The 72,089-nt window shown below is 40.0% G+C and overlaps 1 protein-coding gene across 10 annotated transcripts; it reads left to right on the top strand.

Moving 5' to 3' along the window:
* Positions 1-30,485: 30,485 nt before the first annotated feature.
* Positions 30,486-65,804, top strand: LOC106014422 (uncharacterized). Of its 10 annotated transcripts, none has more exons than XM_072034726.1 (6): positions 30,486-30,816; positions 45,604-46,743; positions 50,740-50,876; positions 53,606-53,658; positions 58,029-58,138; positions 62,872-65,804. In XM_072034726.1, the coding sequence occupies exons 2-6, from the start codon at positions 45,694-45,696 to the stop codon at positions 63,442-63,444; spliced, it is 1,923 nt and encodes a 640-aa protein (XP_071890827.1). In that variant the 5' UTR covers positions 30,486-30,816; positions 45,604-45,693; the 3' UTR covers positions 63,445-65,804. The 10 variants fall into 10 exon arrangements, with proteins under 10 accessions (XP_071890827.1, XP_027307812.3, XP_071890826.1 ...); XM_027452011.3 differs by having other exon boundaries at positions 53,606-53,763; positions 58,071-58,138; XM_072034725.1 differs by having other exon boundaries at positions 53,606-53,763.
* Positions 65,805-72,089: the final 6,285 nt, after the last annotated feature.

Here is a 72,089-nt window from a genome sequence, read left to right as displayed (position 1 = left end):
TTGGCAACTGAAGAAATCCCTTTTTAAGTTGCTGAACAAAGTCAATTTAAAATAAAGATAGGAGAAGAAGAAAACACTCATTAACTGTATGTTTTAATTCATAACCATTTGCAAAAAGAAATACTTTATTAGAACAGAAGCTACACCAGAAAACATACTTTCTTGGTTAAAAAACTTCTCATACTTTCAATGAAAATAGTTTTCAAAGTGTAAACCTCTTCGTATTGCTTATGGAAACTCTTTGAGCTTAGTGAAGGACTTCTCAAAGTCTCCAAACCCTTTTTACTTTAGCAAAGACCTTTACCATTGATTTCATACTCTTTTTATGGAGGAAAACATTATTCAAGAATGAGAAATGTTTCTATGGACATCACTTATCAAATTCTAAGCCATTAGCTTGTTTTCTTTGTGGGGGGGGGAATGATGGCAAATAAATTACCTTTAATTTAGGTCAAATATACCAGTACTGAGAAACTGGGATGTAGTTTTTAATTGCTCTGATAGATCTACAGCACTGCACTTTCCACTGCTGAGGACTTCTGAGGTCCAAGCTCATTAAAATGCAGTTATTCAACTCAGCTCACTGACTGAGCTCCAGTTCATGCCTCTTCTTCACAGGAGGACAACTTCACTGAAGAGTCAGAGGATGCAGGAACAAAGAGAGGGAGGTTATTTGTTTGTTTATAATTCTCCTTTGTGAGATCCCCCAGGAGTAAAAAAAAAAAAAAAAAAAAAAAAAAAAAAAAAAAAAAAAGAAAAAAAAGAATAGTTTACTGTCTGGTAAGATCAGAACAACAAAACTATTTGCAGCATGGCACACAATAAAGTATTATTGACTTGGAAAACTAGGAATACTGTACTCCCAGACAGCACCATCCTGTGAGAGCCACAGATCAGCTCCAGACCCCGCTGCAGACTGGCTCCGGGAGCTAACATTCCCCTCACCTCTGGAGACTTTTCTTCCCTGGAGATCTCTAGTAGGCTGATGCAAAACAGATCTGGCCCTCTGCAGGATATCTGGTTATTTTTTTCTAATTTCTCCCTCTATGGCTTGGTAGACTTTTAAATACTAGTTTAAAATTCAAGGTTCGTTTTCCATCCCATTGACAATATTCACATCCCAGTCGATTTGTATTTATTTTACAAGCATGTTTTCTTTAATCATGCCAAGGAACAGGCCACTTATTCTCCCTTTCTGGATGTCTGTGGTGAGACCACACATGCTCTCGGCTCTGAGCACTGGCAGACTGGAGAGAGATCAGAAGAAAGAGCAAGAACAAAGTATCATTAGAAACCTAAAGCAGTTCCGATTTGAATTGTTCTTACATGGTTCCTCACCAAGCCTGTGAACTTCACGATCTTCAGGCCCTGTGGCCTGTCTATTTATCCTTATTTTCACTAGTTTGTTGTTCCAAAAGTCATGGCAAAGCTGCATCCAAAGAGCTCTCAATTAGCCCTTGGAGGCAGTCCAAAGTAACCGGTAGCCCACGCTATACTTCTTGCTTAGGAGTCACTAACATCAGAAAAAGACATCTTGAGCTGATAAGCTTAAGTGAATAAAGGGCCTCTATGGAGGATGTAACAAGAGAAGTTCTGAAATGCAGTATGCCATTTTTATAGAGGGATGACACTGATGGGAAATACAGCCTCTCTATTAAAGTGCTTATTGATTAGTTATTTCCAAAAGCACAAATAGCATCTATTTTGAGCACAGTGTGGGTACTCGTCCAAACTGTGCTTTCCCCATCTCAAGCAAATTGGCAAGCTGGTAAACTCTGGCACGACTACACAGACTGTGTTGGCCTCCATTTTAAAGGGTATCCCGATTTGAATTTTAATCTCACCTAGAGACGATTCTGAGAAGAAACTTGTGTTTTCTGAATTGAAACTACAAAGCATTCAATTTGATTTTGACCGCAGTGATATTGTTTAAAGGAGAAAGAGATTGTGGCATGTACTCCTGCCTGACACAAAAAGCTGTTTTATTTCCCTGTCCAAGATGATGTCATCTTTAAGGCATACATTTCACTAACATGGGCCTCACCTGAACATATGGAAGTAAACCAGGCTGGGTGTTGGATGTTCACTTTTCATCACCCATGTGGTTCCTGGGGCAGGTGTTTATACCTCTACTAATGCAAGAAACACCAGAGTATCAGTCTGGAAATGTCACTGACTACCCACTTCTCTGCAGACTGCCTAGTGAAATTTACATGAAATTTATTTTGCAGTCAGGAATTCAGATACAGCCTTTCTGTTCAGGGTTGTAACTCCAGCTCCTCCTTTTAAACTCAAATTGTAACTTTTAAAGATACATTTCATAAAACACTTCATTGTTTCATGGACCTTCCAAATGCTCCAAGAAGTGATGGCTCACCAAGCGTGCTCCCCACGGTGGCTGCTGGTGGCCTTGTGGGAATGGACATCTGGTTATGGATTCTTTGGGTTGCAGTTCATAACATGGGCACCTTCCTCTGCCAGCACCTGAAGTTAGGTGTCCATGCCCTTCCCTGATTAGCCTTGATTAGCCTTGATTAGCCTTGTCTGCTCCCTCACAGGGCCATGCACTACAGACCTCAGTGTTTGCAGGGGAATCCAGCTATTCAGCATCTGGAAGCTATGTTATGGCCCTTTTACATAAACCTGTCTCTTGTACTTAATGTCTCCAAACTTCTGTCACGTATACAATGGGCACGTTTTGATCAGTAGTTTTGTCCATGCATCAGGCACCAACCCCAGGAGTTCTAGTTAAGCCATGTGTCTTTACTGTATATGGGCATTTCTTGCTTTTCCTATCCCCCTTCCCACAGTACTTCTGGTGGCATTTCTAGTCATATTTTAACTTCTGCTAGCCTTTTGATGGACCTCAGGCCTCCTGCTTGTTAGCCTATTCTCCAGCTGCCCATCTGTCATGCTCTCAAGCTTTCCTTTACTCGGGTTGCATAATCATAGTAATACAAGTTCTTATTCTTCAGGGCTCTGTAACTTCTCTTTAGCCTATGGATAACAACTGTCATCAAGGATAAAAATAGATACTAAGTCTTTTCTTACTAGCCCTCCATGTTTTATTGCCTTCAAGGAGATTGTTTAATGCAATTTTCAGCTTGTGTATCTGTAACTGAAAGTATGTAAGTTTTTTGTTCCTGTTGATCAAAAGTCTGAAAGTTCAATCTTTATTTTAAAGAACCAATTGATTCAGATGTTTCAATGAGAGCTTCTTAGCCTCAACTTAAAAAGCTTTGAGTGGATGGTGAAATAAATCACAAGGTTATTTGCTGTTTTTTAACAGGCCATTTGCTCCAGGTGGAATATGGCCTCTGACACGGCGTACGTGACAGTCAGGGAAAAGTGCTTACACTGAGGAACTGACAGCTACTGCCTACTATTTTTCTGGCAAATATTTACCTTTATGTCTTGCATTATATTTGTAGCCAACATCTTTGTTAACAGCCCCTCCATAAACTAGAATGAAACTGTCTGAAATGCCATGGCAGATTCGGATAAATTCTATCAGCAACATCTTATTTTATTAAACTGAATATAAAAATGAATATTAAAATAGTTACTATATTGAATGAAACTAATGTTAGTGTCTGCAACATATTCCCTGTGCTACTTATTTCAGCACTAAATTTAATCTACCTTTTCCTGAACTGTTCCTTTTCAAGATATGTCCCAGGTTGTTGGACTGAGACTTATCAGAGTAACCTTATAACATAGGAATTTTGGGGAGGAATCTGTAGGTTTTGGTGTCTGAGCAGAGACACCAGGTGGTACATCTGGCACACAGAGAAAATTGTGGGAGGTGGTTTGGAAATGTAGTAAGAGCATATTAGCTGGATGTTTCTGCCAGAGTATTCAGTAACAAAATATTTAATGATGCTGACATTTAAATTGTGATAATTAGATTTCCTAGTTAGTGCCACATTGAGAAGAATGGGAACAATTTATATATTGCTCAGAGCTATTATTTCAGACTGTCTGCAAACTCTGATTGGCAACAATGACCTGGTTCATATTCTATTTATATATGAGTTTTATTTTGTTTTTAATAACAGCTTAGCTTCTGGATTGCAGTTCTGTAGCATTATTTGGCTCTGTGAGGATGGGAATCACAAAAGGCCTGCTTTCAGCCAAGTTCAGAGCTCCGCTACCGAGATAGCATCAGAACTTACTATCTCTGCAAATACTGGTCTGCAAATATGGCTGTGAAACCTACCATAGGTTTAGAAGGAAGGGTCATCTAAACATCATAGAAGATACGCCGGAGATTTGAGCAGGAAACATTTTATTTGCAAAAAGGTTGCAGGAAGAGCCAAGCAAACTCGTGCCTTTACTCTACCTCTCCAGGACTTTTGTCCTCTACTCATAAGAGGTTTACTACAGCAGGCAGAGCAGACAGCAGCACCCACGATGGCGGAGACTGACTGTCTCCAGCCAGTTTTGCTGACTGTTTAAGTAAGGGCAGGGAAGTTATCCATGTGAGTGTCTTCTGCCAGCTGAGTTCCCCCCTGTTGTTCTTGTAACAGAACAGCTATTTGTGGAGGGGATTAGGAAAGATTCTTTTGCCCCATTCATTCTCAGAAATATTGTCATCATTCTCTCCTTTTCTCCTTTTGGCAGAGAAATTGACTGTGACATTAGTGGCTCCTTTGGCCCACAATATAAATGGATGATTTCAGTTTGGCCATCCTCAGCAGGACTTTGGGGAAGGCAGTTCATCTTCTGAAATGCTGCCTATGGCTGGCATACCCATTGCTGCTCTTGGCAAGTGCAGGCTGTAGGAGGAGGGATCCCATTGCCCTGGAACATATGGGAGAAAGGGTGGGATGCAGGGATCGGTAAAGGAGGAGGGTAGAGGCAAAAGACCAAATAATAAAGACCTATAATAAAATTTATTAATAAATACCTATAATAAAATTTCCTTTAAAGCAAAGGGAAGTTGAAAGAGAGCACAGAGACAACTGTTCTGTAATCACTGCTGCCCTGCAGAAGCTCAGCTGATCTCAGGAGCATCTCTACCTTTCTGCTGTTAGTCAATATCTAAGAAATCCAATACCAATGTGTGAATCTCACCTTCCCTCATTGCCAAACAGCTGGCTTGCAGTCTAGCACTACCCCCCACTGCTCCAGTAGCAAAAGACATCAGAAAGCAAAGATGCATGTTGTACTTGCGGGGATAAACAATAATGTTGTCTTAATATTGAAGTTCATTTTTTAAAGAAATAATTAAGTCCTTCAAAACAACCCCAAATAAGAAGGAAAGGAAAGGAAAGGAAAGGAAAGGAAAGGAAAGGAAAGGAAAGGAAAGGAAAGGAAAGGAAAGGAAAGGAAAGGAAAGGAAAGGAAAGGAAAGGAAAGGAAAGGAAAGGAAAGGAAAGGAAAGGAAAGGAAAGGAGATGGGAGAGGAGGGGAGGGGAGGCTGCAGAACAAAGCACTAAAAATGTAAGGAATACATCCAGAATTGACAGGGACTCAGCACACTCCCTCTGTTTGTGCTCACTGTGAGACAATCTTTAATTAAATGACCACGTAATATTTTATCCACAAGACCTTTGCCTGATTCCACACATAAGGTGGATATAGCTCAGGCAATGTCACTTAATGATTTCTGCAGTTTTTGTAAAGCAAATTTCTCTAGCAGACATTTTTTTTTTTTTTGCTTTACAGTAATTAAACGTATTTATTGAGCTGTAGTAGGTTAACTGAAGAACTATGTGTGGAGGAGCAGAAGGGAGGAATGAATTGACTAGTAACCAATCATTCATAAAATTCTTGTAGTGACAGTTCCTACAGAGATTTCTGAATTTCTGAATAGCTTCATCTCTGCTTTATTTTTGCTGTGTATTTCAGACATTATTTATTCTATGTGGATTATCTGGCCTGTAAGGGGTGAGCAGTACACAAGCCAAGAGAAAGACTCATCCAGCTCACACACTCACACTTGGTCAGTCACCTGCGTGTGAGCACCCAAGCCCTGTTTCCACCACCCAAACAGATTCACTTCACATGTGGGTGCTTGACAAGATCCTGGACAGAGTTTTTTTTCCAGCATCTACAGCACTGGACTGTACAGAAAGGTTTGTCTCCTACATTTACGAAGCTTTTTCCTCAGTACTTGGTCAGGCAGCGCCTCCCCACATAAAAAGCACCCAGCCAGGTCTGCAAAGGAGGGAGGCACCAGAAGGCAGCTTGGGAATCTGTGATGTATGAGCTTCATCAGCTAGCCAGTCCTTAAAACCAATGCAGTCTTTCACCAAAAAAAAGGATACCTCTGACCATGCGCATACCCTCGAACATAAAGTATCTGCAAACAGTCAATTTGTTCACAGTATGGAAGCTTATCATCAGGCAACTAATTCAGCTTTCCTCCACTGGGAGAATAAATTCTATTTACTTACCTGTTATCAGCAACAATAGTTGCTTAAAAGAATGAAACAGAGCATGATTGATTAGTTCTTTCTACAGCTCTTAGAGGATCCAAGGTTATTTTTGTCATTCATCATGCCACATTCACACAAGCATGATTTCTTTCAAGGTACCAGCAGCTATCATGGCAACGGAGTGGATTATTCAGCGACGTGTTAGGCATTAGTAGCTGTTTTTCTCCCATCTTCACTGTAACATGCATATAAGATTTCTAAGGCTACCGTATGCCTTGCAGTTTTTCTCCCATTCTTTATTTAGACAGAAAAACCTGTTGGTTTCTGTGTAAATTTCAATGCCTAGAAATAAACTGCAGTCCTCTGGGCTGAAAGCGGAGTTCGGTTATCTTTCTTTGCTAGCCAGAAAGATGGAAAGTAGAGTATTTATTTATTTAGCTATGTATTTCTTTATTGTTTACCTGTATTGGTAAGCAGTGAATTTTATCTTCACTTTTGCTAAAGAGTCTCTTGCCACATTTTAGGTACTTTCTCCCTTTCTCCTCCCATGGGCATTATTTATATATATATATTTTTGGAGCCACAGTTGGTCAAAACAGAGCCAACAGAACTGCAACCATTCCCTTGCTTATTTGTTTGCTATTAAAATCTGTCTGTGGTTCTGCAACAGGCAATATAATTTCACATTTGCAACAGGTGGCAGAGCAAATGCAATCCAGACAGGCTCTCACCCGACACAGCAGCTGTGGCTCTACCTCCCGTGGGACACTCCATGAAAACATCAATACACTCCCAAGCTGTTTTTTGTTTTTTTTTTTCCTAATAACCGTCTGTGTACTTGAACAGGGACAGCATACATCTCTCTTGCCCTGACCCCAACCTTTCTTCTCCACTTGGCATTTTCACACTCTCCCATGAGATTTGAAGCCAAGTCTCCACCCTCAGGATTTGGGAGTGTGCATGTCAGTGCTGAAGATAACAGTAACCTTTGCTTTGGCAAGGTGGAAAGACTGATTTTTTTTTTTTTTTTTTTTGTCGTTGTTGTTTTGTTTTGTTTTGTTTTGTTTTGTTTTGTTTGTTTGTTTGTTTGTTTGTTTTCCTAGGCAAGGCTTAAAAGGGGTGGGACGGGGTGGGGGGCAGATGGTGCCCATGCCTGCACAGCTGGGAGCTGGGCTCCCCAGCACTGCCCTCAGCATTGCAAGTGACATCAAACCTGCATCCTTAGTTGGTCTTCCCTATTGAAATCATTAGCTCCTTGCAGCACCAACAGTCTCTGTGCCCAGGAAAACCTCTGTTTTGAAGGGACTCTAGGGTATTTCTCTGACATAATAAAATAATTGTTTGTAGCAGGAAATGTTGAAGGAGATCATGCCTAAAGGACTGTCAAGAGCACAGAACAAATCCTTTGATGGAAAATATAAAATACCCCTTTAATGACTTTTCATAGTCAGAATTGCAGGCATTTCTGTTTAAAGTTGTAAATATACATTTTCTAAAAGAAGCTTTTATTATGTTATTTTTATTTATTTATTTATTTATTTATTTATTTATTTTTAAAAATAACATTATTTTAAACCTATAAAAACAAAGAAAACTGTTAGGTTGTGTAAATAAAATAAAAATAATTTGACCTGCTAGTTCTTGACTTGAAAGAAAATGCAAGAAGAAATCTCAATGTGGAAATGCTGTCCCAGCCCCATACTTCCTGAGCAGTTCATACTGGAGAAATAGCATGCTGTTGTTTTGAGCAACAGAAGACCAGGGACAGTGTCATGCCAGCGAACCTTTTCTGAGGAAAAATTAGCCCTTAGGATTGAGTAACAATCTACATTTTGTGTTTTGTTGCTGTTTGTTTATTTGTTTGTTAGCAATGTCTCTAGTTCTGAGTCACACATGCTGAGAACCATGAATGAAATCGTCAGTGCTTTTTGGTTTTATATTTTTGGTTCTTTAATGTAAACAGAAGTGACCTCGGATCTCTTGTACGAATGGTGCTGCACATGTTTCTGAGTCTGTGGCTTTTGTATCATGGTGATTAAGGAAGTTACAAAAACAAGGCTACATCTACAAAGTAAAGAACTGTCCCAACTAATTTTCAAAGATTTTAGACCTTCATTTTCAAAAGGTGGGATTTTTGTTTCAATGGAGTGAGAGCATATACCAGAATAAATCAAGCAACAAACAGGAGTTAGATTATACCACTTTCATGGTGGTAAGTAACAGAGACCCCCTACATATATTTACATTTCACCCTTAGCTGCCAAAGTATTTGGGTATATTGGGAGATTTCACCTTTTGGCAGTTGTAAACGTTTTCTGCCAATTTATGCTGTACTGCTCTGTTTTTAATGAGGTCATTTACTGGAGGGTTTTGGACCAAAATCCAGAGCATTCCCAGATTAGTGTGGATTGCCAAGAACAATCGGAGATAAAAATAGACTGGGTGACCCTTTCATGCAGGAAAAACTGAAATCTGTAAACTCATTTTTAATCATGAGGTTCTTGATATGGGAGATGAGTGATATATTCCAAATCTAATTAATGCTTAGCTTTTTTGTCTGCTTTATTCACTTTTGAAAAAATTTCTAATATTCACCTGTACTGTTAAATATAATGCACGTGGTTCTCATGAGTAACTGTCCCCTTCTGACAGTTCAAGAAGCCCTGACTGTGAGCAAAATTGGCAAGAGAAGGTTACGCTCCATTTTCATACTCCTTCTAAACTTTTGGATCAAGGCCTGAGTCCATTACATATGGGCTCCATTACATAAGAGTAGCTTTGCTTTTTAAAAGGGAACAGACATATTCCTTGTACAGAAGCACTTAAATGTCCAATAGCACAGCTTTGGCTCTTGCACCAGTTTAGCTACAGTGAGCTAGACAGATAAATAGTGTCTATGAAGAGAACCATGGGAAGACTATGTTTATCTTTCGGGCTTAGTTAACATCTGCCAGCAGTCAGTGCATCCTAAAACATTTCCAAGTCTCCCAAGAGAAGATCTGTATCCTTGTTCTATTATTTTATTTCTGTGCTAGTAGCAATGGTCTGAAATATGAAGGTCACTGACTCTCCAAATATTCTCACTTCAGTGTGACTGTTCACATTAGGCTGGTTTGAGTGTATATCCACAACCTCATAGATGAAGGTCACGTTTGAGACAAAATTAGACCGTCTTGACTACTTCTTAAATGACTCTCTAGATTCTCAATTAATTTACATGGAGTAAAGGAAGCTTATGCTTGGGCTTTGAGGTTAATGATGTATTCCCTAGATTAAGTTCAGGCCAGTCACTATCAGTGTCATCAGCTATAGCAACAGACTTTGAGGCTTTGTCTTATTGAGTATCTAGTCATATATTCTCAGATTTTCTTGAAAGGGAGCTTGAATTCAGGTAGCAGATTTAAGCTGGCATCTAATTTGGTGCCAAGATAATATGTGTCTCTGCATATCATTGAGACAGGGAGCTGGATGCCACTGAACCAATTCTTCAGAGACATGCACAAGCTCAGATGTTAATCAGTTAATTTGATGCCTAATAAACTTTCTCAACTTGATTGAATTAGCATGTTTCCAAACTTAAATAACTGTTTTGTTTTCTGCCTTGCTTATTAGCCAGCTCCACTCCATTGTTGTCTGCTAATAATCATCAGTAAGGGAAATGATTTTGGAGGATGAAGAAAACTATGAAGAAAAATAAGAAAGCTGTATGCTGTTCTCTGTTAGCAAAGTTCATTGATGGGCCATCAAAGCTGTTCAAATAGACAGTGTCAATAGAAGGATTGTCTCTGTTGCCTGTGAATCTCTTACTGGTAGAGTATACTTCCTCACTGTTGCTTACAGAGCAACACATAAGACAAAATGTTGTATCATAACAAGGGATGGGAACCAAACCATGAAAAGGTTTGTTGCCTGAAGGATAACAGTATTTAAAAAACTGATAAATACTACCTGAACAGAGGAAAAAAAATGCAATGTTGGAGAAGGAAAAGCATGTTTTTTCTTCAGCTGTGGTATATATATCTCACATATACAATACAGTGGCTACCATAATCATATTCAGTACAGCATGTGATTGTTTTATGTGTTTGATTTACTGTTATCTTTAATTAGCAGCAATTCTTTCTTTTTGTACATTAAATGAGTTTGGTTTAAGAATTCTAATTCTGAAAGTCTCTCTAAAATTAACAGAAAGGAAAAAATACATTCATAATTAACTAATTTTTGAGATTACAATAAGCTATTATGCTGAACAGAACAAATGTGTGAAGGCAAGCGATTAAACTGCACGGCATTCCCCACACTGTACCACATTACTCTGCCTCTTCCGTTTCAGACAGACACATTTCTAGGCTCTTTCATGTGAGTGGCTTTGCTTTCCTACAGCCACAGTCATTTTGTTTCAGATGAAGATGCTTCCTGAGCTTCAGCCACCCAATCAAAGAAAGAACCAGAGCACAATCACTCAGCCTTCAGATCATCATTTGCAAAGGCTACAATGACTGGAAGATTTTCTGCCACTTAATATAGCAATGGGTGTAATCTTCCAGAAGAAATTTCACTCTCCCACAGCCTCGCCTGGAATCCTCCGTGAAAGAAAACGGGCTTATACATTGCTAAAATATCTCGAGCAGCTTATGACACTTCAAAGCATTGGTCTACTCAGTGCAGCGTGGACGAGCTAACACTTCGAAAGCTACTGTACACTGAGGATCACACTGGTTCAGAGACAGGCACAATTCCTCCAAAACAGATGTCAAAACTGACACGGCAACGGATCTCTCAGACACTTCTGCTGTGTTCTTTGACTGCCGAGTTTCTTCAACCTGCCACAGGGCAATGACAATCAGAATACTTGCAATTCAATACGTGTATTTGCAGCTCTTTCATGATATATTACAAAACTACTGCGGTGAAGCCAAAAGGACATGTGAATGTAATTTCTTTTTCCACAAAGCATTTGCTGTGCTCTTAGAAAGGTTAACCTGCTTTAGTAAACTGTACAAACATTATTTCACTTTTATTGACACTCTTTTCAGACCATGAAATGACTTGAGTTTTAATCTATTTTTTTTATATACCAAAAGGAGCAGACTAATTTAATAAGCTCCTCACACATAGGCAGCTTGAAAACATGTTTTCCAAAGCTCTTTCTTGAAGGAGCAAGGAGGGAATGGAAAATGGTACATCACAAAGAAGAGGATATTGTTAAGATAAATGCAGTTATATTTACTGGTCTGATTTTTATTTATTTTTTTATTTTTTTGAAGGTATGCCTGCACATTGTGACACAGCTCTGATGCAGGAAATACTCCATTCTACCTAGAATGTGAATGGTAGGGTCACATTTCTTGGTTAGCTTATCTTGGGGAAAAAATTGTGTTTGGTGGTGGTAAGTCCCATGTGGAGGTTTCCCAATAGATGAGTCCTCCCATGGGAAGGTTATGTCCACCCACTGCAACCTCATGGTGGCCAACATTCTTGTGCCAAACCAGTGCAGCGAATTGGGTACTCCTCCCATAGGTGACCATGAACCTGTTGGCATGGATCCAGACCAGGTTGCTCCTATTAAATAGTCCAAACTCTTACAAGAGCAAAAATATTGCAGAATTGTGGGGCATCATGATCCTGCTGATAGCAATTCATACCTACTGATGATTTCACCTTGTATTTTCCTGGTAAGGGAATAACTCAGAAATTAAAGGCCACAAATACTGCTTCCAAATTACATAAATTATTTGAACAAAATTGTAAGTAACACTATTTTGCCTTGCAGAATTGGATTTTACTGTGTATTCAGGCTCTTGGGTTCCACAGTTAATGAAATTGGTTCACAGGGCAAAATGTTAAAGACTATATCATGCAGACTATATAGGCTATGTACATTAGGAAAATAATGGCACACAGCATTATCTAGCTGATGCCTGGAACTTAAAAGGGGAAAAAAAAAAAAAAAAAAAAAAAAAAAAAAAAAAAAAAAAAAAAAGCCCTCAGTTCAGACCTTCCTACTGTGAGCCAATAGAGACTCCAGATGGCAAAAATGGCTGAAAAGTCTCTTGAACATCAGACTGACCAGACTGACTAGAATAATAACTTCAATCTGTATTAAAAAACCTTCTAGTACCACTAAGGAAACAAGGTTTTGTTCTTGACGGAATGGTCCTGTCAATACTGAAACCCGCAATCCCTTTACTTTTTCCTCCCACCATTTGGGCTAAACATCTGGGCATTACTAATCCTTGTCTTGAGAGCAGCAAATGAACTTTCTGATAGGAGGAAAGACTGCACTGGGGATGCTGCCTATCAAAAGTTTCTGCTATGAAATCTGCTATGAAATGATCAGCACTGGTGAGGTCTTCCCTGGAGTGCTGGGCCCACTTCTGAGTTCCCCAGCATGAGAGAGACCTAGACACACTGGAAAGAGTCCTGTGAAGGGTCCTGAAGATCATTAAAGAATGTGAGCTTCTGATTTATAGAGAGAGGCTAAGAGAGCTGGAACTGCTCAGCCTGGAGAAGAGAAGGCTTCAGGGAGATCGCATCAATGTCTATAAATACCTGAAGGGAGGGTGCAACAGAGACAGAGCCAGGCTCTTGCCAGTGATGCCCAGTGCCAGGACAAGAGGCAGTGGACTGACTGGAGAACAGAAGAGCATCAGGAAGCATGTTTGTGCTGTGCAGCTGATGGAGCATTGGCACAGGTTGCCCAGAGAAGCTGTGGAGTCTCCAAATTCAAAAGCCATCTGAACATGGTCCTGAGAAAGTGGGGACTTGGACCAGATAACCTTCAGACATCACACCCAAAATTAGGCCGGTTTTGGTTTTTGGTCCTGTGAAAGTTTTCACATGCTTCTTAAATTTTATATGAAAATTCAGTAAGTGACCCCTGGCTTACTGTACTTCTGAGTGCCGTACGAGTACAAGTAACTTACAACTGAGGTACCAGTTCTAAGAACCATTCCCCAGATCAGCATTCAGCATTTAGTATTCAGCTTGGGTCTACAGGAAAGAAAATTTGTGTCTTTCAGTCAGGATAACTTTAATTGAATTATAACTAATAATAATTTTTAAAAAAAAAAAAAAGGAAAAAGGAAAAAAATATCAAAAGATCATTTTCATGCATTCAGTAAGTTGGTTGATTCTTGGTGTTTCATTAACATAGCTTCAAGTATCATTATGGAGGATCAAGGAAAGTACACATTTCCTAGTTCTGTTTGTTACCTGAAATAAGTTAATGCCTAGTCCAGTCAGAGCATACCATTCACAAGGTCTGTCCTGTCAGATGGTAGGAAACACTTCACGTCACAGAACAGAAATGGAGCCCTATGCTTAGTGCATGCATCCAAATGAACACTGTATTTAATATGAGCAAAATAGTATTTTTTAACAACATTTTATGGACTTGTTATATTTTTAGGACCAGACTCTTTTAAAGAGAATAGCTTTAACTAAAATTACCCCATAAAGTTCATATGAGGCATTTCTGGAACTGGAGACAAAGCTAAGACTTTCCCACTCTGTTGTAAAAAACAAAACAAAACGAAACAAACAAACAACAACAAAAACACTTTTTTTAACAGAAAAAAAAAAAAAAAGAAAGTTTCTTCTCCAGCTGTTGAAGGGTATTTTGTATATAATGTATGTATAATGTATGTATGTATAAAGGGTATGTTGTATATAATTTCTTTCTACAGCTAATTAAGAATTCTGTTTAAAATCCACTGCCTATATTTTCTAATATCCTCTTGGCACCCTACTTTTTCCTCATTTGGGATCTCTCATAATCCCAAGCACAGACATTAGACAACGTAGTCAACTTTTTTTCTTTCATTACTTTAAACCAGCTGTGTATGGCTTGGTATTCCATTTTTTTCCCCACATAGTATCTTCTCAGCACTTTCTGAAAGCTAGATCCATACGTGAAATGTCAAAATCCCAACACACTGAAACATCTGGGTTACAGCACCAAACCATAATACTCCATAAAATCAGCTTCCTAAGCATTATATAAACTTATATTTCTTCACAAGTGGGACAGCAATGCAAATACCCTGAAAAATATATGCAAATATGAGAGTATAATGTACTCAAACATAAAAATATAATGACGGTTTTAACTCTTCTGTTGATGAGTGTTGATAACATCTGGTTATGAACGTATAACTCAGGAGATATGTATTAGGTTCTTGAAGTAAATCCTGTTGTCTTTCCAATTAGGGTAGGAATACCTGCTGTAAACCACAGTAGCTGAAAGAACTATGACATGGACAAGAGGTGAAGGGCTAGCAGTTCTGAGGTCACATGAAGCAACGAAGTTTAATTTATTTTGGACTCTGTGACACAAATCAGAGTGAACCTGTGTGATACTAAAACTGAAACCTCTTTCTATGCTGTTTTTCAGCAGCAAAAAAAAATAATAAAATTATACCAAATTTATGTCATGTAGATTAATTTTTCCACAGTAACAACAAGGACATTTTGCTAAACCTGAATTTTGAAGCTACTTAAAAAAAAAATAAAATTAATGAAGAAATGAACATTTATAATCTCATGAAAAATCCCTTTATGATGTACAGTATCACATTTCTAGAAAGTCAAAAATTATAACATTATACAAGCTCTGCATGTCATATTAGTTCTACTTTTACAGAATCTGCAGATTTATTTTTTTCCTAAGGGCTTTTTTTTCATTAGTTCCTGATGCCCAAAGACTAAGCAAAGACTTTCATAAGTAGCAAATAAAACAATTTAGGGATTTAATGGACTGTCACTTGGAAGGAAAATTATCTAAACTCAGGCAGCAGTTGGGTTTCACTGTAACCATTCTGCTTTCAGTGCTTCCCATTACCCTAACCTTTTGCACCATGGTTAAAATACATTAACAAGAACGTGAGTGTTGCTGAAGTGATAATTTAACCTGGCAAGATTCAGGTCCATGTAAAGTCAATTTTATTGAAAAGTCCTGTTAAGATGGACAGAAGTAATTTGGTGCCATCCTCCCCTGTTTTATTCAGCTGTATCTGAACAGCAGCAGTTCAATTTGCATAGGAGCTTACATTCCCACCAATAAAGAGAACAAAATTGGCCCAAACTGCAGTCAGGAATTTGACTTCCTTTCCTGTAAAAGGAATGGCCATTTGCTTTCTACTTAAAATACATAGTCACAATATGAGAAATATTCCTATTTTATTGTTGCAAACACTGCATGAGAGCTAGTGAAGGAAATTTCTGTGTTTACCTTTTCTCTTTAGAAATCAAATGAGATGTGTGAAATTTAGCAAGAGAATGTTAAAGCTTCATTGTAAATTCAGTATATTTTTAGAGATGTGCTATCTGCTTTAAATACTTTCTAATTTGGATCTGAGCAAACAAAATCTGCTAGCTGAGATAAATACCTATGTAGGATGGAGAAGATTTTGGCTGGGATATATGCAATCATCCATATTAAAAACCTTTAATAAAGCACTGAACATTTTCATGGTGCTTTCTCAACACATAATAAAATATAATCTTTAAGATCCTCATTTTCATAAATCAAAACAGAAATATTTCTCACTTGGGAAGTTGTGAATGTGGACACAGATTCTCACCACTACTTTAGTGACCATCTTCCCCCGCAAAACACAGTGTGATACGGAAGTCCCCAGCAAAGGCTGAGGCAGGATGTTCAGTGCAACATTTTCGTAGAGCCAGCGTGGGCATCTCTGGATCTGCAGCAAATTCTGCCTCCCAGAAAATAAAAAGTGATTCAGGTGCCTTGACACAAGAACCTGGAGCCATTGTATTGACCATAAGGTGTGCTGCTCAGCTGCCTCCCCGTAAGAGCACAAGACCCCTGAAGGTCCTATGTCATGTCTGCCTGCCTTGTGCAGATATTTTGGGTACCACTGGGCATCTGAAAAGGTACAGCCCGCCTCTGTTTGGGCACCTGAATCTCACCCCAAGCCCCTGCTGCATTCATAGCAGTGAGTATCTAAATACCTTAAAATATCTAGGATCTGGTGTCTAAAAAAATTTGGTGGCACCAAAATCATTATAGAATGTTATACAGCAAATGGTAAAAGTATTCTGATAGCTATTTTTAAATCTATTGTGAAAAAAGGTCTCTCCAAATTCGCATATTCTTCACCTCTAAAGTTCCCTTCTTAGCTAACCGTAACCATTTTAGTTCATGTTAAAGGTGGTATATTTGGCTTCAGAAAAGCTTTTTTAAGATTCATGCAGAATCTGAAACACACTCTAACAGTGCTCACTTTTCCTTAGGCTAGGCAAGCTGTAAACATTTTTGGGAGTCCTATCACACTACTGCAGGAGGAAGTCTTTAAGGCTTCCAGTCTTGTGTCACAGGTAGGGGAGAGAAAAAGAGACAACAATATGTGCTCCAATCCATTCACACACCTTAATCTGGTGTGCAAAGGGGTGAGCAATGAGACTCCATTTCCTCTCTCCTCCCGACACAGCCTGCCTTCCCCAGGCAGCAACCCACCTTCCAAATTGCAGCCCTTGTTGGGGTGGGGACTCTAAGTTCTGGTCTCTGATCTGAGGGTCTTTCCCACTCTTATATTCTGTGACTGACCCAGGGAAAACAGCCCTACACTTGCCTGCTCTAAACTGTGTACATTAGCTGAGAAAAGCGGAGTCAGCTTTGTCAAGCTATTCCTTCTGGTTCATTGAATCTTGCCCAGCTGCAAGACACCTCATATGCCTCCCTCAGGCACCTAGCCTCTAAAAGGTCAGAGTCCAGATTACACTGATCTGCTTATTTTTCCTTTGAGCTGGCTGGAAGGAACTCTTTGCTCAGTGAACAGCTTTGAATCATCTCCCTCAGTCCTTGGATTTCATTGTGGTCAGCATGTGTCTAGAATGAGGAATTGCAGCATCCTAGTTATAAGCACCCGAGGCTTTTATTAGTTATGGTCCTAAGAGACTAATTCCATGGCTTAATCATTAGATAGGTCTTCATGCTAGAGATCAAACTTCAAAGTCAGTCTTAGTTCAAGTTAACATTGTTTAATAAACATTCCCCCATACCAAAGCCTGCACTGTCAAAAGGTTAGCGTTCACCACCACACCACTTGCCTTTTGCACATCTGGAGTCAATTGGCTTCAGATAAAATCACAGCTGAGAAATGATTTTTTTTCTTCCTTAATTTAAGAAAAAACTCACCTACTGGAAGTTGCAAGTCATCAGTAAGACATAACAAATAACTGAATGAACCTTGTCTCAGTTGTGAATGAGACTCTTTTCATTCATCTCTGTGACAACAACACTGAGGCTATGAGACTTGTAAAAGCAGTTAAGGAAAAGGTATTCACTACATAAATAAAATAGCCTTCCCTTCATACTTCTGGGAGGAATACCAGAGCTTGACAATAGTAACTTCTAATGCAAACCCTTAATTTTATGCACATTTAGGTTCTACGTATTGGGTACGCATCCACTTAGAAATTGAGCATTTCTCTCATTTTCTCAAATGCCCAAGTTAAAGGAATGCAACCGCAGGACAATAAAAAGAGGAAAGCTTTAGCCACCTGATAGACAAAGCTCAGATTTTCAAGAGATGTTTGAAGTGACCAAAGAGTGTTGGAAAAACTCCATCTTTACAAAGTTCAGTCTTGGACTCTTGGCAACCAGTGTTCCTCACAATAGGAGGGAGATTTGCCAAGGAATTTTGGATCACGTCTCTACATTTATTCTAGGCTTTGAAATGTGTTTTTGCAACCCATGGAGGAAAAAATAGGGAGAAATTAAAACTGTGAGTCAGAACCGTCCCTAGAAGGTGTAAATTAAAGGGTTAGAAGACATCTCACTTTTAAATATTATTCACATTCAATAGAGAGAAGCAGCCCCTTGATGTTGCAGTGACTTTCTGATTTGGAGCTCAGTAATTAAAAGCAGCTATTTTTAAAATTGATGTTTGTTAATCCAAGATGCTGTTACTTTGCATTTCATTCCAGGCAGCACTTTTATAAGTTTGCTTAAAAAAAGCACCCCAAAAGGAGCAGTTTTAAACTGAAAATCCTGTGAATATTTATCTACTGGATTTAAGCTGTAATGAATTTAAGAAGCTTAGGAAAATGCCAGCAAAAGTCCACCAACTTTCTAGCACCGCAACTGATGCGATATAAATTGGAAATGAATTTCTTCCAGAAGAGAGGAGTTGCACTTGAAAACGTACACTCTTATTTGGGCTCCAAAGGGAAAGAGGAAAATGTAGTTCTGCCTTGTTGGATCCCTCCATGGCTGATCATTTCATTGGAGGGAACTGGACATTCTGCATTGACCAAAGGTGGAAAATCCCAAATTGTTACCTGATTAGATAAATATAAATTGGTCATCCAGGTCAGATTTGAAACTCAAATATGTTGAGTCACTCAGAGAAAGGAGTCACAGCTAGGTATTTCAGTGCAGCTGTGGTGATAAGCAGTCTGAATAACATTAGGGTAGATTTTAATTAGCTAGGCAGAAGCTATCCAGAAAGAGATCCTGGATTTGTAAGATTTTGAGTGCCTTATTATGGGATTTTAAAAGGACACTTGTTCTCTGTCTGCTGACAATATGCTTAACTTATTTGCTATTAATTTCCTTTTTTTTTCTCAATTTTACACCACTTATTTGTAGATTACACATTTTTATTCCTGTAGATCAGAGCTCATATTTTCAATTGTTCCTCTAAAGTACTAGAGAGAAGACTTAAAATGAGAAAGTAGGCAGCATTTGCTATTGCTTCTAGAAATACACAAGTCACTAGGTACACGGTTAATGGGTTTTACCCAAATGTTCATGGTTACACCTATCACTAGATCTGGAGTCAGATAGAAATTTTCATCTCCTCTGAACAGATCAACAAGGGGGTGCTGGAGATCTCCTGTTTTCACTGAGTCTGGACCAGCATCTAGTTTCTAACCAAAACCCTTTGGAGACCAGCAAATTTCCTGCCATGAAGGGAAGAGGCTGTGGTGTACAACAAGCTGAGAGGACAGCTAGGAAGGACAATTGACCCAAAACGACCAAAGGGACATCCCATAACATATGGCACCATGCTCAGCAATAAATCTGAGGGGTAAGAAGGAGAAATGGAGGAGGTTCAGGGTGATAGCTTTTGTCTGCCCAAAAATCATTACATGTGATAAGCCCTACTTTCCTGGAAGTGGCTGAACATCCAGGAAAGTAGTAAATGAATTGCTTGTTTTGTTTTGCTGGTACTTAAAGATTTTGCTCTACCTTATAAACTGTCTTTATTGCAACCCACAGGTTCTCACTTTTTGCTTTCTCATTCTCTTTCCCATCACACTTAGACGGGAGTGAGGAAGCAGCTGTATGGTGCAGGCTGCCTACTGGAGTTAAACCACAACACTAGGATACAGACATAGCCCTGGATTTTTCTTGACCTTATTTTTCTTAACCTTATTTATAGACTTTATTCCTCTGTTTATTATAGACAACCAAGAAGTTTTGGAGTGTCAGATGTCAAGGGCTGCATTGCCCTCCCTTATCTGCCCTACAGACTGCACATACAATGGCTTGGGACAGACCCCAGGAGCAGCTCCCTGAACCCCATTTAATTTGCCAATGCAGAATCCAAACACAGGTGTTTTGCAAAGTCAGAGTTTCCCAGGGAGATACCTCAGTGACAAGAGGATGCCAGGCTGGATCTTAAGTGATGTTACCTCTGCAGGTATGTTTGCCAAATTAAACATGAAAGTAGGAGCATCACTACATTTGATCTGAGAACTTTAATAGGCAAGCAGGACTCCATCCAGATAAATTATTATACTTTGAATATTTCCCTTCTTGTGAGTATGCATTTTGTCAGTCTTTGACAAATATCTTAGCTCATTTGTCAATAAAAATGAGAGAAAAGTAAGTTCAGAAGCATGTCAACACCTTCTGTTTTGTCATCAACTGTGATAAGGTTAACCTTGAATATTTTTGAATTTATTTGGGAAAGAAGAAAAATGACATCTGTTTTGTAACCTCACATCTTCCTACACTTTCTGACAGCATGCGGCATTTTCACTGAACTGTAAGATTTGCTCGTGAAAGCTGAGCTAATCAGAGGTGGCTATGCAAAGTTTAGTCAATAAATAGCTTGGTTTTCTAGCTTGCGATGATATAAAGGGAGATCAATAAGAGCTATGAAGATTGTTTCTCTGCTGTTTTTTTTTCTTCTTTTTTTTTTTTTTTTTTCTCTTCATGTTAATTTATCCATGAAGGACAGACTACTTCCCTTCTATCAGTTTTTCTCCTTAACTATTAGGCTGCACCTGTTCAGTGGAAAGAGGGAAGTGTAGATTGTACATGCATACTAGCCTCAGAATATTCACATTTAAGTAATACATTCCTAAGCAATACCTATTCATAGACTTTGAATATTTACTATCAAAACAGAATGTTTAATAGCAAAATGTTGTAAGTAAGCACTAGAACATCCATGGATTTTTCTTATTGTTCCTACAGAACAGGCTCAGTAATGAATATTTAGACCAAATCCCTGTCCTGTTGTAATGAAAAATTCCCATCAATACTAAGAGCAATGGTTTGTTCTGAAAATAAGTGCATAATTTCTATCTTAACAACAGAGAGAATAGCCTCCATCATGTCAGCCCACACGAAACTTGTAAAATATCCGTTATGCCAGATTACTTTCTAGAGAAGGTTGTAGCAAATGGCTGTACTAAAATAATGAGGAAGCATCCAATTTGAATTGAATATCAATGTGGAGATTAAACATTGATCAATGTGCAGTGAAGAATACTTCTGAGACAAAAAATGAAGCTAAAGCCAGTAAAACCACACAAAGTTACATGTCTCATATAGGCTGTAGAGAGAAAAAGCAAGCAGAAGAATCCAAGAAAAACAACTTAGTTTTAAATGTTTACCTAAAGGCTAATTATCATCAAAAACAGTGGCTCTTAATGTTGGGATATTTTTAAGCATTATTTGTTTGAGTCTATGCTTTAGATCTGTATCTAATCTGCAATTGGATTCATTTGTGACCAGACATTTAATACAATTTTATACACAGGGCAAGGATACAAACTAGAATCTGGAAGAAAACTCTTAATATTCATAAAGAGTTAAAGGTATTCTAATTGTCAGAATATATAAAATTCCAGGAAAGAGTCTAGGGAAATAAGCCAAAATAATCTTGGAACAAGTCTCTTTGAATATTCATTGAGGACAGAGAAGGTCTGAGAACAGGAAAAGTTCAGAAATTATCTCTTAAAATTCAGTGAACAAAACAGAAATCTTAACTTAATACTCTGGAAGAACAAGTTTTAAACTAGCAACTATTTAAAGATAAAAAATATCAAAAGTATGATGATATCAAATACTTCTTTTCTTTGTTGGTTACCTGTCCTAGTGAAGAAGTAGAAGATAATCATTGTAGTTAAACTTGATGTTAGCTAAAAGCTTGGCAGTGTGTAACACAGTGCCATGATCCAACATTTCTGTTAATAACGTTCACCATGGAATAGGATTAGATGTCAATTTGGAGAGAGCACTGTGAAAAGAGCATCACAAACTCAGCACCTTTGAAAACAGGGACAACTCCTGAAATCAATACAATGAAATTCAACACATGAAGCTGCAGAGGAGTGAGACAGGAAACAAAGCAAACACTGAGTAGGAACTAAGCAGCTGAATGGCACTGCAACAGAAGTTGAACTAGCTTGTTTAGTTGATCATGAACTGTGTACATGGCAATGTGATACTATTTCAGCAAAAGCAAACTGACTTTCTGTGTGTTATGACCAGAGTATAATATGCATATGGGAAACAGGTTTTTTCACATGTTGTGCCCAAGTGTCCAGTTCTGGATATGACCAGATGCAGACAGACTTACAAGGAGGAAGAAAAATGACAGGGAGCATTAGCTTAAAATGCATTTGATTTGAAGTGGAAAGGATAAAGGAAGTAGACTTTGCTGAGAAAGGAGAAAAGACTATCCAAGCATATGAACTATTTGTTATAAAAGATGATAGTCAGGAAATGTTCTGCATGTACTTTAGGACTATGACATGAAATATTCAGCCCTGGTGTTCAGCAGAGATTTAAAGCAGATGTCAAAAGACCAATCTGGTTTTGGTCAGTGGAAGTTTAACACTTTCCAAGGATGATGAATGTTCAGCTGCTCCAGACAGCATGGTCCAGAGCTGAGCCATTGGGATTTACCTGGGCTGTAGCACTGCCTCTTGCCCTGTCACTACACTCCGCTAAGTCTGTCCCCATCCTCTCTGTAATTACCCCCTGAGGAATTTGTAGGCAGCAATTGAGTCTCCTTTAACCTTTGCTTTTTGAAGATGAACAAGCCTGTACTCCAGGTCCCAGTCATCTTTGTGACATGCTCCAGCATGTGTGTGTATTTCTTGTGCTGGGGAGCCCAAAACTGGACACAGTTCTCCAGATGTGGTCAACAGGTGCCGAGAAATGCTTTGCTCCGCCTCTTTTCTATGCTGTAAGGCACTTACGCAGATAGCTACTGCTGCCATAAAAACCTATTGTGGACACATTAAACCCATCCACCAGGTTTCCCGGGTCCTGTCCTGCAGAGCTGCTCCACAGCCAGTGAGTCCTAATGCACCCATCAGATTATCCCACCCTAAATGCAGGACTTTACAATTATTTTTTTTTGCTGAGTATAATGAGGTTGTTGGTCAACCTACTGCTGCAGTGTCCTGAGGATCCTTGGTGTAATACTCCTGTCCTTCAGTCTATCAGATACTTCTCCAAAAATGTTGTGTTTCCCACCAGCTTGCTGAAGTTTCATTCCATCTCTTCATCCAGAGGATCAATAAAGACATGACATGGTACAATGCCTGAAGAATACTGCTTTTATACAGCTGTCAGGACTTCCAGCTACTGACTACTACTCTTTCAGTCCATCAATCCAGACAGTTCTTCATCCACTTTGCAGTATATTCACAGTCAGTACTTTCTCAGTTTGTCTACAAGTTGACTACGTGAGATCCTGTTAAGGCAAAAGCTTAAATAAAGGTATTGCAACACCCACTGCTCTGCCCTTATCCACAAAGCCCATCATTTTTGTTGCAGAATGCATTCAGGTAGGTCAGTCTCCATTTGCTCATGGTAAAACTATCTAGCTGTTTCCAAACTCTTTCTTGTCCTTCATGTACCTGAAAATGGCTTCAGAAAGGACTTGTTCCATGATGTTTCCACTTATTGAGGTGAGGCTGACTAGGCTACAGTTTTTCCTTAGTTACTTTTTTGAAAGTGGACACTACATTTGCATACTCTCTGTCATAGCAAACCTTGCCTGAGCGCCACAACCCTGACTGAAGGCAGTTCTGTTTGACATTTGCCAGTTTCCTTAGCTCTCTTCTTGAACTCCAATCTTTTATATCATGCTATATGCCTCTGCCTCCTCTACCTCACTCTTCTAAATGCTGCTACTACCGACTTGGAGGTCTGAGGTAAACCTTTCCAATAAAGGCTGAAGCAAAGGAGGCCTGGAGAATCTGAGCCTCTTTGATGTCCTTTGTCATTAGGTTTCCTGCTCCTGTAAAACAGTAAGCCATCATTTCCCTCGGTATTTCTTTTGCTGTCAAAGTACCAATAGTACCTCTTCTTCTTGCCTTTCACATCTCCCCAGAATCAAATCCAGCTGTCCCTTGGCTTTCCAAGCTCTGTTCCTGGACTAATTATGGGTGGTAATTCTGCACTGATTCTGGATAGCTTTTCCCTGCTTCCACCTTTCTTCATATTTGAGCTCAGTATGGAGTTACCTGCTCAACCCAGCTGGCATCCTGACACACGCTCGTTTTCTTGAGCACTCAAAGCATCCTTATTACCCTTTGATAAGGCTGCATAGGAATATCCACCAGCTCTCCTGAGCTGCTGATCCACTGCCTCTCAGTGCAATATCCCCCAGGATTCCAGCTGCTGTTTCTGTGGTCATGCTAAGTCTGCTCAAGTCCATGGTGTGTGTTTTGCTACTTGTTTTCCTCCCTGCCCAAAAGATCTTAAACACTGCAGCTTCAATGCTGTGGCAACTAAGGCTGTCAAATCCCTCCCTGATTCTTCATTACTTATTAATAGCCAGTTGTCCATCAGTCATCTTCATCACATAAGCGTCTCTGATACACTCGAGAAACCTTCCTGAACTGCTTGCTCTTTGCTGTGTTGGTCTTCCAGCAGATACCAAAATGGTTAAAGTATAGTATGAAAAGAAGGGCTTATGATTCTGAGGCTTCTTCCAGATATTAAGCTTTGCCCAATTATTCTTGATGAAAGTGTGATGCAGACATCCACCACCACAGTGTCCTCTCTGTTCCCTACCCATAAGCTCTAGACAGGCCTGTTACCTTTATCACAGCAGTCCTACACATTTGAGACATTCTTCTGCAGAGGGTACAATTTCTCCTCCTTGTCTTCCTAGGCTCTACTTCTTAAAGATCTTTCAGTCATCTATTAGTGTTCCAGTCATACAAATCACCCCACCTCTCCAATCTCAGTGACAATATTTTTGGAGCTGCTTTTGGGCTCCTAGTGTCTCCTTCCCCATTCTATGCATGTTTATGTTCCTCTTTGCCCTCTGTTGTCACTTTCAATTTCAATATATAAAAGATACTCCATAAAACCTGAGTGTAGACTCAGAAATGAAATTCTTCATAAGAGGCTATCTCAGAGCAGGCATGCATCCAGGTACAAAATTCTACACACTCATCCCAAGCCAGGTCAGGCTTAGATGTAGTATGTGTTAATCAAACTCTAAGCTACTAAATCTTACTCTGTCAACACTGATGCAGCACTGCGGACCAACGTGGCCATGTCTGCACATCCATCCATTCAGTGTGCTGTTTGTCAAGCATAGGATGAACAACCTTCTGAGACCTATAGTTATTTTCACCATTTAGTTTAAATGTAGTTAATTGTACATATTCTTGGGCAGCGGTTCCACCAGCAATGGGCAAGCCCATATTCAGTTTGGTGGCTGCAGCCTCTTTGTATGGAAACCACTGCTGGCACTTATTTGGAAGTTTTTTGTCTGTTTGGTTTTTACAATTAATCATTTTTACACAGGCCCATCTTTGGCTATGCTGAGACAGAAAACACAATTCAAGCTACAGCAAGAAATATAAAAATGGCACTGCAGAAACTCTGTAACATCTACTTTAAGATAACCAGGGAAATATTTTCTAAGCTTCTCTCTGTTAGTCTTCACTTTTATGTGATAGCTCCAAACCAACCCTTCTCAAACATTCATCCCCACCACTTCAACATCTACAATGAGTTTGACTTGTTCCTGTCTGCAGCGGGAAGTGTTGCAATCTTCACAATATGATACACAGCTTGATGAATGACTTTCAATGCTCCTTTTTATATGGTATAGCCGACCTGTTAAAAATAGAAACAGACCAAAGCCTTCCTTAAGAGGGATTTCTTTTTCTCCCACCATCAGATGAAGCAGTTCAGACCCATAATTTAACTGTTTGTCTCACTGTAGAGGTGCTCAAAATTTTTTGAAAGGACTTCAGTTACTAAGTCTGCAATTTAGCTTGAAAAGTTTGTTTCTTCCCATTCTTCCTAGTTTTTGAATAAAGAGATAAGGGATAACGCCTGCTTGCCATGGTAGGTACATGAGCTATAATTTGCAATGAAATATCATGAACTGTGCCATACTACAGAAGCTTTAATTAGAGTAATTTAAACACATTGTAACTTACCAGTGATTTTGCATTCAGTATATTTTAAACAGCTGAGCCCTGAAAAAAATGCAGTGATTTGCTCACCACCACATATCAATGGGCTTCTGCAGCTGTGGAATCACACTCAAATCAAGCTTGCACAGGCAGCCAAATTATCCTTCAGGAACCGAAGAAAATCAGAGAATGATATCCCTAGAGACAGCTAAAGAAAAATTAACTGTTAGGTCTCCTATTTGATTTTTGGCTGTTCATACCTGGATGGCAGACTTGAAGGATTCTTAAAAAAAAGCTATTTAGTAGAGTAGTTCCTGGGTACCTCACCTGTAGCCTTGCACACTTGCTCTTCTCTACTGTGGCAGAAGGTAGCTGGCCAGTCAGCACATATAGTCATCCAGGTTTCCCTCTACTAGCCAAAGAAGAACCACTCTCCAAGAGAATATCATATTGTCTCAAGAGTACTGTGAGCATGGATTAAGACCCCAGTCAGTTAGAAAGATACCAAGTACTGGCTGACAGTTTTAAAACAGCTGTTTGTTAAAAGATAATCTCACAAGATACTATTTAAGAAAAGAACAAGCTCGAGGGCTAGAAATCTTTTTTTTTTTTTTTTTTTTTTTTTTTCTTCCTTTCCTCCTAGCTCTTTCTTGGCAATTACTTTAGCATTGTGTATATCCCAAGTTTGTTCTATTATGAAGGCCCTTGCCACTTCCAGAAGCTAGAAAATATAAAAGACTCTCATTCCTCATGCAGCTGCTTAAATCACTACCAGCTATGGGTAGGAGACATCTAACTTGATTGCACTTTTATTCATCCTGCACAAGCACTTAGTGGGAAAATATGTAGGGGATTCAGCATCACAGAATGGCTGAGATAGGAAGAGACCTCTGGAGTTCACCTGGTCCAACCACCCTGCTCAAGCAGGGCCACCCAGAGCAGATTGTCCAGGACCACTTCCAGGTAGCTTTTCTGAAGATCTCCAAGGAGGAGACCCAACAACCTCTCTGGGGAGCCTGTGCTTCCTGATGTTCAGAGGGAGACTCTTGTGCTCCAGTCTGTGCCCCTGCCTCTTGTCCTGGTGCTGGGCACCATTGAAAAGAGCCTGGCTCCATCTTCATTGCACTCTCCCTTTACGTATTTATAGACATCGATGAGATCTGCCAAGCCTCCTCTTCTCCAGGCTGAACAGTCCCAGCTCTCTCAACCTCTCCTCAAGGAAAAATTAACTGTTAATCCTCTTTCTTAGCATCAACATCACAATCTCTCCATCATGTCTCATAAGGCACCTCACAAAAACTAGTTCACATCGTACATCTGGTGCAGGGCTATGTCCAGGCTCACATCCAAAACTGCATAGCCTTCACACACAATCCCTAAGCATAGACCACTGAGCATATCGTGCCCTGCATCTTCTAGGAAAGAAGCAATCATACGCAACTCCAATATACAGCAAAAGCAGGGACTAGTGGATTGCAACTACTTGCCCGTCAGCCATTAGTTATTTTTGCATGCCTGACATGAGGACCCAGATGGGGTCCACCTAAGTTAAGACACTGTTTTCATCCTGGCTGGGGCCCACAAGAGACTGCTTTGGACAGAAAAACAGCAGCTCAAGCACCAGATGTGCAAAAACCTGAAGATTTCCTTATGGGGAGCTCAGCCTGTAAACTGAAGATTTTTATACTTCAAAGTTTAGAAAGGTTAACATCCCTGAGATTAAATGTTCACCACAGCATCTATAAATGGTAGAAAAAGGTATCAAATCTGTAAAGGGCATGCAATTTCCACACAAAAGTGTGGGATTCTTCTGAAAACACTCCATTCAGGAAAGGATTGTTCTGATAACATTTTTAAAAGGCAGCACAATAAAAGAGCTAATCATTATCGGCTCCTGGAGGACACCCTACATAGTTAATTCAAACCTAAAACAGGGAAGAGTAGCAGCACTTTATTGGAACACCACTGCTTTTTTTCAAGACTACCTTTCTGAAAATGTAACTGAGCCAGCTGTTCAAGTGACAGCATTCACAACAAAAAGGATAAGTCTTCAGCAAGTGGAGCAACCCATTTAGATGACCATAAAAATATCTTATTGCTGATCTAGTCCAAAGACAAAAATATGTTTGTGTCATAGGACAAAAGAAGTAAATATATTTATTTATTTCCTTCTGTGGAAACATTTGAAAATTCTAAACTGTTTTGGAGATGAAGATTTGTCACAGGGCAGCTGCTCACTGCCCACCAGACTGTTCCTTTACGACCAAAAGTGCCTCCTGCCCACACAGGAGGCACCAAATTTCATTAGTGTGCTCTGACAGGAGACGCTTTAGCAAGGCTGTGACTGCACTAAGGATAGGTTCATAGATGAACCTTTGCTTGATTCAAATACTCACTTTATCTACTAAATTCATAGAAAAATAATAACATGCATAAAGCAATAATACTAAGGGAAAGGGAAAAGTAAAGGGAAAGGGAAACTAATATCTGCTGGTATCTCTTATAGCCCACCACATGGACATATGCAACTCAAACACACGCCATTACAGCTACAACCCATGCATGTGCCCAGGGACATGTCAAGATCCCATGAACTGCCCTGACAGGAAAGCAGTGGAGGACATCCTGTTTGGCTCAGGTTACTAGTGGGGATGAGATCCTACTAACCACAGTGCAAATCACAGTTCAATGCAGTTGGCTTCAGTGAGAACCAGCCCTGAAGCTCCCAAGGTGAGTGCAGCAGGAGGGCAGGACGTGCTCCAGGCATGCAGCAGCAGTTCCCCTGCAGCCTGTGGAGAGGCCCCTGGTGGAGCAGCCCATGGGTCCCACATGGAGCAGATCTCCATGCTGCAGCCCCCCCACCCCGTGGAGGAGCAGGTGGATGTGGCCTGGAGGAGGCTGCAGCCCGTGGAGAGGAGCCCATGCAGGAGCAGGCAGTCTAGGGGGAGCTGCTGCCCACCCGTGGGGGACCTGTGCTGGAGCAGTTTGCTCCTGGGGGATGGACCCCATGGTACGGAGCCGTGTGGGAGCAGTTCTTGAAGAGCTGTTGCCCGTGGGCAGCCCCCGCAGGCTCAGTTTGAGAAGGACGGCATCCCATGGGAGGGACCCCACAGGGAGCAGGGGCAGAGCGGGACCCTGAAGGAGCAGTGGAGACCTAGGGCATTAGGGACTGACCACAGCCCCCATTCCCCTACATAGCTCAGGGGGAGAGTGAAGCTAAAAGAGGGTGGATGAGGGGAAGACGCTTTTAGTTTGCTTTTAATCTCATACTGCTCTACTCTGTTCGTAATAGGCAATAAATTATATTAATCTCCCTATGCTGGGCCTGTCTTTTCCCATGATGATAATTGTTGAGTGATCTCCCTGTCCTTATTACAACCCTTGGACCCTTTTCATCATATTTTCTCCTTTTTTAATTTGAGGAGGGAGAGTGAGAGAGCAGTCATGGTGGAGTTCAACTGGTTCCACCCCAATGGGATAAAGAGAAAACCTAGCTCTTGTCTCCCTAAGTCATCTGGGCCCACCGCTACAGATGAACACCTCACTAACTCTATTTACTTAGGAAAAGATAGCCTTGACTTCAGGGTATATTGTGCAGGAAGATTTCAGGATTTTCCTGTTTTACTAGTCAATCCATTTTTCAGTTTACCTTTAGCAAAGCTCAAATAAAATGTTTTCTGTATAGTATTTACCAGTACTGTACAAAAATTGTATTAGTTATTGTGACCTAGTGTGTTGCAATTTATTTTTATTTATTAAAAATATACAGAATCCTAATATACTAGAGAGAGAATTTGGAACAAGATTTGATAGTTCCTGAAAATTAATCTATATTATTCCTTTGAAGCACAATTAGAAAAAGCAACATCTGGTAGTAACAGCAAGTTGTGCAAAGCCGTTATTTACTGCTCCGGCTTTTTTGTCTGCTCAAAAAGAATCATTGCCCAAACACCTACTATTCTGCCTCATCATATAGGTTGCTCAGGGGCGCATATTTAATATTAGTAACTTTATTAGTGACAGAATGCCAGAAAAGCCTCAAATCAAATCACTTGTTTCCTCCCCTTAAAATACATTAAAGAACTCACTCTCTCTATAAAGCCTTATCACGCACATTTTCTTAGCTTGACTTCATTTCTAAATGCCACCAAGAGTCACTTTCCAATAAATTTCAAAGCACATACAGGACAAAAGGAAAAAAAAGAGAGCATGCTGAAAGAGAAGCTCTTACACAAGTAGGTCGTAACCAGCCGTAGGCATTTATTCATTAACACTTGCCTGAGAGTATCCCAGAACCTCAGGTGTTCTGAGTAAGAAAACAGGCTAAAGCAGTCAATCTTTTGAGGAAATATTTGGTGTTTCACCTCTATCAGTGTTTGTCCTGCTGCCTTACCAGTTTATCTGATAAGCTTTAACCTGCTGTAACTCAACCTCATTTTTTTTTTTTCTTCTCCTGAATGACCACTTTATTCACCACAGGTGCAGATAGTTCACATTCATGTGAAAGGCTCAGACATGTGAACTGGCCTTCATATAAAAATCTGTGTCAGGAACCTAGTTTTCTCTATAGGTAGCTTAAGTTTTATTTAAAGAGCTGAAAAAAGGGTACCTTGTAGGTGTTGCAAGCTGTTTTCTCTATAGGCTTCATGTGTAAGGGTCTAGTAACAAGCAGATAAGTAAGCAGCTGGTTAATTTTTACTTCATAACTTGGCTAAAGACTTCTTTAAAGATTTGTAGCTGGTTATGCAAACTTGCTTCACCCAGAGAAATGGTAAGCTTCTTTCTAATTTATTTGAGAAATGGTTAAGGGCAATAGGACATTGTAGATTATGAAAGAGGAGAATGAGAATGGTGTGGTCTGAACTAATATGATATTAGTGAGAGTAAAATGAATCAATTATTGGCAGAAACCCTAATTGCTCAGCATATTTGCATTATGGCTTTTTATTATTGTTCTTTGTTATGCCTTATGATAATGTTTTCATTTTAAGGGAATAGCCCTGAGAGATGCCTTCCTTGAGGTATAAAATGTATTTTAGTGCTGTCCATTAGTACTGTCTTACATAGCAGGAGCTGCAGTCTGCAATGACTCTAGATCATGAATTGTTTATACTGTTTCTTTTTTAAATCCTGTTCTCAGTGTTTTGACTGTCTCTTGCTAAAGTGATTAGGGAACTTAAGAGAAGCAGAACCTATTTGAGTTGAATGTTTTCCCAATGGGGAGGGAGAGGTGATCATAGATCTTCTCTTTTACTAATGTCTGTTCCTGTAGTAAATTGGCTTTAAACACAAAGTTATAGGTTAATGAACATTTGTAGAAACTTGACTGTCCAAGATAACATAACTTAATATGCTGGGATATCTTGATGCTGTCTTTTAACAGGCCTTCAAAGACTTAGAGCTTGAGTTTTGTAACCCAAATCTAAGGTTGTCACCAACTGGCTATAGAACTAACATACAACCATCACTGGGACTAGTTAATGGTAAAAGCCTCATTGTTTGTAACTTGTGTGTGTTATTTTCGTTTATGCTTTAGCATTTGCTCTCATAATACTTTCCATAGGGGGGGGGGAGAAAATAAAGCTTTTCTCAGCCTTAAGGTTGTTCTTCAGGGTTAACATCTAATCTTGATAACAACTTCAAGTTGAACTTGGTATTTATTGGAGAAATGCCAGATCAGTAGCTTTGAAGTGTAAATCTCCTGTCTTGTTTGCCCAAGAAGTGTAATGAGTACTGGTAATGCAGGTCTACCTTGCCCCCAGAGTACTTTATAGCATGTCTCAGGGGAAGGTAGCCTGTAGCTGAGAGCATTTCATCACCTCCAGAGTGAAGTCTTGTGGATTAACAGTATTGCTGCTGGATGGAGGAGTGCTGTTTGGGTAAGATATAACAAGAAGAGAAAATCTCTTTGCCTTTGTCCCTCACTGAGCTTTAGCTGCCTGTTTTGCCTTGCAGCCCCAAGAGTGTCTCCATTGGTCTCCTTTTTACCTATGGAATAAGTCTTTCATCTAATCTGCCTCTTTCTCACTTGACTATGCAATAAGTCTGCTGTGACTTTCCTTAGGTTTAATGACTGTTTAAATAAGAGCATCGTCCTGGGAGATGTCTTAATCTGGGAAGCCAAAAAGGGGATATTAAGAGTGGTAAAATGTTCTAAAGTTGCTTGTTCTGATCTGGTCCTGCAGAGTGGAGTGGTGGGACCTCTGCAGACTGCTAACAGGAATAAATATTTGCTGGTCTCTGCAAGGGTGTCTTAAATTTATTTTGGGGTCCTTTTATTTCTGAAAGAAACATATGAATATGGGATGTAAAGGACCTCCACAGTATAGATGAGCCAGTTTATACTGTAGATACATATCAACAGCCTGTATGAGTAAAATTAATGTTTAGGTAATATAAATATGTGTATGCATCCAAATATGCATATGCATCCAAAATAGTGTGTGTGTATATGCATACAATCTGTAACTGAAAACTCTTGTTGCCATGTCTCAGTTCTGGAAAATGACAATCTCCCAACACATAACACTTTTTAGGGCTCCTTCATCCTAACCTTTTTAGGTTTGTAGTTTCTGTATTTCTCATACTGATGTTGCACATAATGGTGTTAGACTGTTGAGATGTTGAACAGACTCTGAAAAGATAAGTTTTATGTAAGACTTAATTCAAACAGATTTATATTCCTGCAACTCTCTTCCGTTTTTCCAAATGTGTTCTCATGAATTTAAATAGATCAAGTACAGTTGATGTCTTGATCTATTTGAATTGCTTCTGAAGCTACTGATCATATGCTTTTGTCTTCTCTATTCTGGTGATGCAGCTCCTTGTTCATTCAGAGCTTGACTTCTGAGGTTCTGGGATTATTCCATGCTTCTAAAGCAGCTCTGTAACTGTAGTTCTTAGAAGTAATCAATGTTAGTTCTTTTTTAGCGAAGACTTAATCCACTCCAGGATTTTGATGGAAAGGTTCAATTACCCTTTCTCTTAAACTTGATTGTCAGAAACAAAAGGAATAAAGAAGATGGGACAGTTTCTGTAACTTCTAATGATACACATTACTCTGCAATTAATAGTATTTATAGCATTATGTGGTCTCTCTCTTCTTCATATAGAAAGGTGAATTACTGCCTCTTAAAAATCCATAATAAAGACAAACTAACTTCTGTAAGTAACATTTTTATGGTTCTTTTGAGCAGTCAATTAAGAATAGTGTCATTTCTCTTTTCAGTGACTGAGCAAAACTCAAAGCACTCTCTGAAGAAAGTATGAATCTAAACATGCTGAACATATATTCTATAAATATGTAGTAATTGCTCGTGTTGTAGCATTAATATTTTCTTTTCATGTGAATGCTTCTGAGTAATATCCTTGTTAGAATTTCTACAGAAACATGCTTGCCACTTCAAAAGTACTTATTTTTTGTTCCCTAGAATATCTTATCTAGTTTGTAAATTTGCTTTTCTGCAACACTTCCACTATCCTCTTGTGCATTGAACTTCATATATGTAGCATCATATGTTGAGGTAGAGATGGATGACCTATGAAAAAAGCCTCCTCCCATCTGACCTGCTATTTGAGTGCACCTGAGAATTCAGTTAAAAGAAAACAAGTATTTCCAAGGTGTTTGTGCAATGGCAATTTTTTTTTTTTTTAGGGCAGTAAGTATCCACAATAATTCTGTCATGCTGCATGAGCCACAGCATGTATGTTTTTTTTTCTTGCATAATATGTAATAAACTATTAATCCTCCCCAGGAGGACTCAATCAAAGCAAGATTTCCTTCATAGATAAGATGTACTATCTTTCAGAATTGTCTTTGAAGACTAACTGCACTGAGATATTGTGATCCCTGTTCAATCTGTCCCTGTTTTACTCAAGTATTGGCAGTAATATGCTTTAATACATGCCTGATGAGTACTTCAGTTATGCTTATGTCTAGAACTGTAGCAAACAGAAGGATCTCAACGCATTGTAGGTGATAATTTGACACCAGTTTAGGTAACAGAATTATATTTGGTTTGGGTTTGGAGGGACTTTATAGCTCACACAGTTTCAGCCCTGCTGCCATGGGCAGGGACACCTCCTACCAGACCAGGTTGCTCGAAGCCCCCACCCAACCTGGCCTTGAGCACTTCCAGGGATGGGGCATCCACAGCTTCTCTGTGCAACCTGTACCAGTGCCTCACAACTCTCAGAGGAGAGAACTTCCTCCTAATATCTAAGCTAAATCTCCTCTCTTTTAGTTTGAAGCTGTTACCCTTTGTTCTACCACTACACTTCCTGACAAAGTTCCTATTCATCTTTCCTGTAGGCACCCTTTAGGTACTGGAAAGCTTCTACTAGGTCTCCCCAGAGCCTTCTTTCCTCCACATTGAATGACCTGAGCTCTCTCAGCATGCCTTAATAAGAGGGCTGTTCCATTTGATCATTGATCATCCTTGTGGCATTCCTCCGGACTTGTTCTAATACATTCATGTCCTCCTTATGTTGAAGGTCCCAGAGGTGAATGCAATGCTCCAGGTGGGGCCTCACAAGAGCAAAGCAGAGGTGGAGAATCATATCCCTTGACCTGCTGGCCACAATTCTTTTGATGTATCCCAGGATACAGGTTGGCTTTCTGGGCTGCAAATGCATACTGCCAGCTCAGGTTGAGCTTGTCATCAGCCAACACCCCCAGGTCCTTCTCATGGCTGCTCACAATCCATTCTCTGCTCAGCCTGTATTTGTGCTTGGGATAGCAGGACCTTGCCCTTAATAAGTTGCAGTGAGGGGACACTTGTTAGATGTCTCATTTGGGAATTGATTGTCATTGATATCCATCATGTGAGATGTTTCAGTGCAATGTATTTATAAATATTGGGGAGCAAGGAGGAGAAATGCCTTGCATTCAATGACATCTGCTGCTTCTGAATGTTGGTGAATGGGTGTCTAAACACAGAAATGTCCAAAATTACAGTAGCAATTTGGATGTGTTCTATAATCTATAACTCTGTATTAAGTGCTTTAGTAAAACGTTGTGTGGTACCATACTGAACTTATGTAGCAAGCTCTAACTTCCTTGTGACAACTTGCCAGGAGGTGATTGGAAGGTAACCTTTCCCCCCATCCTGTCACAAGATTCCTTACTAACCCATGTCAAGAAAGTTGTTGCAGATGCTTTGTTTGCTTCTCCCCTGTGTACACTGAGGGACTATTCTCCACCCCACTCCAGTGCATCCTGCTAACAGTTAAAAACAAAAGAAGGCAATACTGCTGTCTTATTTTTGTGAAACTTGCAGTTTAAGTAACAGCTTTAGTCATGATAACTGGAAGTAGATTTTTCTTAACCCTTTTGTTTTTGGTGAAGGAAATAGCTTTTTCTTTGTTTCCCCTCAGACAAAAGGATACAAGCATCGTAATAAGGAGAGTATGACATAAATGTGTTACAATGTGCACTCAGCGGGATGAGAGCAGCAGTTCTTGACTCTCTCTGTTGGGCATACTGCAGTAATGCAGGTGGAAATATGTCCTAAAGAAAAATGAAACGGGGGGGAAAAAAGCATAAGGGAAAATTAATGGGCTTCATCTGCAGTGAACAGAGAAAGGTGCTTAAGGGTAACTTAATTTTATTTATAACCAATAACTATTCTTCAATTTGGGAAGCAAATTACTTTCAACTCAAGAATCACGAACACGTTTTGCTCTGTTTATTTTCCCCTACTATATGTTCACAAGACAGAAAGGTAATGTATAAATTGAACAGCAGTTGCCAGTTCATACCTGCATGATTGTATAATAGTAAAGTATTAAAATTTCACAATAGTCCAGTGTATAGTCACTGTTTCTGACTTTAATCCAAAATTCAGATTACCAATGCAGCATTATTATTTATGAAGGAAGATTTGTTGTGCTGTACTGGGATGGTGTATAATAGCATGTGTCCTTCTGGAGAGTTGAGGGGGTGCACAGGAAATCCACCCTCTTCTGGTGTTTGAGTGTTAGATACAGTATTTCTGTCTAAATGTGGTGAGCATATGAATATGAAATGTAAGAGGAGATTTGCCAAGTACTGATATCTTTCTTATTTCTCTACCTCCATATGTCTTTCCACTAGCTGCCTCTTACATCATAGTTTCCATCCCCCTGCTCAGATGCTTTTATATCATCTTTGGAAGGAGGACTGGTGTTGCTTTAACAGAAGGCATGCATAATGTGAGCTGCTTATTGAACCAGCAGCAGTTTCTTGCACCATACATATGCATTCATTTCATTGGGCTCTCCTTTGGGTTGTACAGGTAGGGAGGCTGGGAAGAAAAGCATTAGCTTTCCTATCTGAATAGGGCTGCAGTCACTCAGTGCAGGATGAGCTGCAACAAGAGTGTGACTCTGCAGAAGCTTTTGTTTATATGGCAGAAGAATCATCCAAGTTGCAACTCAATGGTTCATTTTATTTACATACACCAATATTCAAGATTGTTTTTATTATTCATGGCTAATATCCTTCCAAGGAGGTATGTAAAATAGAGATTATTAAACATTATTGAAAACTATTCAGGCTCACTATGTTAGGTACAGACTGTTATATTGCTTCAGCTGAAGAATAGAAAATACTGTTTCTAATGCCCCAATACAGAACAAAAGCATATTCAATAGGATTCTCTTTGCAAAGAAATACTTAACCTGCTGACTTAAAACTATTGTGTAAATACAAAAAGTATAATTTCCTTACATAACCACTTGAATTTCTCATAATTAAAGCAACTTTCCAATTCCTTTCTTCATGGTGGTACAGTAAGTGCAAAACAGACTTTGTATAAAGTATGATGTCAAAAATAGTGACTGTTACTGTGTCTTTCAGGCAATTAGTATAACAACTGAGCTTAAAAAAAAAAAAAAGGTTTAAAACCAAGTCTTTTTAAATTGTACCTTGCAAAGTAGGTGCAGTTTGATTTCCCTAAAATCAACTCCAGTTCCCAGGTAAGTGAAAGCGTGAGATGAGTGTGCTTGAAAGTTGCCTTCTAGTCTGTGTTCTGCCATCTGCACTTCTAGCTTAAATAACATGGCAGCCTGAGTACTTTCACTCTTATTACCCAAACTGTGTTTGTCTAATTAGCTGATTAGTAAGGCTACAGGCATGAGCTCGGGACATGACAGCAAGTGGCCTGGATGTTTATGCTGAGTTTGGAAGTATGCATGTTAAAACTTGTAGTGAAAGCTTAGTTGTTCAGATATTGTATTTTCTCTCTCTTCAGGGTTTGGGTAGTAAATCACTTATGATGAAAGCTTCCAAATATTGCTGTGTTCTTGGAAAATATTTTTTTAAAAGAGCAAATAATCTATATTCCCTTTTCTGGTGGATATGAGGTATTAAAAGCCATTAGTTTACTGAATACGTCTTTTAGATTGCAGATGATCACTATGGCTGGTTACTGCTAGAGACCATCATAAGCAGAAGTGGTATGATGAACTATATTTCTGATTAAAGATTACCTCCTTAATTGACAGCTGGAAAGAAAACATGTAGGGTAGTATTCTGGCTTGTGAAATACTGCTGAGATGACTGCATTTGATGAAGTGCAATGAGAAATTTTCTGTAATAAGGTAACAGGGCAGTGTCTGGACTGCTGTCTCAAATCCATAGGTATAGGTTATGGTGTAAAGCTGGCAGTGTTATGCCTGAATTTTGCATGGCTTTGTAATAAAGAAAGAAGCACTTGAGGAGGTATCCATCCCCACAGAGCTGGCTTCATGGTGGGAAAGCTGTTTCATGGATGCTGAAGTTCTGATGCCAAATGGAGATGGACACAGCAACACTGGGTCTTTCTGAGCTGGTGGCAGGTGGTGTCCAGGCATAGAAGAAATTTTATTTATCAGCATGGGAGGGCTCCCAAATTAGCTGTGTGCTTAGAGGTCCTACCTGCCTGTTTAGTGAGTGCTCAGGGGCCTTCCTTGTGAAGGGGTAAAGTAGTCAGGGCATCCCTGCAAGGCTTTCTGTTGAGAAACTAATTTTGTGTAACTGCATCCCTTTTTAATTATTACTTTGATCCTGATATTTTAGCTTTTCATGTATCAGAATTGATTGAATCTTACCTTTCTAAAGAATGATTTTTGTTTGCATAAATGATATGCCTACTAAAATCAAAGTAATCTCAAGCGTGTGCTAACTGATTATTTTATGCAAATAACATTAAATTAATCTTGGGTAAGACCCTTGTTTCGTTCTAGGGAGTATAGAGATGCAGTCAGAAATGCAGAATAACATGGCAAAATGAATTACACCTTAACCAAATTTTACTTCACTTGAGGCATGGGGAATTACAGTTTAAACCTGTTGAGATGGTGTAGAATTTCTGCTTCTGTTATACATTAAAGATCAGTACAGCATCAAAGATAATCACTGTTTTAATGGCTGCTCAGATCTCTTGATAGAGAAAAGCAATGACTGGGACACTGTTTTTATGAGTGTATCAGTTTTGCTGGAATGGGAATATGGCACAATTGTTATATGACTTCAGTCAGTGTAAAAAAACCTCCTACAAAAACCTTTTTAATACAGTGTGTAATCATTACAATTCACAAGGGAGTGTGTATTATACAAGGGAGAATGGTTTATCTTGCATATTTAACTTTTTTTCTAATTAGAGTGGCTAAGCAATGGATAATAAAGCAATCTACATACCAGTGTTTAAAAGCTAGAAAATACCATTTCTCTGAAATGGAGTGGTTATTTTCCTTCACAGCTACACAGTGGTAGTCATTGAGACACTGGTCACTAGTATACACGTACTACATGCTAAAGGCTGAAATTTTACCCACATACATGCATGTTAATGGTGGTTCACTAAATACAAGTGAAGCCTTTCTCATCTTTCATCTGTACTCTGGGAACAATTCGTTCAGTGTGGTCTGACAGTATGTTGAATTGTAATGAGCCGCTAAGGAAAAAGTGTCTTTGTAAGATGCATATTGCCTCCATGAATGGTGGGTGTATCACTCAAATGTTTTTCCAGCAAGTATAAATATTGTTCAGTTCATAGTTGCTGCTCATCTTATTTTCACCTCTACCTTGTGTATGCATCTTCCTTGTTTTCACCTTTGTAGGTGACCAAACCCTGTAATTTATTTTCTTGGAACGAAATTAGTGGCCTTCTGTTAAATGAACTTGTAATGTCCTATTTCTCTTGTCTGACAAGTAGTCCAAGTAACAAATGAGACGACCCCAAACACAGTATCAGTTTTGAGAGACATGTAAGTTGCCTGACTTTGCCACTTTCATATGGGGGAAGTTAAGCTAATAAATTAAAATATCAAGAGGGACTGATGTTCTTGATTAACAGGTTAATGCTATGCACAAAGAAGACGACAGATAAAAACATGTCATACTCTGGATGAGTTGGGTTTAGAGCACAAAGAAACCCTATGTGCAGACCTGGGATCATGGATTTTTTTGCTCGCTCAATCTACTCTGTGGTGTTGTTTACCTGGGTCCCCTATTTCCCATTGCCCTTTCACCTTTCCTCCTCCCTTTGACATCTACCAAAAAGTAAGATGAGATGGGATAAAATAAATATGCTTCAGTGAGAACAAGCTCTATAGATAAAGTTACATCGTACAGACTACTTGTTTATTGTATTTATACTTGCTTTCTTAATTCCTCTTGCTACTATTTGTCAACTGTGACAATTTCAGACTTAAAGCACAACAACTGGTAAGGATGAGAAACTCAGTCCCAATGAACTCTGCTTCTTCTCTTTAACTTAATTTTACTTCATATCAATTAAATCTAAATTAACAGATTCTGTGGCATAGTGTGATGGCAGAAGGTGATGCAACTTCATAAGAAATACTTTCTAAGAGTTTTAATGGCAAGTTTCTTGACCAGCTGCTTCTTCCTCTCCTACTTAATAATGGGAGGGATAAGAACTGAAATGGCATCTTAAGTAAATTTTACAGGCATATGTCTGAGGTTTCCACTTAGCACAGCATGCAGTTACTTGTGGTCATGGGGCCTTATTTCCCCCACGCATACGAGTGACTTTCCCCAATGTATAATGTGTAACTACTGTCTTCTGTCAAGGCTGGCTGAGTTGGATGTTTTAGGTACATGTAGCCAGCAAATTTAGACGCTGGCTTTCTTGCTGTACCTGAGTCTGGTTGCTCAACATGCATTCTGCCTTATGGATATTAGATTATTTCAGTAAACAGACAGCTTTATAGGGAAGAGCAATGTGGGTAGTGCCCTGAGGCCTCAGGAAGTCATTTGGATTATGGGTAGCATGTGAGAGGTTGGCAAATCAGCCGTTTACCCCAAGCAGCCTCTTATGACATGGGTTACAATCTTTGCCCCTCACTGTTGTGCTGTATCTTCATCCTGCTCTGCTATGATTGAGGAGCAATGGGAAGGACTTGGGGCTAAAAGCAAGTCCCCAAGAAACGTTTCTCTGTGTGCTGGGGGAGAGGAAGGTACACACTCAGCAGTTTGAGCAGTTTCCAGGGGCATTTCCCTGGAGTGTAGAAACTTTGTTTCTGAGTAGAAGAAAACATTTCCTGGCTTCTAGGATTTCTGTATTGTATGGTAGTTTAACACTGGCAATGCAATTTGCTGTGCCAAGGGGAATTGTTTCACACTGGATGAATTAAAGCTTAGAGCAGTGGAGTTTAATTATGTATTGTCAACTACACTGAGCATTGGATTCCTCTAAACTTGAAAAGGCAAGAAGCAACAGAGGATAGGCTGAAATGTCTGAGATATTGTCTACAGCTGTGTGGGACAGGTCAGTTTTTCTTCTGGATGTTTCTGGATTCCTGTGATCAAGGGTGGCACCAGTTAAGAACACAGTAATTGTTTCCAGACTTTGGGCATGGGACTAGGGGTGGAGGGAACTTCTTTTGGGGCTTGCACATGTGCTGTTTTCAGGGCTGCTTGTTGGGATGCAGATGCTGACGGGTGGTGGTGGAGGGAGTATTTAAAAGAGCTGTCCTCAGTTGAAATACTTTGTGATTGGGTGGTCTTCTAGCTTTACTTAGGCGTTTCTACAGCATATATCAAAGCTTTTGAGTACTACAGGGGCAGGATTTTATTTTTTTTTATAGACTGCAGAGTTTTCAGCACTTGGCTCACAACCACCTGTCTCACTGGAGCAAGTTACAGGGGAGGGAAACTATTTGGTGTTGTCACTTGGGCTAAATGTGTCTGCAGGGGATGTTCAGAGACCTTGGGGATGTTGCTAGCACTCAAGATCTACAGCAATATTTATTTTTTTTTTTTAAACAGATGCTGAAGTGCTTGAAGGACCAAGATGTCCTTGAATGTCCTCCTTCAACAGATTCTGAGGAGTTCAGACTTTACTTAGAATCTGAGAAATCCTCTTGAAAGATGTTTGAAGATGTTAGGGGATGTGCATGATGCACATTTGCCACTATCTTCTCCACTTCTTCCCCTATACTTCTTGCATAGTGTGGGATGGCATGGCACGCTGTCTGATGCTAATATAAGGGCTTAATTTCCCTGACACCTTCATGAGCCCTTAATTCTAGGCTTGACGACAGCCACACAATGTCTGTAAGGACTCTGAACATGTAAATAATGCAGGGATGGCTGAGTAGATATCGCTGCTCTAGTTCTTATTAGGTGGTGAGGATGTCTACAGAAAATTCTGCAGATGTGTGCATGTGAAACATGGAGGTTTAAGAGCAAAATAGTATAGAACAAAATGGTAGGGTTGACAAGGCTATTCTGATACTATGTATTGGCAAACATAAAAGATGTCCTTTACACTGTAAAGGATGCTGAAGCTTCTGCCTAGTCACTCCTTTTATATTTGTCCTCGGTGTTTTTGTTCCATTTGTGGTGATCTACAGAGCTCATATGCTTGTTCAGTGTTGGCATGGCAAGGGGAGGGAAATCAGGAGGAAATAAAGTAGCACAATAAAAATCCACCACTATGCTAGCTTTTAACCTGTTTTAATAAGTTGGTATGTTTTAACAAATTTCCGCATACAAACTTATGCTGAGTACAAATAAGAGCTGATATAAACCTCTGTATTATGCCTCAACTGCATTTATCAGAGAAGGGAAAGACTTCACAGAATCACAGAACTGTAGGGGTTGGAAGGGACCTCGAAAGATCATTGGGTCCAACCCCCCCTGCCAAAGCAGGTTCCTCAGAGCAGGCTGCCCAAGTAGGTGTCCAGACAGGCCTTGAATATCTCCAGAGAAGGAGACTCCACAACCTCCCTGGGCAGCCTGTTCCAATGCTCTATCACACTCACCGTGAAGAAGTTCTTTCGCATGTCAGTGCGGAATTTCCTGTGCTCTAACTTGCAGCCATTGCCTGTTGTCCTATCCCCATAAACTACTGAGAAGAGGTTGGCTACATCCTTCTGTCCCTCACCCCTATATACACTGAGGAGATCCCCGCTCAGTCTTCTCTTCTCCAGGCTGAACAGACCCAGGTCTCTCAGCCTTTCCTCATAAGGAAGATGCTCCAGGCCCCGTATCATCTTTGTGGCCCTCTGCTGGACTCTTTGCAGGAGATCCCTGTCTTTCTTGTACCAGGGAGCCCAGAACTGGACACAGTACTCCAGGTGAGGCCTGACCAGGGCAGAGTAGAGGAGGAGGATCACCTCCCTTGACCTGCTGGCCACACTCCTTTTAATGCACACCAAGATCCCATTAGCCCTCTTGGCCACAAGGGCACAGTGCTGGCTCATGGTCAACCTGTCATCCACCAGGACCCCCAGGTTCTTCTCCTCAGAGCTCCTCTCCAGCAGGTCATCCCCCAGCCTGTACTGATACTTCGAGTTGTTCCTTCCCAGGTGCACTTCCTCTTATTAAACCTCATTTGGTTCCTTCCTGCCCATCTCTCCAGACAGTCCAGGTCTTACTGAATGGCAGCACAGCCTTCTGGTGTGTCAGCCACTCCTCCCAGACTTGTGTCATTGGTGTACTTGCTGAGGGCAGATGCTATTCCCTCATCAAGGTCGTCAATGAAGATGTTGAACAAGACTGGACCCAGCACCGACCCCTGGGGAACACCGCTAGTCACAGGCCTCAAGCCAGACTCTGCTCCACTGATCACCACCCTCTGAGCTCAGCCAGTCAGCCAGTTCTCAACCCACCTTGCTGTCCACTCCTCTATCCCACACTTTCTCAGCTTTGCTAGTAGGATATCATGGGAGGCACTACTGAAAGCCTTGCTAAAGTCAAGGTAGATGACATCCACCGCTCTCCCCCCATCTACCCAGCTGGTGATGCCATCATAGAAGGCAACGAGGTTGGTCGAGCACAACTTCCCCTTGGTGAATCCATGCTGACTACTCCTCATAATCTTCTTCTCTTCCAAGTGCTTGGAGATGTCATCCAGAACAAGCTGCTCCAATACCTTTCCAGGGACAGAGGTGAGACTGAGTGGCCTGTAATTTCCTGGATCCTCCTTCCTGCCCTTCTTGAAGACCGTAGTAACATTGGAGGATAGCCAGTCTTCAGGCACCTCACCCGTTCTCCAGGACCTTTCAAAGATGACAGAGTGGTTCAGCAATCACAAATGCCAGCTCCCTTAGCACACGCGGATGCATCCCATTGGGACCCATGGATTTGTGTGCGTTGAGCCCACTCAGATGCTCCTGAACCACTCCCATGCCCACATTATCCCTAGTCTTCCTCTTGCTGTTTACATACTTGAAAAAACCCTTCTTATTATCCTTTCTCTCTTTTAATATATGGTACTTACGAAGTTCTAGGGGCTTTAATTCCATTGTTAATATATGTTAAACACTATTTGATTGTTGTGCGTGCACCCAAATGTTTATTTGGGAAGGGATTAGATGGTACATTCTCTGATCTGACTGAACTATTGTAATATATACATACTGAGATTTTGCATAGCTTTGAGGTTTAATTTTTGTGGTGACTTCTGAAAGAAAAAAAAGTGGTTTGGCTTCTCAAGAAGCTTTGACTGAAGGCAGGGGAGTGTAACAATGTCTCAGCAGCTGCTATCCCATTGCAAGTACTCTAAATATATACATATGTTCTACAGCAGTCTAGTGGTTGGAAGGGACTGTCTGGAAGACTTCAGTATTATTCTATTCTTCCAGTTTCTCACTTGGACAGTGAAAACATGACAGCAATAGCAGAGCTTCTCTTTATCAAAGCTGATGTGAGGGAGGTATTTAAAAGTAAGTTTAATGTTATTTCATGATGAAGTGCTATGCTAGTTTGTCTTTCATTAAGAATCATCTACTCGCTGATCAGGGACTTGACATATCCTTGATTAAACACTCTTCCAGAAGGACAAAATCTTCTATTGAAGCACAGACACAAATATCATGGGTAATAGCTGATTTTATAATCAGTTTATGACCACAATGTTTCATCTCCTGAGGTAGGATCCTTCTATTTCCATAATCATTTTCTCTCTTGCTTTAAAAAAAAATAAAATAAATCATTAGTCTCTTAAGGCATGGGATTTGACATACAGTCAACAAACTTCTTAAAGCATAAATGAACACAAGAAATGGAGATACTTGATTAGTGAAATTGCACATGAAATATATGCAAGCATTCAGATTTATTTTCTAAAACTAGTCATTTCTGTAGAACAGCTCCCCCACATCTGGATTCTTGAGAGGAATTGTAATAGTATTCATAAGGATTCAGGGTCAGCTTGTTTATCTTTTCACTTCTAGCATACCATAATGCCTTCTGTTTTGTTTTGTTTTCCTTCAAATAGGGAGAGTCATAATACCTGTGGTTTGGGTTGCCTAATATTTAAGTACTTAGCTAGTGTGTGGATTTTTTCAGATGCTGCTTATTTTTAATTTTTCATGGATGTGGGTTTTGTGGGAGTAGGGTTTCTGGTAAACTTTGAACAAATGCTTTGGTTATCTTGGAGAGCAGATTTGTGAAAAATATCTGCCTAAGTTTTTATAGCTTTGGGGAAAACCACAGCATTGCTGTGACTTGTAAAGATTTGAAGTTGAGGAAGGTTGTAATTTATTTGCTTAAGGTGGCACTTAGAAGGTTGGGTACTAACAATGCTAATGTGCACTTGGAAGGAGGAAAAAAAAAAGCAGCGTGTACTAGTCTGACTAGATTTGATAACGTTGCACTTACAGGAGACCAAAACTTCTTGGGCAAACTTGATTTGGGATACTCAATTTCTGAGGATTTTGCTCAGGTTATTCTCTAAATCTGGATTTCTGTAGGTAACTTCTTTCAGATAAACAATTTGCAATCCCTTGACAAGGCTTATGTTTCTATACCACTGTACACTATGAAATAGCATACTCCTACCTTAGTCTGTGAAACCTAAACAGGGCAGAAGTTAAGACAGCAATACAGTAGCTACTCAGAGAACACCATTCTAGAGATAGCAGCTCAACACAGAAATGGGTTCTTCAGTTTCATTTCTTTTTCTTTGGGGGGCAGGGGGAGTAGGGGAGGCTGAGCTATTTGTCATAGTTGGAGTTCCTTGTAGTCAGTCTCAGGCTTTGCAGACCTGAATCCAGACTAGAAAATTCTAAGCCACTTTTTCTTTTGTTAGCTGCTGGACTATGTTTTTGTTTGTTTGTTTTCCAGGTCCTTTAAGAAAACAACTGCAAGACACAAAGAAAGAAGAAGATCTTGGTGAAGCACCAGCTTGGGAGGATAAAGCTTTGGCATTGTGGGATGAAGGTGGTAAAAAGAGAGTTGTGCAGGCAAAGACATCAAGAGATGGTCCAGGAGCAGGCTCAGGTGTGTGACAGTCCAGATGGATCTCAGCAAGTGTGCTTACCTGTACAGCTTGGCCAAGGAGAAGGTCATTTCGCAGCAGCACATCTACAGAGGTTGGTCCATGGCCAGCAACCCCGGGGGCTGGACCCTGTGTGTGTCCAGCCACAGAGGCAGACAGCCCAAGGAAGTATAGTCCCAAACATGGAACCACGGCAAATAGATGAGAGGTGGGATGCCCCAGGGGTGACAGTACAGGTGCGGCCTCAGAAGCTGAGCCAGGGGTGGGAGGCCCCAGAGGTGACAGTGCAGGTGTGGCCTCAGAAGCTGAGCCCAAGGTGGGAGATGCCAGAGGTGACTGTGCAAATGCAGTTACAGCAGAGGGGCCAAGGACCAGCTCTCCCACACATAACTGTGCAGGTACAGCCACAGGTCCGGGGACAACAAATGGCTGGTGTCAAGGTCACTGTGCAGATGCACTCGGGCTGTGAGCCAGAAGAAGTGACCCATGTCCAGGACCAAGGTGATGAAGTGTTAGGGAATGGAGAACAGCTGACACAAAAACAAAACCAGGGAGATCTGATAGCAAGATATGAAAGCGAGAGAGAAGTGAATGAAGTGGAGCTGGTACCACAGGGGGCTTGGAATCAAAAGCAGGATCAAGAAGGAGATGTGATAAAATTCCAGCTGGAACAGAACCAGAAAGGGGAAAGAGTAGAAGTGACAGAACTGCAGGTTGAAGACCAAGCAGGCCTGGATAGGATGGTGACAGAAGAGCAGCTGCAGAACCAGAGCCAAGAGCGGGAAAACTTAAAAGCAGACCTGTCACCACAACAGGAGGGTCAAAGAGTTGCAGAGATGAGTCAGGACCAAAGTGATGTCCACATCCAAGAAGAACCCAAGGGACTGGTTGAAGAGCAGCAGGAAGATCTGGAGCAAGAAGTGCCTAAGAAACGCCCCCGAGAAATTCCAAATTACTTTGTCTCTATACCAATCACGGATGATCAGGTATTTTAAAATAGTTCTATCTAGAACAAAGCCTTAAGAAGGGGGGAAAAAAAATAAAATAAAAAGTTGCCTTAGTTTCCAAGTTTGTTAATGAATGACCAAATTTTGCTCCCCTACCTGAACTAGTTAAATATTACCTTGAGAATTGCCATTGTTCTTTTCATAAGGTCTGATTGGATGTGTCTCTGCAATAATATCTTTTAGTCTATAGTAGTTTTCTAAAAGAAAGCAGTGGTTTTCACCACCTTGTATTGTCCGTTCCTGAATGCTTAAATTTATACTTAGTGCAGTAGAAACTAGAACTTATCTCCTTCTCCACTGAGGTTCACAGTGGCGGATGAGAACCTTCTGTCCTACAGAAGAGAAAAAGGGGTGTTGATCTATTCTTTTACCCACAAACTTATCCTGATATTTTAGGTAGACAGTTAATTCCAGGAATCCCTGTGTGGGGTCTGCATGCTCATTCTTCACCCAGGTATGCTACATTCTGTGACTTCCATGGGAAAGCGACACATTTTCACCTCTAAACAGCAGCAAATGGCAGAAATCCAGATAGAAACATTTTTCTCTAGAGGTTTTGTGAGTGCCCTAAAGCATTCCAGTTACCACAGAAGACATTTCTGAAATGTGTCAAGCTAGCCTTGTAGGACTTGGGTACTTCAGACACAATTTTATGATCCATGGAAGTAAATTCTGAAGATGATGTGAAAGCTGGAGACAGATTGCACACTTCACTTTTTAACTAGTTATGTATGACAGGTTTGAAGCTTCTAATTTCTGCAAAATTCCATGCCTATTTTTTTTGTAATATAATGACAAAGACATTGCCTCACCTTGAGCTACGTATTCCCATTCAGCCAGTACAAGTCTTGAAACTCACATAATCTTCTGAAAGACAAACAGTACTTCATTCCTGAAGCAGTACTGTTGGTACTTTTACTGGGAATTCTGCCATTCAGCCTTCTGTAGAGACATGTGACTTGTCGATGGCAATGTCACATTATTTGTTTAGTGTACAAAATCAGACAGCTCTCATGCTCTGTACCAGTATCCACTGCACTCTCTGCAGCCCTGCCTAGGCTAAGCCTTCTTGACCCCACAGCATGCACACAGGAAATGAAGAAAAGCATTGGGATGGAGATACAAGAAAGAGGCTATTCCATCTGGCAGAAGCGGGCAGAGGGAAGTCTTGATTTGTATCATTAACTATTGCATCCCAGCTAGCATGAGCAAAACTGAGACATAGGATAATTAGCATGAGTTATTAATATTTATAACATATATGCACCTTGGGAACTTTTCCTACAAAATATATTTTCACCACATCCATACAAGTTAACATTCATATATATATATGTTTTTTTTACATATCTCTTGGCTACCAGCTTCTCTTAGTTTATGCTGCTTTTTCCAGTGAACCAAACTGATGTTATTTCTTGCAGCATATAAATTAATTGCTTTTTTTCCTAGCTTAGGCTTCCATGCAGTATTTGGGACAACTGTATTTACAATACTGAAAGGCAATAATTAAGTAGAATGACTCTGTCTGTTGTACATCTTTTTCCTTTTTTTTTTTTTAAAGTGTGGGAAGAAGCTGTAGTACGGTAGCTTGGTTTGGCAGGCTTTTGAATTCTTGTTTTTACCTTAAGTAAGATTAGGAACCTTTACGTATGTGTTAGAGGGAGATGTCAAAGGTGCCTTCCTCTTGGTAGGCAATTATTTGCTCTGGCTTTGTCTTGAGTGGAATAATCGCTGAAGGTTATCTGGAGGATGGCCCCATATAACTTTCAGTGATTCCTACATATGACTGGCTTTTGAGAGGTGAACAAAAGTGCAGAGCACATCAGGAAGATAAATGCCAGGAAGGGAAAATAACTGTGTAAGCTGGAAGACAATGCTGGCAGAGGAACAAATGGGTATGCAGTGGGCAAAGAATAAATCTAGGCTGGAAACTGGAAAATTTCCTGCCATCTGAGGAATGAGATCATGGAACAGCTCGAGGGGACACGAGTGCCTAACTTATTCTGCTATTTTAATGAGATTTGTGTCCTAATATATGGCCTGTGACCACATCTTATAGAACTCTGTGAATATTCTTCCCTTCTGCTTTTCTTCTCTCAATTCTGCTCTTCCAGATTTCTTTGGTCTTGCACCAGCTGTAGTAATCTGGCAGCTCTGTCCCTGGCTGGCTGCTCTGCCCAAGATATTCCTGTTTCATGCTTCTTTCAGAGTCTCATGCTTTACTTTTAATGGCAGCAGTGATTGATGGCCTTGGGTAAGAGTCTGTATGAGGGGAAACATTGAAGTTACCCACTGCTCCCAGAAATGCAGGCCTGGTATATGTGGAGTGAGCGTGCATAAAATAAATGTATATGTGCATATGTAATATTTGTCAATAATTTCAGATTCTTTCCTCTATGAAGAAGAGGGATTTGACCCTACAAAGGGAACATATCACATGCTTCAGTGATGTACTGAGTTGCTTGTAGTCCACCTGTTGAAAGGATTTAAAGATGTTACAACTCTTCTGGGTAGAGCTAGTTTCCCTTAAATAATTTTTTTAAGAGATTGGTTCTGCAACAGTCAGGTATCTACATGAAGGAATTTGAGTCAAACTTGGCTTCCCAGTTGTCTAAGCCTCAAACGGAGTCTCAGATGATCTTTCAAGAGTATTCTCAGAGTGGGGTACTTAGGAGTGTAAGGCTCTCTTATGGAATTGGGTCAATACTCAATGTATTCTGTTGAAGCAAAGGTTTTTAGGTTGTGTGATCAGAAAACTTGGTATCTTGATTCCTGGTCTGTTTTCATGATCTAGGCAGAAGTGCAGGCCATACTAGATTGCAAGAAGCAGGCCTTAATCAATTATATCTGTCACAGTAAGAAATGCTTTAATTTAAGAGTCATTTCAATGTTGATTTTAACATAGTGAGAAATGTACTGTAAGCATCTGAATTCAAGGAGTTCACTGTTTTAATCTTCAAATAGATTCTCTTAATTGTATCTGTCTTTATCCTGGCATTTACCAGAAACTTGTTATACTAATCTCTTCTGCCATCTAGGTTGTGGTACTGTTAGCTGGACTGCACAATGACTGCCAAGGCTTTATGTAGAAAGATTGCAAAACAAAAATATATTGACCCAGCTGTTTCAACCTATGTAAGAATAAAGTAGAGCTCGAATGTGTGTAAGCATCTAGGCATGTAAGTCAGCATTGGCTCACTGAAATAACCTGAAAATCTATAAACACCTTGGCTGTAACAACGGCTTCCACCAAATGCTTAGTCCTGGAGCATTTGAATTTTTCTCCATCCCAGCTTCTTCCTGTGACTTGTCTCTCAGCCTTAACAGATTGTTTTAAAAGTTCTTTTTCTTTGTAACCAGCCATTGGAGCTAATTGGGAAAAGACACAATAGACCCAGAAGAGCTAAAAATTGGCTGTGCAGCTCTAGAAAATATTTACTTGGACAACAACATGTTTACTGAGTTGATCTTTGTTTGCTGCTAGTTTTCTTTTGGGAAGAAATCAGTTTAATCTGTGATCAAACTTGTAATCAGAAAATGGCATAAGATTAATTATGGAAATGCTATTCAATTTCCAGTCTATTAACAACTGACTACTGCATGAAGATCACATTAATATTTACAGAGTTATGAGCTTTATTCAAACATGCTTAGGGTCAGATTCAGACCTAGTTTAAGATCTAGGGTGCTGACTCACATGAGAGCAATGAATTTAGCCTGTAGGCTTTGAAAGGGAAAACAGATCAATCAATCTTTTTTTTTTTTTTTTAAACAACAAACACTAATTTGAAACAGAAACATAGAAATAATGTTATGTGATAGATTGGGAGGGAAGGGGTGTTGCTTGTTGATATTTGATTCAAACTGGAACTGCATTTTTGTGTAAGAGGCTGTAGCTTTCTGAATTTTTCCTGCAACACCTGGACACCCCACAATGAAGCTTTATTTCCCTGTCTCCTGTTTACTGCATTGCAGATTTTGGACAGAATTGAAGATGTCCAAGAGCTTATATTCACAAAAGAGCCTGACCTACTGAGAGCTTTTCTTCCTGTTCAAACTATGCATCTTACTATAATAGTGGCTCACCTGGCAACAGAAGAAGAAGTAAAAAAGTAAGAATTCTGCAAGATTTAAGTGCAGCTAACTTCACTGTAAATTTGGGAGCCTTATTTCTGTGATAAATAACAACTTTCAGTAGGTCTTACCCACAGTTTTCCTCTTATAATTTTCTGATCAGTTTCTGTATTGCTCCTGATACCTAGTAAGGAAAGCTCTTTACAAGAGCTAAATGGGATTTTTCAGAGGCTGAAATTCTGCCCATCTGGGTGTGGGGAGACGGCAGCATGTCTGTTAAAGGTATAATTACTGTTCTTATCATAAATTAACTCAATGAATGTAGCTTTTTGAGAAACTACAGCTTTTCAGATCATCCATGCTTGTATCAGCTGGAAAACATTAACTGATAGGACATGTTGCATTAAGGAAAACAAAAGTCTCACTAGTTCCTTTCCAAGCTGTTCTCTTTGTCTAATTACAGCTGGGGGCTGTCAGTAGGGTCCCGTGAGTTATGATGGGGATAATGAAAGATGATTTAGGAAAGCAGCCCTGTGGTGAGGAGGGCTAAAGCTGTTGGAGTGGATGCACAAGTAGAACTAAGAGACAATATGTTAGAGTTTTTCTTCTCTAGGCCTTTTTCTTCTCTAGGCCTTCTTCTATGGTACTACACAGGGGAAACAAGTCTCTGGCATAGGGAGGCCTTTAGGCACCTGGGAAGGTATTGCAAGGTAGAGGTAGGAATCTGTTCAGAGTAATCATTTCTCCAGGGGTCTTGGCAAGGGAATGGCAAAATAGAATAAGGACTCAGCATTGTGCAGGTAAGACAAAGGATCTGCCTGGACATAAAGCAGAATGTCTTGCTGGAATGAACTTGTACAGAAAAAAAAAGTATGTTTTTTTTAAATCTCTGCTCATACAGGTAGAGTTGGCTAAACAGGACTAAGATGCAAATGCACGTGACAGATTTGTATGTGCCTTATAAAATGACCTGTATTCGTGTTCATTCAAGGCTTTTTTTAGAAGGCCTGAGGGAAGGGATAGGAGAACCTTTACATGGGCTGAAGAACCTGTGTGTGGAAGTCACTATGTACGGTAATTTGGCAATAAAAATCCCTGTCAGTGTTGCTGACTGGGCAGGCTGTCATCCAAGAGGATAGGAAGCTAGTGGAGAGCAGCAGTGAAAATAGGAATCAATCAGTTGGAGAGGTGAGTGGAGCTAAGTAGTGTTAATGAACTTAAGAGTGGATGCGTGTCTGTAATATAAAAAATAATGGGCATACCTAATGAAAAGCAGATCTTACTTGCCAAAAGCTTTTCATCCTTTATCTTCTATGTAACTGCAGAGCTCTACTAAACAGGCTCTAGTTTAGTGGCTGCTGCTTGGTGCTGTGATATGAGAGACCACCTTAGTTGTTAAGCCAAGCACTTCTCAAGCTTATAGCACTGCTGAAACAGCGTACTTAGCCCCTTGAAATGAGAGGAAGGCAACTTGAACTATTGTGCTATGAAATATCTAGCAGTGGTTAATGGTAGTCTAGACATAATGGTCTTAAATGAAGGGCTAAGTTATCCCTGCTTGTTATTAAGGTGGAAGGAGCAAGATCCTCTGCAGAAAACTCATCTCCCTTCCATCTTCAGTGCTATCCTCATCAAAACTTCATCTACACAGTCCCTAGGAGGTTCAAGAAGCAACAGGTCTCCGATTCTTCACTACTGCATTCAAGTTATAATGTTGACTTTTGTAGGTTAAAATTGCCTTTGTATGCATGAAATATTTTCCTAAGAGGATAAGGGCACAGAATTTGTGCCATGTGGATGGTAGTGCTAGTTTTCTTTTTGGATAATGTAAAAATAAAGACTTTATTTTAAATAATGAAGCAAGGTAGTCAAAACTTTTTAAGTATTATGCTAAAGAAAATGTAAATCTAGCTATGGGGACCACAGCAACCATTGGGCAGGTGTTCTTGTGGTCCTTAGTTGTGCAGTGTTTTGTTAGAGGTGTGAGGCATTATTAGAAGGCTTCTGCTCAGGCTCTGGGCTTGAAGTCTGACAATTCCTTTTCCAGTGACACCAAGGTAAAAAGGTGTCCTTTCCTTGTAACACCTTAGTGGGTATTCAGTTACTCAAAGAGGTATTTGTTTTTAGAAGTCTAATAGTTATATTTTGTTTGAATCTTTAAACAAAATAGTTGAACTATTATATCATGGATAACTTCTTGGTGATGCTTCTGTGCACAGCAAGGTGCACATCTTAATTCTGTTGAAATGGGACCTAGAGCTTTCAACACAAGAAACAGTTTGCTATTTTGTTAACTGTACTTGAATAATAAAATATAATGGAGACAAATGTTTGATGTACTTCAGCTGAGAGAATAGATTTACTTAGGTTTAAGAACAAAGTTAGTGAACCAGATGAAAATTACAATGATAAAGGTTTAAATTTCATGATGAATATAAGTTCAACATTTATCCCTTTGACTGCTTAGCAACACTATAGTCACATAGCCATTTCTGGAATGTTAATGACTTAAACATTCACTTTTCTAGCAAAACTCACTTCTAATGTATAAACTAAAGTTGAAGTTAAAAGACACAATTTACTTTAAATGTCTGCACATCTGCTAATTGTTACAAAACCATTAGCACTGGAATATAGTGTGCTTGGTACACCTTCTATAGTGTTGCAGAATGGCCAAAATCTTTTTAATCTGATATTTGAAATGTAACAATATTTTTAGGTGTAATAGTCAAAACCTTATTTCAGACTTTATTTTGTATTTTTGAAGGGCTGTTCTGGCACTGAAGCAAAGCAAGGCTAAAGTTGAAGCCATTTTGCAAGGTAAAGACCTTATTATGACATTTCATGGGATTGGACAGTTTAACAATCAAGTGATATATGTGAAAATGTCAGAGGAAAACCAGAAGATGCTTAGCAGAATTGCAAGTAAGTACCTAACCTAAATCTTTACTGCTTGCAGTAAACAAGTTTGCAGTCTGTCAGCTCTTCAACATACTGGCCTGAGCTGCTGTGCATGCCTATAAAGTGCTGCCTTTCCTCTCACTGTGTTGTGTTTTTAATTGTTAAATATGAAGCTGAAACTGAGATCCTGCAGAGCTTGAGAGCTAGAATAAGTTGTGTACTAAATTGGAAGGGGTGAGGTGCACAGACATTTGGCTTGTCAAGATCACACTGCAAGGCTACTCTAGCAGGCCCTGCAGTCAGGATCTTGCAGACTTGTAGTGTACATAGTTTTTGAAAGAGACCCCTCATAATTGGTGCCCTATCCATTCTAATAAACTGGAAACATTGCAAGTGTTGACTTTAGTTGAGTTACCTCCTGTAAATTAGAGCATGCATGAAATTATTATCCATGGGACAGGAGATGACAAATAATAGTGGCTGCATATACAATCTGCAGATAAATTTTTACTTCCATTATAGAAAATGGAACAAAGGTACAAGAATAGCTTCTATCTTCAGTTCTAACTTCCCAAAGCAATGATGGGTTCATGAAGATATTCCAGGTGTGACCAGCTTACCTCCATCTGAACGCAGTCTCTGAAGGATTTGGTGCTCTCCCTTTCCCTTCACCCTGTTCTGTTTTTAGAAGCTGGTTTAGCCTGCAATGCAGAACCTAATCTGTGTCCTGGGCTTCAACTTCCAACGGAGCAGAAATAATCAATACATGCTTTTTGCTTGCTATTTTCATACTAAGCAAAAAAGAAGCATCATTCTACTAATGCTTCTCAAAAAGGCATGCAGTACAACCACTATGTAATATTCAAATGATTTATTTTTTTCAGAATAGTCTGTTTTCTTTTTTGTAAAGGCTGCTTCACCTTTCCTCCGGTTCTTAGCTTTGACTACACTCTTGCACTCTTCTTTTATTTTTCTCTTAAATAACTAGTGTTGCAACTAGACAAAAAATACCTCATAATATGACCAGTTTCTTTGTCTTCTAGATAAAATTAGGCATTTCACTGTTACCTTTTGCTTGACTCTAGCCTTCATTTCCCTTATTTTTCCATTGACAGAGACAATTTTGATTCAAACTAGTTGTGCTTTTGTTGAAAGTAGTCTGACATTATCCCTGCTTATTAGGGTTTGTGCCTCAAAAAAACTTCCCCATGCCCAAACTGTTTTTTCTAAAATCTGTTTAACACAAAATAATCTGGACTGAGTATGACTAAGTACAAGACACATGATGCAGTTTCTTTTGAAATCAGTTTTCCTACATGCCAGCCCACGAGGTATATGCTTCAATACCACTGAAAAAAGGGACCACTTAACTGTTTTTGATGCCCCTCACCTTAACACTCTCCTCCATCACTTCTGAAAGATGCAGAAGTGAATACCTGCTCCTCTCCCTTGGTTATTGCTGTTTTCCCCCTACTCTGTTTTGCTTTATGGAGGATTTTATTCCCAGTGAATCATAGCATGATAAAGGTTGATCTTGCGTGCTATTTTAGCATCTGCAGAAATGTTTAAATTTGGTTCTGCAGAATGTATGCTATGATGATCTTTTTACTTTATTTTTAAAGAGTATTGGAGCTGCATTAACTCTGAAAGCCATTACAATAGTGGGTGGCAGATTCCTTCTTGTTCCCTGCCTGGATCACCTGCATCTTTGGGGTTCTACAAACCTGGCGTCTACTTTCTGATCTGAACCTCTTTCCAGATAAGCTGGAAAAGAATCATTTTGATTGCAAACCCCAGGAATATTCTGTCAGTACTTGCATTTATTTCATGCAATATGATTGTTCATTGATTGCCTAAAATACTTCCTTGACTGTGAGACAAGCTGCCAGTATTCAAGCTGTTAGCTCTGTCACCAATGGCTTTGCTATTCAGAGAGACGCAACTTTCATTGTTCTCATTTCTGAATAATTTCTGACCATTCCTAGCACTTAAGTCTGTGGATTATGCAAATATATCAAAATCTATCTTTTTAATAACATCTGTGAAGGAATGTTTTTTCCCGATTTCTCCCTTCCCTCCCCCCCCAGCATAGAATCAATTATTATGTAATGGATAGCAAATGTTTTCCTCAAATTCTAATCAATACTTGGTTGCTCATGGAGTAGATGTGGCTTTCCAAATGTTGCCTTGTAAAGCAGCTTGATGGGCAAATGATTTGACTGGCAAAGATCAAGCCACTCCTGCCATCTGCCTCTACCTCAGTGTCCTTATTTGATAATTTGTCAGAAACAGTTTAACAGTTCAGCCTGTTCTAATGAAGGTTTTGAACCTCTGAGGTGTGCCTGGAAAATTAAGTGCCATCCTGACATGTGCAAAACCTCAGCTACCAGCCTTGTACCTAAACTGACCTCTTGAAGAGACTTCCTAGCCTTGACCTTCCTCCCATTATCAGCCTTCCTGGTGAAACTCTGCTCGTGGCAGTAAGACCTTCACCTTGCAACAATGACTGCTCGTGGCTGTGTGGTAGGAGTGGAGCTGGTTGAGCATGAGGAGACTCTGATCCATTGTTTTGATATGTTAACCTCTGGCTTACTTTTTTTGAGCACCCTCAGGATATCATTTGCCCAGGTGAGTGTGTGGGAACAGCTCTTTACTAGAAGGAGTTCAAATATGTTGCTGCTGCACATGTATTTTGGGGATTGCTGTGCTTTCACCTAGTGGCATGGGCACAAGAAGGCTTTATCATAGTGTTTCTTCATGTTATATTTTTTTCCATGAAGTGCCTGAGACACTTTAGGGGTGGTTTGATACGTAACCATAACAGCCTAGTATAGTTTTTAGATGGCCTAAAGTATCTGCTATGCCCATCCTTCTGCAGAGCTGTGGCAGGTGGGCATCCTGTAGGGCATCTGAAATGGCATCAGGAGCTTATTCAGGCAACTGGGGCCTATTCTTCATATATTTTCCAGATGGAAAGCATAAAGCAGTTGCCTTGGCAAAGTGACCAGGCAGTCACAGCTGCTGTTCTCTCATAAATACGGAGATGAAATATTTTAATGTATTAATTAGCTAAACTACAAGCCAGAGACTTGGACTTGATACAAATGCTTATGACAAACTGGTAAACACAGTAGTTAAACTTCCTGATGGTAACATAAAATGAAAGTAGGGTGACTTCAAGCAAGCCACTTATCAAATATGATAGCTTTTCTTTAAACACACATTTCCACGTGGAACCTGCTTCTCCCAGTGCCTGGGTAATTTAGGAGTAACATATTAGTGTGAAGGACTGGGATCTGGCAAGAAGCAACATATAAATGTTGCAGGATCTCAGGGCAGGTGTTGATCTTCGTATTTATAATCATCCTTATAGATCCAAGGTATAAAGACCTCTGTCAATAGGAGGAAAAAAAAAAAGCCAGATACATCCTAAATACTCCACCGTTAGCTAAGGATTTCAGTGTTATTTTGGAACTATTCTTCACCATTGAAGTGTTTCTTGTTCTGCAACAGTTGTTTAACTTCCTGTATCTGCCAAATTTGTGGGGTCTATCTGCTGCAGACTTCTCCTTGCTATCCTTGTGAGACTCTGCATCCCCCATTTCAAAGTTCATGACAACCAAGAATAGATCAACTTGATTTAATATTTCTGGGCATTGCAGTCCTAAGCTGAAAGACCTTGAATATAAATTCTGGAGTTGCTCACAGTCACTTCATTCAAAGGAGAATAAAACCTTGTTGCTTTAAAATTGTAGTCAACCTTTTTAAACAGTCACCAGTGTAAATGCTTCCTATCTTATCTTCTGGGAAAGAAATATGTCTGTGTGACTTTTCCTTCTGAATTGGTCTTTGCAGATATGCACTTATTTTGTGGATCTTGCCACTATTTTTCTTTCTGAAAGCATTTTGCCCCTCATATTGCTTTTTGCAAAACTGTCCCATTGTGGCCACAGCTTGTTGCGTTCTGCTCCTGTAAGGGTTGCCATGGCACATATTTTCCTGAACTTACCATTGTGATAGGAGGTTTTGTGAATGCAGACAACAGCACTGCAAACATAAAAGTTTAGATCTATTTTCAGGTTTGCAACATAAGGCTGTATTGTCATGCCCAACTTTGTTTTCACTAATTTTGTCTGTTTCCCATGATGGTATGACAACTACTTATCTCATACTGTATTTCAACTGTCTTCAAGAACAGAATGGTGGGATTCTTGTCTAACCTTCTTATAAATATGTTCCCACATCTCCCAGTTATTACTTTATCCCTTATTTTATCTGTTTACCAGAAGCTGTGGAAGAATGCTTTAATGAAATGAATCTCGACATTTCAGGGAGCAAGGATTTCAAACCCCATCTTACTTTTCTAAAGCTCTCCAAAGCACCGAGATTAAAAAGAAGGGTGAGTAGGCTTTAAATTCTTTTTACTGGTATCAGTTCTAGAAATTATTTTTATTTTAATGACTTTTTTTGAGGGGGGGAGGGGTGGGCTATACACTTCAACAATTTTCATTTCAACTACAGAAAAAAAAAAAACTATTTAACGGAGCTTTTATTTCAACTGGCCAAAATACTTATTTCTTCATATTCAATTAGAAGTGATTGGACTTCTTGTCCATATTGTGTATGGCTCTAATGGTAGAATACAGAGTGCTTTCCTTCTGCTGTGGGCAGTTGGATCTGCATGAAAATACAATGTCAAGCTGCTTCCATAGGGCAGGATGGCTTCAAGCAATATTTATCTGAGAACAAGATTAATGTCACTTTGGAAGCTAGGCTGGTGCTTTGATTTATGCTAGAAATGTGTGATGTGCTTTCTTAACCTTTACTGCAGCATTGTATGGTTTATCACATACAATTAAAGTAAAAAAACAACTCTGATTAGATTGCTCATTTCCCAGTGGAATATTGTCCTGCTTGTTTCCAGGAATAGTTCTTGTATTTATGAGGTCAATATATTGCAAACCTGAAACACGAAAGGAGCATGCATGAAGAAAACAGAAAATGTTATAATAGCTGAGGAAAATGACCTTGTATTTGTGCACATCAAGTACTTCAAATTGACTTGATACTTGCCTTCTGTACAATCAAAGTTGGATAGTAACAGTAGTTCTGTGCTGGAGATTTTTTTCTTTTATATTGCCTCCAGAGAATTTCATCAGTACAGGCATCAGCAATGTCTAATGCAAAAAAAAAGTACAGTACGAATGTAGGAATTGCTGTTGATTTCTATCTAGAATAATTCACACTTCCTTCCACCATTGAACATACAGTTTTGGGCATCACTGAAAAAAGCATGATTACATCCTCTCTGCACTCTCCTTTTAGATATTTAATATACATTGACAAGATTCCCCTGAGCCTTCTCGAGGCTCAAGTCCCACCTCTCCTAGCCTTTCCTTGTAGGAGTGATGTTCCAGTCACTTCATCTTCATGGCCCTTCACTAGACTCTCTCTAGCAGCTCCATACAGGGAAGCCCAGAAATAAATGTGTACTCAGGCATGGCCTCACCAGTGCTGAGTAGTGGGGAAGGACCACTTCACCTGCTGGCAATATATTGCCTGAGGAAGCCAAGAATACAGTTATCCTTCTTTGTGACAAGGGGACACATTTATTTTCAACTTTGTGTCCACCAGGACCTCCAAGCCACTTCCTGCAAAGCTGCCTTCTAGCTGGGCAGCCCCCAGTACATCCTGGTGCATGGGACTGCTCTTCCCCAGGTGCAGGACTTGATGCTCCCCCTTGTAGAACTTTATGTACTTCTTCTTGACCTGTTTCTCCAGCCTGTCCCGGTTCCTCTGGATGGCAGCACAACCATCTGGTGTATCAGCCACTCCTACCAGTTTTTTGCCCTCTGCAAGCTTGCTGAGGGTGTGTCTTGCCCCATCACCCAGATAACTAATGAAGGTGTTAAATAGGACTGTACCCAGTATTGATCTCTGGGGTACCCTGCTATTTACTGGCCTCCAACTAGACCTGGATCCTCTGAATCCAACCGTGCACACAGTTTTTAATCCACCTTGCTGTCTGCTCATCCAGCCCATATATGTCAACAGCTTCTCTGTGAGGTTCTTACAGGAGCCAGTGACAAAAGAATTACTTCTAGGCTAAGTCTAGGCTACTAAAGATAGTCTATGAATATCTCCTGCTTTTCTCATCTATAGAGTACATGTATTGTTCACTCCTGTCTCCAGATTTGTATGCACCTTAACCCTGTTGCTTCTAAATACTATTCTACACATCATGACCATAAAATTTAAGTGGAATGGGGTTGCATGTTAAGTTAGTTATCAGGGCACATATGGATGCTGTATGTCCCTGTACAATCTCACCATAGTTAATGCTCAGCCCCAGACACAGGATTTAACCTCAGATCAGACCAGAATATTAATGTATGAGTTTGAAATCTGACATACCAAATTGAAAATACTAAGTATTTGCTTTGTCTTTTCCAGAGTCAAAATGTAATGGGTTAAAGAAGGAAAACTCTATACACCTATAATACCCTGTTCTTAAAGACAGCAGGAGAGAAACCAAAATTCCTAAATACTAGAAGATGCCAAGTGTGAGAAAATATTGTTTTAGTTATTATGATGCCATCTACTGGCTGTAATTACTTGCTGTATATCATAAATAACTGTTTCCATGTAATATGAATGCAAGTCAGGTACTTCATGCAACTTCAGTGCTTCCAAAGTGAAGCTTGAGAAACAATTACTAGTATTGTCTGCTACGTTTTACTTCTCACGAACGTTTTAATAAAAGATAGATATATGATGCATATGAAGTTGTTGCAAACCTTGTTTGTATTTGTGGGGAAGGAGGATTCATTCCTCTTTAAAACTGCTATATGTTCGAAGTTTGAGCTCAGGAAATTATGCACATTGGATTTTGTATCTAGAGACCCCAAAAGGTTGGAGGGAGCTTTATTTGTGTACTATTTAGCTTGACAAGCTGCTGAAGGAATGGTATATTCTGTTTATTGTTGAGGTTCAAATTGTGTAGGACACCTCTGGCATAAATATTAAAATACGGGCTTTTCAAATTTTTCTGACCTGTCTTTCCAGAGAGCCAAGAGGGAACAGCTCACCTTAAGAGTATCCACTTCAATGTGTACCTGATACTGTGGAGCCTTTTCCAGCACTCACACTGCTGTTGTCAGTGCAGGTTGTTGGTCTCCAGTGATGGGCACTGCCCACGCTCACCTATGACAAAGCAAAGCTGGGTTTTAAGTGCTACCACTTGAAAGGGTAAAACATTTGTTCTTGCTTTTATGCTGCTCAAAGTAGATTCACTCGGTGCAGGTCTGCAAATAGCTGCTATCCATCCTGGTTGTTGAGAGCAGCAATCCTATGAAAATCACTTTGTATTAAAATATTCTGGCTCTTTAATGGAAAGGGCAGTTCTAAACATGGCCTCTTTGAGCTACTTGATAAGTTATCTTAAATGACATGGCCTTACTTGAATTTCCATTGTCCTCCTGAATTACCCAGAAAGCAGCCAATGCACAATGTACCTCTGCATTTAAGCAGAACTTGTAGCTGGTGTAGAAGTGATGTGTGTCTCTTGTGTGACCAATGGCCTGGCCCTAGCTGCCACCAGGGTACCTCCAGGGCACAGTAGAAGATGTACAGTTTGTTCAATTAAACTTTGAAGTGACTTGGCCATTAGGTCTGCTCTGAGGGGCAGCAGTGTCTAAATGGTTTGAAGTTTTTGATTTTTTTTTTTTTTTGAAGCTATTTACATGTGTTTCTGTTCAAGTGACAACAGTTATCTCTTGCAATTCCCCCATGGTGCATGCCTACTCATGCAGAGACCTGCCAAAAAGGCTGTTACAAGGAAGGAAGCTTGTAAAGAGATCTCTTGTTGTTTTTTAAACATACACTCCTGAGCATCTGGGGTCAAGGCTGAAAATAATTGAGATTCCCTTAAAGAATTGTGCTGCAAGGGGCTCCTCAGGGTCTTGTTAGTGTGCTCTCCTTAAGGGAAGGTGGAGACTCTTCCTTGCTGCTTAATGATTCATCTGTCCTTCACTTCCATGTGTGCCCCTCAGACGTGAGCTTTGTTACAGGCTAAATGCTTTGTGGGAGCTCCTAGTTCAAATTAGCAGCCTGTTGTGGCTGGTGGAAACATGTAGGGATTGTTTAGCCATCCCTGGTGGTCTCTGTACAGCTGAGTCAGTGCTGCTGTACTTGAACTTGTCTTGTGGGGAAACACCAATTTGGAAATGATTTCCATCTTGACAGTCCTAAATTACAATACTTTCTGATATGCCTTGATTTTGGCAGTGGAAGTTTGTTTTTTTTTTTCTTTTTTTTTTCTTTTCAATCTGAAACGATCATGTAAGCAGTTCAAAATGCATCTATAGGAGTAAAAACTTCCATTTATATATTGTGACCGTTGTAGTGTTCGGCTGTTGAGATATTAGCAGTGTTTAGTTATGATTTAAGAGCTGCTCTGGCTTTCTATTTTTGTTTGTTTGTCTAGCTTGCTTTCACAATAAGCTACTGTTAAACTTCTTTTGAATATTTTGCTAATGTATGTCAGCTCTACAGCTTTGTCAGCTATATTTCTAACCTGTCTCTAGCATGCAATTTAATTACTGTCGTGACATGTGCACACCAAGGAAAAGGATGCGTTTTTCAGTCTGTAGAAGTAGCAACAGGATGAGAAACTGAGCAAAGAAAACTTCATGAAGATTTCTTTATTCCACCTAAAGGCAATTCAGAAAGGAAGGAATAGTTTCTGAGTTAATGTTGTGACTGCTAAATTGCTTGAAATATCTAAAAATTACATGAATGCTTTTCAATAATATGATTAAATTGAACTGTTGCTTTATCTCTAGTTCTTTTGGTGTGTTTGTGGCTTGTTGAGGGAAGAAGGGTACGTGAGGGATTCAGGAAAAAGACAAACTTAAAAATAATCAGCTGTCAGTACTGTGTTATCAGTATTAACCTAAGTACTACAAAATGCAGTAGATACTGCTATCCTAATGGGGTTGGTGGGTATTTTTTCCTAAGTTTTCTTAAGAAAAGAATTCATAAGATACTACTTGATATGTCATGTACTCTTCTGAAGTGTGTATAACTTGTGTATATATACACATACTATAAATTGCTCTTTCAATATTTTAGGGTTTCAGGAAAATTTGTTCGGATCTGTATAAAGAATATGAAGACAGTTTTTTTGGCACAGAGGTTTTCAATCAAATTGATCTCTGTGCCATGCGTAAGAAGAAACAGGAATCTGGTTACTACTATTGTGAGTGTTCTATTAATGTGGGCTCCAGAGGTACAGAAAAGAGCAAAGAGCAAGAAATGCAGACAGAAGATAAGGGAGAAACAAGCAATGAAGACCCTCCAAGTAGTGCTGCAGGGACTGAAACAGAGGGAACTGCTGCAAACTGTTACCTTGCCTCACATCCAGTAGCAGCTGATGACAAACCATCTGAAAATATTGCTGAGGTTTTAATTGCAAGTAAAGAGAAAGAAATCAATGAGGTGAATGGACAGCCTGAAGCTACAGATGAGACTTTTCTTGCTGCTGGAGAGATCCGCTCAGAGTCAGCGCCTGCTCTGCTGCCAGTAAGATTAGACGCATTGCTGAGTGTGGAAGAGAATCAAGAAAAAGCAAAGATAACAGACAATAGACTGCAGAAAACTGAAGCAACAGTGTGTGCACCTGATCTGCCAACAAGTTCAGAGTAAAGCTGTTGTAGTCCTTGGTGAACAGATCCCACCCTTGGTGATGGAAGGAAGGCAGCCACTGCAGTGCTTAGCTGCATTGGGCTTGGATAGTGGGCATGGATGGTGGATTAATCTTTGGCAGAAAATGGTCTTTCTAAGAGACTAATAAAACTGAATGTAGAACAAACTCTGAGGGGAAATGTTTGGATGCAGCATGCAGTAACAAGAACCTAAACCGCAGGTGTGTGAGAGCCAGTGTACTAGAAAGGTAAATGTTTGGGCTTACAGGATCAGGCAGAAGCTCTGCTCTGGCACCAAAGTTGTTGTCAGACACTTCTGTTGCCCAGATACACACTTCTACCATAGTCCCTTCTCTTTTTCCTACTCTACCTTGCCTCTTCCCCTAATTCTGCTCCTTCCTATGCCTGCCTGCCTGCCTTCTCTCTCCCAGGACTGCCTACAGACCGCTGCTCTCCTGATCCCCACAGTTGCTCTGACCTTAAGCCTCCAAGCCATTTCTGTGACAAAGACACAAGGAATCAATCATTTTGTGTTGTAAGTGGTATGACTTTTGTTGTTAACATGTGTCTGTGAAATATGCGCTTCAGTTCAAATAGTAGCTACTTAATTATTTTGTCTGACTTATGGAAATAGCTCGATTTATCCCTCCAGAAATATTGTAATACAAAGTATTTTTCTTCAGCTAAACCGCTAAGTTATGGCAGCAGAGGAAGAGGAATCCATAATGAACTGTTTTTGTAAAATGCCTTAGAGGAAATGAGGCACAGCAGCTTTTTTTTCTAAATTGAAGTAATGTTGTAATCTTTAATATATACATGAGCTAGCTCTGTTTTGTCCTGTCCTTCACTGTATTCACTTCTGTCAAGAAGAAATGTAGGGCTTTGTACCACTGCTGGTGCTGAAACCTCCTTGCTATGCATATTGTTCACTGAAGCCATGCAGATGGCTTGTGGCTAACAAGCAGAGCCTGCCCTACCTGCTGCACGGGAAATAATCTCTCTGCAGAGCCTCATGGCAGGGCGAAGCCAGTAGATGGCACTACTGGAAAAACAGCTGCAGCTGGGACGAGAGGGAATGAGCTGCTTCGAGGCCCCTGCGGCTCACTCTAGGTTTGGGAGGCTGCAAAGGGGCAGTGAGCATGGGTAAAAGCAGTAGGATGCCTAGAAAATCCTGCACATCCCTGATTTGCTTTAGCCCATCACTGAAAAGAGGTGTATTTGACCTTTTCTGAGGGAAGATGAAGCTTTTAAAAATGCACGCCTATATGGGGAGAGAAGTGTCCTCAAGTAGTTTTTCCCAAAAGAAGCATTAAGCATGTGGTGTTTGGCTTCCATACGTGATGTGTGGGAATACGGCTTTGGGCAGAGTGTTTAGGATGCACTCTATTAAATTAACACCAGGTTGTTGCAAAGCTGTCCAGCTTGTTACTGGCCTTAAAAACCTGGATTTGTGCCCCTTCAGTGGGGAGTGGAGGGAGAGACAAACCTACCAGGCTGCCACTGAGCAGGAGGAAAGGGAAGGCTCTGCATTTAATGAACCTGCTTTGTGCTCTGTGCTGAGGTTTGGGTCAGGCGCCTTGTGTTGCAGCACTTGGCAGAGCATTTATTTTTTTGTCAGTCCACGGAAGGTTGTGGACTTTCAAAAGCCTGTCCCCAAATGGTCTTCTAAATGCAAATTTGAGAGCAGTCATTCACAGCTGCTCTGGGGTCTTAAAATGCAGCTAAATTGCTCAATGCTAGAGGAAGGCTTCAAGGTTAATTTTGAAGAGTAGTTAGAGTGAGGCTTCAGTACTGCATCTCTATATCAGCACATTTTGGATGAATCAGTTTTCCAGAAAACTTTGCCTTAAATACACCAAGGAAACAGTGTTTCTTAATGATTTCCTAATTCAGAAGAGGATCAGTAGAGTCATTCATCTTATGAATTTAAGTGGATTCAATGGCCTAGGACCAAGTACACTTTACAATAAACTGCATTTGTTCTTATTGAAAATGTTAATTATCTTTTTATAGACAGATGGCACTGGAGTGTAGCAAATGCGTGGTGAACCTGTGCTCAAAAACGTTTGGGTGTTTAATGCCTACAGGTTCCAATTTAAGTTTATTTCTGTTTTAGGATTATTGTGATGATTGCAGGGTAATTAATTTCACTTATCTTAAGAGTATAGTAGTCTTGTTTTGGTACATTAAATTAAAATAAATACTTAAGCTATGCCACTACAATTTATCTTGATAATTTAAAATAACACTTAAACCAAAAAGTCTACCAAATATTCAGTTCTTTAGTCCTTAATGACAGCCAATTCAAAATGAGTTCCTATAATGCTGTTCAAGTCATAACATATTTTCAGCCTTGTGATGTCCTAAATTTCATTAGTACTCTGCTTAGGACGTGGGGATCCATGTGTTTGTAACTTAATGTTTTTTTTTTTTTTATTGAAAGTAATTGAAATATGGTTGATTATTAGGTATTTTGTGAGGGTAGGGCAGGTGGGAAAAAGCTTCTAAATTGAAATAACTGCACTGAGGAAAGATTAATTGCCCTTTGACTTCTGTGGGGAAACAACACTAAAATCTAGGTTCAGAAGTGAATTCGAGTCATTCTTTATGATTCCTGCATTTACTGTTCTTTTCATGACATTTTTTTCCTTTATAGCTGCTAACTTGCTTATTTTTTTCACTTTAAGTAATTTGTTTTACAGGCACCAGTAGTTTATGTAGAAGATAAATGCAATCTGCTAATTTGTTCTAATTGAGTTTAGCTTAATGTAACTTGAGTTTTTGAAACAATGGTACAACTTCAGAGTGAGAGAGAACTTGTATTAAATGTTACCCACTGGTTGTGTGATTATTTTTTTTTGAAAGAACTGTTTTAATGTTTTCCAAGTAAGTTGAAAGGAGGCCTTAACAGTAGCTTCTCCCCATTTCTTGGCTGATTTTTTTTTTAATTGGATATGTATTAAACTAGCAGTTCTAATAAACAGGATGTAAAAACTGAAAGTGTCCTGTAAATACCTTATTCTGGTATTTATTCTATTTTTTTCTGCTATGCTACTGGGTGCTGTTAGACAATCAGATGGGCGTTTACAGTCTGAACAGCTAGGGTAGTTTGGTTCTGGATGTTGCATTTTTGGGGGCTAAATGCAACTAAGCAAGAGTCCTGTATATGTTCTAAATTAAAATAAATAAAGATTGTAGCTGTTCCAGCTGGCTTTTTCTTCCCATAGTCCTGTATGTGCTCTATACACAACAGCAGAAATACATCCTTCAAACACATCCTTCACCTATACCTCATGTCAGGAGGATGCCAAGCTCCACTTTGTGAAAGTCCTGCAATGATCTTGTTGTGGTACCCTAAATGCCTGATCCTGTGACTAGGAGCAGGTAGCTTTAGGAGAGGGGGGTGAGAAGTAGTCTGCCTTTCTTCTTCCTTGTTCTTCTTGGAGTTCATATTAATGCGTATATTCTGCTGTTATTAGTCAAAGCTTCTGCTTGTAGTATGCCATACAATAATAACCTTAGTTGTTTGTTTTTTTTTTACTGGTGCAGGTAGGATGGAATAACCCCTCAATTCAGTGAGTGTGTGTAAACATACTTAAGTTATTATCCTTGATTTTTTTTTTATCTTCATGAGACAGATTCTGAATTTAGCCTTGAAATAATTTCTTCACCTGATCCATTCTTACATATTTATCATAAACCCAACTCAACGGCTGTGGTTGCATAGCCAAGAATAGCTCACCTGTGGTACTTGAGTCTCGAGATGGATGAAGACTGTTAAACTCTGGTAAATATTCTCTTTGTGGAAGTGGATATTCAGGATTATAGCCAGGAAAGCACACATCTTCAGGCCCATAAATCCTAAATGACTTTGTATAATTGTATTGGGCAGTTTCCTTCTCAAAATCAGTCCTAGATGGGCTCAAGTCCAAGCATTGAGTAGGCTTAACACCTCAGGAGCTGGCTTCCTACCATGGATTTCAGTCACTGACCTGTACAGCAGAAATACAGGATAAGTCTCATAGAGACTCTAAAAAAAACTATGTATTTAGATTAGAGCATATTTTCTATGTCTGCAGGAGGGGAACAAAATGCTTTCTGGAAAAAAAAAAGTATTAAACACATTTTTGCTCTTGGCTTGTACGCCACCCCAATACTACTGCTCCCCTCATTGTCTGCAGGACTTGAAGTGGCACTGTGCTGGTTTTTAAGAGCTGCAAGTGAGAGCCATTGTTTAACCAACCAATTTTTCTGCATATAAAGCAGTTAGCAGTGCTTGTGAAGGTGGTTCTTAAAATCAGCTCAAATCAGCTCTTCTTAGGTCCTTTATACCCAGAAGATATACTTAAATCTACCTCCCTTCCTCCACTGTCCATCTAGAAAAATAAAAGCACATCTTGGCCCATTGTAGAGTCTCCAAAGTTGCTTTGTTACCCTGCTATTGGACCTTCCTTTAATGCTTTTTCTGTTTGTTTTCTATGCTGCTCCTGTTTTACTTCCCCTCCACAGCATTTATCTAGCTTGGCTTGGGTTCCTGCACTTGTGCCTCTTCCATGATGCTTCTTGACATTGCCAGCTTGTATCCCTTTGTTCCTTGTTCTGGGTAGTGAATACTGCTGAGTAAGAATAGCTCTGTTCTCTTTATCCCTAGGAGTCTTTCATGAAAGCCTCTTGCTCTAGGGGAGGATACCAATCATCATCCCTTTGAGCTCATGGGGGCTCTGAGCTCGCTTTGGCAACTGTTAGGCTGCTGCTTGTAAGCCCATTTTGCTCTGGTTTGCATAGCCCCGATTGTAATGGGAGTACTGGGTTGTCACAAGGTCTCAGAGTTCCTGTAATCCTACTCAGAGAACAACTGAGCATACCCCTGCCTTACTGTGGCTGGGAAGGGGAGCCAGTGCAAAATGGATGGAGGAGGAGGAAATGTTTCTGCCATGTTCTTGTGCCTGAGGTTGTTGGGCTCTGTTACAGGGATGCTGTACTTAGGCTGCTGCTGCCAGCATCCCAGCTCCTTGCTGAAAGTTGGTGTCTGCTGCAGTCTGCAAGGGCAGGCGATGCTCCACCAGTCTCTGAAGGAAGGAGTAATGCCCACTGGGGACAGAATGATGCAAGAGCCATGGTAGTGCAATGTCTAAAAGCAGCGACTTGGCACCAGGGATGTCGCTGCTTGTGGTAATTGCTGCTGCCTTACAGGAACTTGTGTGCCTGAGATAGGGTGGGGGGTCTGCTGGACCAGAAGCACTTCTGGTAGGGAACCCCCCTTAGGGTGTCACTGCTTTCATGGCCTGTGGGTAAGCTCCTTGGCTATGCCTTCAGTTGCTGCACTTTTATTTTTTTGGGTATCTTCTGACAGGTTTGAAAAGAGAGGTTAGACTGAACAGGTCTGATTACCATGCTTATGCCTTTAAATCACTGCTATGATGAGATCAGCTATTTCCTCGTTACCTTCTTTGTCTGGGACGCCTGTTTTACCCTGTGTGCATATGTTACTCCATGTGTTGCACCAGAATTTCAGTTTTTCATCATTTGGCTCAGTTCTCAGGGCTGTGTAGAAGTAATGTATTTTAGTTGTGCATAAACACGATGATTTATATATGCTGTGTTGCTGCAGTATGCAGATTCACGCACCTGTAATGTAATTGCTTACACTCTGTGCTGTAAAAGAATTACTCATTTAAACAAAGGCTGATTAGGTTGTAGCCCTTGTCAGAGGAGAAATGGCTGAGTATTCTAAGGGCCTCTCCTTGACAGAACAAGACCTTCTACCACTTCTATACTTTAATACAGAAAATGTGCATTAATGGCTGTTTCAGAGTCCTGAAGACCAAGTACTGTCTATGTTCATCAACCACAGACTCTCAAAGAGAAGGCTGCGTATTGGATAGTGTGCCCATTTACTGTGTATAATACAAATAATTTATCATCACATGTGGTAGGAAACAAAAGAGATTAAGCAATCCCATGTCAGGACATGGAGTACTTAACAGCATATTTTCAAAATGGGCATACTGCTTACTGATCCCACCAGGACACTTGAAACTCCTGCTGATAAAACCTGTCTCATCCCCAATGCTGTTAGTTGTATTCCATTTTTGTGTTAAAGAAAAAATGTTTTAGGAATATCTAAAATATTCCTAATATTACCCCCTAAATAGATAGAGGTAATCCTTATTTTCCCTTCAGCTGATAACCATTCCAGTTGAGTAGAGGAATCTGCAATTCATTTTAAAATAATTTGAATAATTTATGCCTTAATTTCCTAATGTTGTGACATCTCAAATTTACCAAAGTACCTGGGGACTTCTGAACTCCACTGTGCTGGAAATGCCACTTCTATCTCAGTAAGAGACACAGTTGTAAAATGGTATTGAAGAGTATGGAAATCATGGTTGATCCAAATCAGATCTTTGTCTCCTACCCAACCATTTCTCTAAGAGGGAATTGAAAAAAAAAAATGTGGTCAGGTTTGCTGGAAAGCATAATTCTATCCTATTCTTGTGGTGGCAGAGTTACTTAAACTATGATTGCCTAAGTCATCAATGAGATTGTCTACAATTGTAAAATAAACATGCCTTATAAATATATTCTACTGTACACTTCGGATGTTTACCTACTACACCTTGCAGGAATACATTGCTGTTGAAATATCTGCTGCCCATATAAGAATTGGTTCATCCTGCTGGTGAATTATCAGGTAGCATGCAATGTTTATTTGAGCAGAGGACTGAACCAATTTGCTTGTGAAATGAAAGATAGGGTAAATACTACTATAATATTGCCTTACATGTGTAATTACTTGAAATGTGTGAGCTTCCTTTGACTTCAGGCCCCTCAGCTCCACTAGCTTCATTAGGCAAACAGCTACGTGGGAAGGATTGGTGACAAAATTACTGCTGCAACCCTGGTGGCAGTGGGGTCATCCAGCTTCTCCCAGAGAGTAATGATGGATGGAGAGGGAGAAGGGAGGTGGCTTCTTTTAGATGTTGCACCAAATTCTCCCATTCAAGGGAAAGAATGCCTTTTGAACTGGTGAGGGCTACAAGCTGCAGACCTTTCCACAGTTCATTACCTGCCCCTTTCCCTTTCACCCCAGAATATCAGTGAATATTCACCTGTGTCAAGTATGGACAAGCCAGAGTGCTACAAAGGGACAGCACTGCTGCAGCTGATGGATCCCAGATCTGTGCTGTGGCATTCATTTGGGGTTGTATTCCTCTGTGCTGGAGGCAAGGCACTAGGTCCTTGCAAGGATCATTGCTAAGAAAGTGTGCTCTCAGTTTCTGCATATTAGTCCTGAACACTTAAAAAGCTCAATTGCTTCATTAAGGTGATGATGGACCAAAACTCTAGGTCAAGGGTCTAAAAGAGGCAACTTTCTTCTACAGCTTGTACCTGTTAGTCTCTGATGGGTTGGGAGATGCAGCCCTAGCTTGTGCCCTTGTTCCAGTGCTGCTGCTCCAGATGCTGTACAAGTTGTAAGGACAGACACGAGGACATGAACTGTTCTGCTGCATTTTCAAGCACCAAGGTCACTTCTAGTGTGGTTGGCAATGCCAGCAGGCAGATCTAAGTTTTCCAACCCCAAAGAGCTGCTACTATCATCACCTTTTCCTGTTACCACAGCAAACTAATAATCAGCACTGGACTTGTTCCCCTTTTAAGTTATCCATTTGAAACAAAATGGTATCAGCTGTCCAGTATTGCCTCTGTCCTTAAATATTCTGCAGGGATGTTTTAGGACAATCTTATTCTTTTGTTGTCTCCTATAATATTGTGTGCAACATATCTGAAAGATAATTAAATAGATTAACACTTCAGTGCCTTGCATGTAGAAAGAGGCTATGTTAAAGATGAGGGATGGCTCTCCTCTTTGAAGAAAAGCACTCAACGGCTCTCTGTTCCTCAGCAGGCTACTTTCACGGTTTGGAAAAGTCACTTAGAGGCAGGTATTTGCATGCTGTCATCATTGCGTACTGGTGCCTATATTCTTCTCCCTTTAAAAAACATAATTTTTGTCTTTGCACACTTCGTCTGTGGCTGTGTCTCTGTGACTTGCTTTTAAAGAGGAAGATAATCACTTTCTGTTCCCAAGGCATGTTAGACAGAAATGCATTAAGGACTGTGAGGTGATCTGATGCTACTTTAATGGGGACTCTATAAGCATTTTAAATAGGTTCTGTTAGGCCCTGAGACCAAATTGTGTTTCTTTAAAGTGCTTTTTTGTTGTAAAGTCAGTGAAGTAAAAAACATATGCTACAGCCCTCAGAGGGAGACCTAAAGTACACTTCAGGATGGAGAGAGGCAATTTTATGGTGTTGTGGAAGTACCACATTAGCTCATGGGGTGTTTATCCTGATGTAGCCACCTCTGGTGACTTTTATGTGCCGTATCTCAGAAAGGTTAGTTTGCCAGGTAGTCCCTTGTGAGACCCTTACAGAAGGTTTCTGTGTTGCTCTGAGGTGTGAAGCGAGCTGCACTGCACACCCTGTAGTGTGCCACCTCCGTCTGCAAAGTCATTACCAGCTCTAATTCTTACCAGCACTTGTGCTCAAGCTGTGAAGTTCTGCTCCCTTGAAAACAGCTGATGAGGCTTGTACCAGCTTGGAAACTCTGCACGAAGGAAAAAAAAAAAAAAAAAAGCTGTGT

Source organism: Anas platyrhynchos, chromosome 2 (genome assembly GCF_047663525.1).
Source record: "Anas platyrhynchos isolate ZD024472 breed Pekin duck chromosome 2, IASCAAS_PekinDuck_T2T, whole genome shotgun sequence".
In the NCBI taxonomy this organism is placed as follows: domain Eukaryota; kingdom Metazoa; phylum Chordata; class Aves; order Anseriformes; family Anatidae; genus Anas; species Anas platyrhynchos.
Note: the sequence above shows the minus strand (reverse complement) of the source record. Positions and strands in the feature narration are given on the sequence as shown.

Coding starts and splice junctions, on each gene's coding strand:
- LOC106014422 (XM_027452010.3), top strand. CDS start 45,694: ATGAAGGTGGTAAAAAGAGAGTTGTGCAGGCAAAGACATCAAGAGATG. Junction 46,744..50,739: donor TACCAATCACGGATGATCAG/GTATTTTAAAAT, acceptor ACTGCATTGCAG/ATTTTGGACAGAATTGAAGA. Junction 53,764..58,025: donor GATGCTTAGCAGAATTGCAA/GTAAGTACCTAA, acceptor TCTGTTTACCAG/AAGCTGTGGAAGAATGCTTT.